The sequence below is a fragment of the Grus americana genome, chromosome 10 (genome assembly GCF_028858705.1).
Source record: "Grus americana isolate bGruAme1 chromosome 10, bGruAme1.mat, whole genome shotgun sequence".
Lineage (NCBI taxonomy): Eukaryota > Metazoa > Chordata > Aves > Gruiformes > Gruidae > Grus > Grus americana.
In genome coordinates, this window is record NC_072861.1 from 23,243,850 (window position 1) to 23,313,934 (window position 70,085).

The 70,085-nt window shown below is 54.7% G+C and overlaps 1 protein-coding gene across 1 annotated transcript; it reads left to right on the forward strand.

Annotated features, from left to right (window-relative positions):
* Positions 1 to 12,982: 12,982 nt before the first annotated feature.
* On the forward strand, positions 12,983 to 48,544 carry LOC129210862 (uncharacterized). The gene is made up of 6 exons (XM_054837165.1): positions 12,983 to 13,143; positions 18,261 to 18,396; positions 37,512 to 37,716; positions 40,911 to 41,024; positions 41,482 to 41,599; positions 48,372 to 48,544. Exons 1-6 carry the CDS (start codon positions 13,104 to 13,106, stop codon positions 48,542 to 48,544), a joined length of 786 nt encoding a protein of 261 aa, XP_054693140.1. The 5' UTR covers positions 12,983 to 13,103.
* Positions 48,545 to 70,085: the final 21,541 nt, after the last annotated feature.

A 70,085-nucleotide genomic window follows, 5' to 3' on the forward strand; every position in this document is an offset into this window, starting at 1 on the left:
AACTGTCCTGTTCCTACAGCTAACATTGTGCGAAAGTTTCTTTTTAAGCTGCAAATGAATTATTGATGCAATTATTCGTTCTCATTTAAATATCTATTTAATGGCATTTAAATAACAGTGTTCAGAATGTGTCAACAGTTTACACAATAATTTGGATTCTGAACTTTATACCTCTGTTTTCTCCCCACACAAATAATTGAAGCTCATCCATTTTGAGTGACAATTGTAGATAAGTATCACTTTTTTTCTATTGCACATGTGCGTTATCTAAATATATTAAATCACTTACTCAATTTTAATTTCATTTGAATGATTAATCAGTTACTTGGCTATAATTATTTGTGTTAAGACATCTCCGATTAGAAAACAGAGCAGAGAGACAATTAAGAAAACAAGAGTGTTGAAAATCCGCCTGATCATCTTGCAGCGCGTGGTTTGGGATGCGGGAAGGCGTTACCGCCACCGGCAGCCCCGACGCCAGGGTGAGAGGCACAGCCTGCCGGGATAACTCGGAGTCGGGAGGCTCGGAAGACGTGCGGGTGGATGGGATAAACGTTCTTGTGTGATTTCCTTTGGCTCTTGGGTTCAAGGCGAGCTCTGGGGACGAGTTTCGGGGCAGGACGTGGGTGCACCCCGGCGCGGAAAGGGGACGGTGCCCCACGTGCATCACTGGGACCTCACTGGTTTCAGGTGGCTTTAGCTGCTTTGCATGAGAGCGGGGTCCGGGATATCATTCCCAGACTGAAGCGAAAACCTTGGCTTTAAAAACATGCTTCTGCCTTTGATCTTGTTTCCACACACGTGTAACTTTACGCCCTTCGCAGAATTGAGTCCCGATGTGCATCTCTCCGAAGGGCGCATCGCCTCCCTTAGGGTGAGAGACGGTTTATTTTGGGGGCGGTGGGGATTTTTCAGATTTCACTGAGTGCTTTAATTCCCAGGTCGCTCGCTGTCTCTTGCCGTGCCCTCCTGCTAACCTGCAGGACATGGGTGCGGAGAGGAGGACCCCAAAGGCCACGTCTCTCTTGGCGAACGGGTGATGGCTTTGCCGGGATCATGGCAAAGCCGGGAAGGGAGCAGGGTGCTGAGTTAATTTGCTGAATTTTTGGGCGGTTTCCCTTTGAAAAGGTCTTTGCGGCTGAGCGACCCGTGGCCAGCCCGTTCCCTCCACGTTGCCCCACCTTGCTTTTTTTTTTTTTTTTCCCTTTAATCCTTGAGATGTATCCCAGATGTCAGCTTTCTGCAACTGATTTTCCACGGGGTGTAAAGCCCTGCGGAGCAGCCCAGGAAGGGCCGAGCCGTGCGAACCCACGGAGCTGACCTGGGGGGACCTCTCCTCCGCAGCGCTAACGGGGGGGGGTCCTAATCAACCCTCTGCCTCGTGTGCACGGCAACGAACCCACCGACATCCTCACCAGCCCGGGGCTGGGCAGAGCCTGCCCTGAGCTACAGAAAACTGATTTAAGCACAGGCACAAAGCAGCCGGGAGAGCGGGATTATGCTCCTGATCCCCGTTTCCTCAGCCCCTGTTTGCCCCCGTGCCGCACGCCGCTCTCGGGCTGCAGCCCTCAGGGGTGCACCAGCATTAAAACACCTTATTATTTTTTATTTTCTGGAGGGCTGCGTGGTCGGGGAGGCCCTGAGCACGCGAGTGTTAAAGCACAGCTGGAGCAGGGATCGCATGTTATATATTTATATATATATATATGGATATCCCCGGGCGGGGGCATTGAGCAGAGCCAGATGTTTCTTCCCTCCCGCAGCTTGTCAGCGTGCAGCGGCTGTTGTGTGCAGCGGTAGTCGTGTTGGTGGTAGGAGGAAGCAGACACACATCGGGGTCACGGTGAGCTCCAGCAGATCCCCACAAGATTTATGGCTAAGCCTTCCAGCTGGAATGCGTTTGAGGCCGGGGCTGCGCTGCTGGGGAGGGATGTGATAGCGGGGATGCGCGGGTGCCTGCGGGTGATGCCTTACGCCTGGTCTCAGCCCTGGGCTGCGGTGGGGACCGACGGGGGGGACCCCAAGAACCGGGGGAGCTGCAAAATGGGAAAACGCTGAAGAACCCACCCCCCCCCAGGAGAGGAAAATAAAGGGGCCCCTTTCGCAGAGAGATGGGATGCTGCTTGCTGCTGCTCCCCGGCGCCTTTCCCCTGCCCGTGGCATCGGGGCTGAAGCAGGATGCTCCCCTCCCCGTGGGCAGCGTGCTGTGGCGAGCAGCCTGCATCCCTCCCGGCACACTGCCCGTGGGTTTCCCGCGAGGATCCTGCGCCGTTCATTACCCGCGGGGGATTCTCTGCTTACCCTGAGCGGCTGCGGCCGAGCGCCCGTCCTGGAGGGTCTCGCTCCGGTTCGTGCTCTCGGCGGAGGCAGGAGGGGGGTGATTGGGCTCCTCCAGCCTTACAGCTCCGGGTGGAAGAGACCCGTGCTCAAACCGCGGTGGCAGCGATGACGAGTGTCACTGACCCGAACCGGCATCGCCCTGGCCCCGCTGCCCCCCCCAGCCCGGCCGAGCCCCCCCCCCAGCCTGCGGGGGCTGAGGGCTGCAAAGGCGTCCCGTTCAGAGGTGTGGCTTGGCACTGTCTTGGGTGAAAATGCGGCGTAATGAGCCAAAATGTGCACTTATTGGCACTCACTGGACCGGAGCTGGGTGTCAGCCAAGGGTTTGGCCCCGTCTCCAGCAGCAGCAGAGATCTTCCCTTCACCGTGTCATCCAAGGAGGAATCTCCCTGGGCTGCCCACCGCAGAGCTGTCAGACGCCGCTCGCTGCCCGCGGCCGGAGGCGCTGCGTTAAATCCCTGGGGTTGCAGACCTGGGGTTCCCCCGAGCTGTCCCCTCACGTTGCTGCAGTTGAAGCCCGTGGGGCGGGCAGGGTGTGCTGCACCACAGCTCGCACGTGGCCTTGGGCACACATCCCCGCCTTTTTAAAAAAAAAAAAAATATATATTTTTTGGCCATGAGGAGAAATGCTGGAGCTGCCCCAATGCTTCTTGTTGTTAAAGTGCCTCAGCGCTTTCTGGGCTTCTCTGGCTCAGTAGAAAAATCAGGTTTTTATTTTGCTGATCATTACCAGAAGCAAAGAAATGGGTGTTTCTGTTCTGCGAGCAAAGTGACTGCTGGGTGCTCAGGAGCTCGGGCAGCCGCTCGCGCCGGTGCAGCATCTGTCCCGGGGCTGCACCCGGGCAGGTTCGATAGCAGAGATGGGTCGTGGTGAGGAGGGCGCGTGGTCTGCAGCCAGCGTCATCCACACCAAGAGGAAGCACTTTTTATACTCGTGCAAAACACGCGGTGACCCTGAGGAGCGGCGGTGCAGCCCCCGCTCTGCCCAACACGCAGCGTGCGGCAGCCCGTGCCGTGGGGAGCATCGGGGGGGACCCCCCTGTGGGGCTCTGCTTTCGGCACGCTGTGCTTGGGCCACGTTCTGGTCCCGGGGTTCATGTTGCCTGGGGTGGCTCCTCCCAAGACAGCGAGGTGCACCAGAGCTCGCCCTCTGCACGGGCTCCTCGCGGAAAGGGGGAAGGGTCCAGCCAAGCCCCGCTTGCCCTGGCTGGGCAGGAGCAGCGACATGTGCGAGGGGCACCCACGGGTGCTTGGGTGGGACACGAGTCCTTGGGGGTGTCCGGGAGCACTGGCACCTGTCCTGTAGTTGGACGATAACGTGACATATGGAGCTTCTTTCTCAAATACCAGGAGTTTGAAAAAAGTCTTGGCTGTAATAAAAGCCCAGTATTTCCCACAGTTCCTTCCATAAGGACTTCAGCACATTGAGATCATCGCTCTGGAAGGAGGGTGTCCCGTGGGGCAGGGCGGCACGGAGAGGGGTTGCACCGCGTGGGTGCAGCGAGCTCCGGCAGCAGCAGTCGTGGCATCGTCCTCCACCAGCAGGTCCCGAAATTGCGGGGTCTCTCGTGCAAGAAGACAAAATTTTGGTGTTTGAACCCGTGGCCGCGTGTCTGGGAGCTGCTCGGTGGCGGGGCCGCCTGCCGAGACGCCTGCGCTTGCGGAGGAGCTGGCAGCCCCCTTCCTCATCCTCCACCTTCCTCCCCAAATTCAGCTGTTTGCTAACAGAGGTTTCAGCAGAACAAGCGATACGCCGATCTGGCAAACACATTTCGTGCAGTCCCACGGCATCTTTCATTAGCACCATGTAAAAAGCCAACACCACCTATCACCGAGTTCAGGACGAAGGAGCAAGACGCCGAAGGCTTCGGAAACAAATTCCCCCGCGTTACCGGTTTGCACCATCGTTTCCCAGTCAGCGGCAGGAGATGCGCAGAGCAGCTCACGGAGAACGGCAGCTTTCCTTTCGCTTCTGGGTAGCCCCTCCAGCCCCTCCCAAGGTGCTTGTTCACTTTTTTTTTTTTCCTTAAGGGGAAAAAAAAATCTTGCCTTCGCCCTAATGGGCCGTTAATGGGATTGGTGTCACAGGGCTCCCAAACCGCCAGCCAGACGTGGGGGTCAGCAGGCTCCAGCCCGCGGCGGTGACCCGGTGCATTTGGGGGGCAGGCACTTCGGCAGCAGCAGAGCGTTTTACCAGCTCTGTGTTTACTTGGTTTTCGTTTTCTTTCTTATTTTTGCGGCTCTGCTCCATTAATCTTCTTCGTTTTCTGACGCCTCACTGTGTAATGCGGTCGGGAGCGCTGCGCGACGTGTTTTATTTCTTCTCGCTGAAGGGCACAGCCGAGAGGGAGTCGGTGGCAGCTGAGATCGTGCATTCGGCTCTTCTCCGGGCACCTTTCAGGCCATGACTGCCAGCCTCGCCTCTTGCACGCTTTAGGAAGCAGAACTGGAACAGTCCATGGATGTAAGCAACTTAGGTGCCCGAATCCAGGACCGAGGATGCTCGTGGCTGGGTGCTGTAGGCGGCGGTGGTACGAGTGCCCACAGCTACTGCTGAGCTCTTCTGGTCCCTGGCTGTTGTAGGGATTGGTCCAGACTGATCCAGAAGCTCCTGGAACCCGGGCAGTTGGGATAAAACTCCTTAAGTCCAGCTCACTTTAATTACACCTTCCATGGAACAGCAGCTGCCGAGCTGCAGCTTCCCGTCGCCAGCGATGCTATTGCCAGCCTGGGCGCTGCTTTGGTCCTGGCAGCGGGTGCCAGAGCAGGGTTGTGTGTCCCAAACGGGGACCTTTCACGTCCTCCCAGGTGTCACGGGGTTTGCTGGGCAGCCAGCAGGCTCGGAGCGCTGGAGGGAAGCTCCAAGGCTTTCTCCGGGCCGATGAAGCTGGCTTTCCCACCCTGCGAAGGCAGCGTGCGGGAGTGGGGGCTGCACAGAGCCGCCGGCCGTACCTCACCTTTTCTGGGGTCCCATCCATCCAAGTATCAGCCCGTACGTACGGAGGAGAAAATCCCAGAGCGTTAATTACCACCCCCCCCCCCCCGCGAGATGCATAACCGCGCTGTCGTTCCCAGCTCATCTCGTTTAGGTGGAGATTTGCATATGTGCACCTTTGCTGGGGCAGGCAGCGGGGCTGCGACCATCCGCATTGAATTTTCTTTCAAGAGCTGTTAGGAAACACCCGGCGTCGCCGCCTCCGCCGCCTCTCTCTGCGCAATAACTGGCAGCGGGCGCTCCCGACCTGGGGGTGCCATGTGAAACGTCAGCAAAAATAAATCTGGCTAATCCCGAGGAATGCCCGAGCGCAGCAGCAGCCCTGCACTTCCAAGGAGATTAAAATAAAGTCTTGCATTACACCACTTGGAAGGGCTGAGATTTACTTGGAAACTGAATCACATTAATTAGCATTCTGCTAATGGCTGTTTTGTATAAATATAGCGTGCCTTAATACCAACACGAGTCGCAGGTTGACGTATTTAGATCGTTGATATCAAAGTCATTAACGCCTCTCTGTGGTAAACCTATTCTCAGTTGGGGCTGCAAATGGGATTCTCCTGAGCCAATCAATCTTACTAAAGCTTGAGCGGAGCCTGTTGATCTTTAGCCACCGACTGGATACGGCTTCCCAGAAATGTGCTTGCATCTGTCAAAATTATAAGCAGCTGGCAGCCGTAGACAAAGGTCATATTTGCTGTGAGTGTGAAAATAGGATCTCAGGACAAGAAATGCTATTTAGCGGCGTATCAATTCGGGACGTGCTATTAATGTTGCAGCACAATACACGTGTGTGTGTGTGTGCGCGCGCGCGCATCCATTCCTGCAGGCATTTGTACACATGTCAATTATATATTTATATGTAAAATTTCTCACGTATACCCTGTGGTCCTGGAACTTATCCAGGGCTTATTAAAACTTAGTCACATCAAAGGATGGGAAAGGTCTGCCTGAGTTTAGGAACTTGGGGAGCTTAACAATTATTTTGCACTAATTCACTCCTAATTTATCGTTCAATATTGCCTTGATTAAAAGCCCCCCCGTTTCACAGCAGCAGTGAAGGTAACGGGTTCCTTTAAAAACTGAATTTGGGGAATTTCAGCATGGCAGGAGCACGGGGCTGCTACCATTTCTGAGAGCCCACTGCACACCTCAGCCACGCGATTACCGCAATTAGTGCACTTGGTGCAGCAGAATCTTCTTCGCCGGGCGGTGCCAGGAGCCGTCACTGGGGCCGTGGGGCAGCCCCCCGGGGGCTGTAGCCGTGTGGGGGGGTGGGGATGGAGCCATCGGAACCCGGCAAAGCCCCCGCACCGGTCACGGACCCCCGCGACGGCTCTTGCGTGGGAGCAGTCAGCAGCACTGATTGATGCCCGTGCTGCCCCAGGGGGATAGAGCGGAGCACAGGGCCCTTAACGTATGTACACCTCCGAGCCCCGGCGCGTGAGCGGAGGCTGGGTAGGAGCCATCAGCATCCCCGAGATGACATCCCCTCGGTGTTTGGTGCCCTGGGACGGAGCAGATACCCCTGGTCAGCGCCCGCAGGAAAGCACGAGGCTCCTCGCCTGCAGCGAAGCCCCTGCCCAGGCGGGCTTGACCCGGCACTCACGCTTTGAAGCTGGGCGCACGGTTTCATCTGGGGTTATTATTAGATTGCGGTGACAGGGATGAAACCGCGTAAGCCCAACTTCTGAAGTATGCAAATGCCTCTCTCGTCCAGGAGACCTTGCCCGTTGGTGTAATTTAAGGCCAAGCATTTTCGCTTGCGAGTTTTAATTTTAAATCATGAATCTCTACGGTACCGAAATCAGGGCGCCGCGGTAGTTGCTGCCTGCAGATCCAATGCCGGGGATGGTGAGCGGATGCACGCTGCCTCCCGAAATTGGGGCGCGTTTGGGGACCGAGCAGTCTGAGCTAGCATCCCTGGGTGGGAGGTGGCCGCAGAAACTCGTCCCCTTTCCCTGGTGCCGTTTCAGGAGAGGGGTTATTCCCACCTCTCGCTTGGGAGTCCAGCCCTGACAGCAGGAGCAGCATTTGACTTGCATGAAAACCCGAAAAGACGCTTTGTTTGCATGTGCAAGCTCTGAGTCCAGCCTTGTTCCGCGGGAGGCTGGACCGAGCATCGCTTCCCGAGGGCAGTCTGCGAGTTAACACTGCTCCGGGGGGATTCTCCCCCCCCACACATGTGGAGAGCTCAGAAAACCACGGAATAAACTCCATTAAGCCGGCAGGGAGGGAAAAATGCTAGGCAACAAGTTGAAATGGCCTAACAATAGCGAGTGCTTATTTTGACAGTGGGGTTTTTTTTGCAGTCGGGAGGTTGTGCTTATAATAAAATCTGCACTTGGCTGGTGGATTTTAAATAACACTTATCTCATGGATCAAGCCAGACGGTATGTAACGCCGAGGTCCGTGTGCGGCATGTCTTTCCTTTAATTATTCCTACCTCCTATTTTGGGTATTTGTTAGCGAGCCCTGAAGCCCCGAAGCGGCTGCAGATTTCAGACGAAGGTTTTTAGAATTTTACCAATTGATAGAGGTCTTAAATAAAAATGTGCGAGAGCCCTGGAAGCTGCGTGAAAAGTCATTAGAGAGGGCAGGGCTCGGGAAACATTCGATGTGAACAAACATAAATATCTGTTAGTTTTTTAATTCAAAAAGGAGATGTGGGAGTGGAAAAAATACCGGTCAGTATAAAAATGGCTGGCATAATTTGTTTTGTCAGAGTCCGGGCAGCTGCAGAGAGCTTTAGATACAATCCTCCTCCAAAAGAAATGCAAGCAGAGGAAAAGATTATCAAAAGAGGAAAGGCTTTAATAAACTGTGAAGCCCTGATCACCCACTGAGAAGCAAAGCTTAATTAGAAGATTAAGCAGCTCTCTGGTTGTGTGCGCGGGCTCCGTGTGCGGCGGTGCTGTGCCAGGAGGTGCCAGGATCGGCTCTGAACTCGCTCCTTTGGCTTTCCTGGGATGCAAACCACGGCCGTGCCTAGCTCCGAAACGTGGCCCCAGCTCCTCCAGCTGCACCCGCATCCCGCAGGAGCGCGGTGCCGGCATCGCCAGCGTGCCTGGGAGGCCGGGGCTGGGAAGGGGGGAACCCTTCAGAGGCAGAGCCTGAGCTCGGTCTCCACGCTAAAGGCATCCGTAGGGACTCTCCGCTCCATCCCTTCCCGCTCTGCCCATCCTGGCTCCCTCCGCACCAAGCGCATCGTCTGCGTCACCAGCTGCTGTTGGGCTTATTACTTATTTTACCCCAGTGCCCGCCAAATGGAAAAGCTGTCTTTAGAAGGCTATAAATCGGGACAATTCATACATCTTTATTGCTCGGGCTCCGCTGGCTGCTGGAGGGGCACAACGGCGCGTCCCTGGGAAGGGACGCCTTGGCGCGCCGCTTTATCTGCTCGCAGCCGCGGGGTGGGTTTCGATTACATCGAGCAGCGCGGTGCAGAAGTTATGCTTCCAATTTCTCCAGTTAGCGGTGAATCAGGCTTGTTTGCATCGCCAGCTAATCTTTAGGCTGGAGCTGTTAATATGCCCTCAACCTCCTTTAATTCCACACGCTGGGATCCCAGAAACGCCGCGTGCAGAAGCCGGCAGCCCCCCAGGACGCGTGCGTGTGATGTCGCTTCCAGCATTGCAATACCAGATGTGCGTACGTCTTGGTGCGCGTGCTCCAGCTGTGCCAGGGTGGGTGGGCTGGATGCGGCCTCGGGTGCTGGTCCAGGTGAGATACTGGGGTTTTACCTGCTGGGGAAAAAGCCGGGTTCTCTAGATAGCGCACCTCGCTCCCTCTGGGAAACGTGGTTTCAAACACACGCTCTTCCAGGAGGTTCTGTCCTGTCAAAGAGTCGGCAAAGCCTTTTCCTTTTTGCTTTCAGGTGAAAATAAAGCGCCTTTGCCTCCGTTGGTGAGAGCCGTGGGCATGCGGAGCGGCGTAGGTAGCCACCGAGCGTGGCGTGCGTCCCAGCAGTGCAAAGCCACGCGGCCGGGCAGAGGAGACCGTAGCAATGGGCCACCTTGTCCTCTTCCCGGGATGGCCGTGTGGTGACAGCGCTCGGGAGGTGCCCGAGGGCACCCAACCGCCTTTCGCCGGTCCTGCCGTGAGTTTCACTTGAAAGCCCTGCTGCTCCCACGCCATTACGAGCGTGGGTGCTTTTTGCATCGAACATTTGCCATGTTGCAGCATCGGCTCGTGACTCACTCGCTCTCTTCGTGCCGAGGCAGTGGCACTGCTCCTGCCGCTCCCAGGCTGCCCCCGTGCCCCCGCTCCCGGGCTCGCTGCTGCCCGGCTCGTCCCCGGAGCATCCCCCTCCATGCAGGTGGACCGTCGCCCCGCGGGGTCACACCTCCCAACACCCCGCTCTCTTAAAGGCTAAAAGCGAAAGCTGTGCTCTTGCAAGGGTTTTGTCTGGGTGCTGCGGGTGTCGGTGTGCAGCATCTCCTCGGGGAGGGTCTGGGACGACGTTGGATTGCAGCTCCCGCTGCCCAGCGTTTCCCCTGGGAGCCATCGCCAGTGCACCCTGTGCCGGTTCGGGGACCCGTGTGCCCCCTCCAGATGGGTGTCGTGCATCTCAGCTGCGCTCGGGGGGCACCCCCTGCCCTTTGGGTCCCCGGAGCTGCGGGAGGGCAGCAGCACCCACATCCCCAGCATCGCCCGGGGCCCGTCCCAGAGCAGCTCCGTCAAGCTGGGCACGCAGCGGGTCTGATCTCCGGGAAGGGCCGGGCAACCTTCGGATCTGGGTTTGGGGGGGGTCTGCTGTGCTCGGGACCCCGCAGCCCCGGGAGGGAGAGGCAGCACAAGCAGCTCAGGTGGCTGGCAGGACCGAGCCTTAACGCTTTATGCAGCAATTAGCACCGACAGCTCGTTTACCGGGGCTGCGCTGGAGATGTGGTTTCCATCGGCCACGCCGTTCCCGCACCCTTTGCTCCCGGGGCGGGCGGTTTGCGGGGTGCGGGGATGCCCCGAAACCGCTTTTGTGCCATGGGCAGCGCGGTGACCGACCGCTTCGGCTGCTCCCTCTCAGCAGCAGCGAGGATGTTTCGGGATGCCCGAAAAAGCATTTCCCTCCCCCCCAAACTCACACACATGCAGCTTGCAAAATCTAATAACAACCGGTTGAAAAACATACTAAAACCAGAAAATTTATGTAGCATGACCCAAATTGAATTATACATTACAGCACTATAATTGATTTTTTAGAAGAGAGATTAAATTTATTTTATGCCTCACTAACTAACAGCTAGATTTACCTAATTGCTTGGAGTGCAGAGTTAGTATGATTCATTAAACCCCATACATGCCTGGGTACATTACACTGTGACTAAAGCTTCCCTGCTTCGAGCAATTAAAGTGGAGAAACTTGGGGCCTCATAAGTAATTGAATATAACAATACAGCTTGGAGTTGCTGTGGATGTCTTATTAAGTTCTTCAAGCAAAAAAACCACAAGTTCCCTCCATTCTCCAGTGAATCATTTTGTGAAAATTTCTATGACTGGCATTGTTTTCTCCTATTGCCAAAAAAAAAAAAAAAAAAATTGTGTCTATGAGACAGATTTCATGCCTTGCTTCACAGTTTAATTTTATCAATCATAACATTTAAAAAAAAATTGACAGCAGTGAGTAGACATCCCCGCTATTCCAAGGAGAGAAATTTTGGGTAGAATCTAGTAACATTTGGTAATTATATACACATTGCAAAAATAAAGGTAGCAATTTAGTAAAACAGGAGTGGAGAGAAATTATCATTTTAGCTGGCAGGAATAAATTAGAATTGTTTGGCACGGTTTAATAAAATCCCACATAGGCACAAATTGCTCTCGGAAAAAGCAGCGACGGTTGCGGAGCCGCGTGCTGGGGCCGGTCGCAGGGGGAGGTGGCAGCCTGGCTGTGGTCTCCCTTGCACAGCCCTTGCGATAGTTGTCGCTGGCATCATCTCACCGCGGGGTTTAGGTGGGCTTTTCCCCCCAATTTGGGGCGCAGAGATGCTGCTGGGCAGCGAGTTGTTCTCAGTGCTGTCATCCTTCCTTAACGCACGCTGCGGGCAGGGCGCTGGTTTGCCTGCTCTTAAACGGCTTGGCCTCCGTCTCTCTCCCATTCGCAGGTTGCATTTTATTCTACCGGTAGAACTATTAGAAAAAAAAAAAAAATCCTGATTTATTATAATCTCTTATCAACAGCTCAACCCATTAAAATGCTAACTGCGCTCCAGCCGCCTTTTCCCAGCAAGGCTTTGAGGACGCTCCCAAGGTGCGAGACACCCTCTGCTCCGGGGCAGGGCATAGCCCGAGGGGTGATGAAATAAGGAGATGTTTTAACCTCGGGTAGAGACACTATACCGTTCCTATGGTTTTGGTTCCTGCAGACCTGCCATGCGCAGAAGCCATCTCCTCATCGGTGGAACTACTCGCCTGCAGAATATTAAAGACGCGAAGAAAGTTTCCAGCATTTGCTCGCATGAAATTGGAAATCTCAGCGGGGTTGCGCCGTGGTGGCTCTTGCGGACTAATTTCAGTAAAGGATTTGGGGTAAGCAGACGCTTTGTACAATTATTAGGAAAATGATTAGTAACCTTCCAAACGCAGGGGTGGAAATGCACACAGCATTAACGTTTAATGAGCATTGCACAACCCAGGATCATCAGTTTACTCACTTCGCGGAGCCCACAGGTCATAAAATTCAGGCTGGATTGTGTGAAACATCTTACACAAAGGGCTTCCCGTAACAAAATAAGCCTTTAATTAGCAGAACATCGTGCGAGACTGAGGTGCAACTTTCCCAGACGTATCACCGGTGACGTTAATTACCGAAAGGCTTTGCAGATTTATGCCTTTTTTCCCTTGCGGTGCTGCTGTGTCGTGTTTCTTGGTGGGGCTTTGCAGGGGGAGGGCTGGCACCGCCACGGGGGGTGGGTACCCGTGGGTTGGGATGATGGGGCACGGCCACTGCTCCGTCTCTTCTCCCGTTTGCATCCGAAATAGCCGTCTGCCTGCTGCTGGTCCTGCCATGCTCTGTAGGAATCGTGTAATTAACGGTGTCCTTGTCCCTGTCCAGCGATGCAGTTCTAATTTTATAATCTTTTTTTGCTGACTCACTTTTGGAGCTCAGAGGCGTCGATGGCAAGCTTTGGAGGGCGGGGGGGAAATCCTGCAAGGCTCTCGTGAGATACCAGTAGGTGATGTTAATGTGTTAGATTCATCCAAAACGGGGAGTCTGAGGCTGGGAAGATCCTACCGGCGTTAGGCAAATGATTGTGGTTTTTTAATTACAGCCAAAGCTATATCACAGGAACCTTTCAGCGCAGGAGTGTGGAGCGCTAATGGGAACCGAGCGTATGCATTTGGAGTCCCAAGAACTGGGCTGCTTTTCTCAGCGCTGGTATCGGCGAGGTCTGTCCCGCTGCGCTTCCCTTCGCCGTGCGAAGAGGCTCCTTTGCTGCGAGAGCTGCCGAAGAGCCTGGCAGGGTTCGAGCTCCAAGAGAGATTAAACCCCTCGTCGAGGAGATGGAGGGTGAGGAGGACGGTTCCCATGTGCGATGCTGATCCCAGACTTGCTTTTTTTTTTTTTTTTTTTTTTTTTGAAAAAGAAAAGATCAAGGGATGCATTTAACAAAATGAGACGCCCTTTATGTCTGTACACACAGGCATCCCTCGTAGCTGTTACCATGAAGGGAGAACATCATTAAGGAATAACTAATGGCCCTGCACGGGCTCCACCCAGCTCTCGGTGCTGGGAAGCCTAATTAGAGCGCAGAGATAACGATGGAGTGCTCGGATGAATTTGCATGGGACTCCAGCCTATATAGAATATGAAGGTAATTTATTATGCTTATTAGAGGGAAGCTTTTGTCACTGCAGACAGAGCCCCTTAAGACCCTTGGAGCTCCTGCCCCAGTACCTGCAATGTCACCACAAATTCCCTTCCCGGCCCCAAGAGCTTCTTTATTCTGGTGCTTGCTTTGGGGTGCTTTGGGGGGTTTCTGTAAGGAATGGAGCGAGCACCCCCGTGGTAGTTGCAGTGGGGAGGTGGGTGCTGCAGAGCATCCCACGAGTAGCGTGCGGCTGGGTGGGCTCAGGGGGGTTTGCCCTTGGCGGGGGCTTTGCCGTGACCGATCACAAGTGGGAACAGGGTCTGGGACGCGGCGTGGGGCACCCCAGGAGAGCGGGCAGCCAGTTTAAATCCTCTTGAGGCAACTGGACACTGAACCGGCTCCAGCTGCTTGCCGGGTAGAGCTCGGGGTGGCCGCAGCCCGGGCAGAGCTCTGCATCACATTTGCTGCCTTTAAATTTTCCAGAAGGCAGCTTTGTTCTCCTCCTAGGCGAAAGCGCCCGATCCACTCCTTCACGGCGTTTTGCTTTATTATCTCACCTCTTGGTTTTCCCTTCCCCAAAGAAGCGATCGCTCTGTGCTTGGCAGCCTTGCCGTGCTGCCAGGGGATGCTGAGAGCTGCGGGTCCGAGGAAAACCGGGGGGACCTGTCGCTTGCTCACCCCTCTTTGATTAAAGTTCCTGTGTTAATTGTCATTAACACTTCTCACCTAATGAACGTGGCTTGTGAACAATGGCAAACATGTAAACAGGTTTCATCAGGCAAACTATTTCTGATTAAAACTGTGGTTTGGGTTAATTAGGTGGAATGTCTTGGTCTCCATTTGCTTTCACTTTTCTATGAGCAATTTTCGACACTGCGCAGAGAAAAAAAAAAAAATTATTGCAAGAGTTTGGAAATTTTGAGAGACATTTATTTCCAGAAACAACAGGATGCAAGTGCATTTTGGTGGAAAGCTAGCCCGATGCAATCCTTCCCGCAGCGTGGGGAGCAGCGGGGGGTTTTGCTGCTGCACGCCAGCCGTGAGCCGGGGCCGGCTGCGCCGAGGGAGAGGTGCCCGACCGAGCCTGGGGCTCCGGCAGAGCCACGGCTCAAGGACAAAGGTACAGTACAAAATCGCCCTGCTCGCTTATAGCTGCTTCTGCTGCTCTTCTAGCCTCATCCGTGATCCCGTAACCCAAGGAACATTCTATGGTAAAAGCTTGCAGTGAAGCCACCAGAGGTTTTGCATGAGGAAGGACAGGGGAGGAGAGGGGGAAAAGCCCCTCAGGCCCCCGTGGCCCATTTCCCCATGGATCTATCTTAATCCCTTGCCCCGAGCATCCTATTCCCGAGTTTTGGGCAGGACCGCTTCCCGATGCTCTGATTCCCAGCAAGTTCGAGCACTGACGGTGCTGGGAGCCGCAGATCCGGCCCTGGCTCAGCTCCGGCTGGGAATATGAGCGTGGCTGCTGGGGTGGCACTACGGTTTGTGGCACGTTAAAACGGGGCAGTTCCTGGGCTTGCAAACGGGCTGAGATAACATCGGCGGAACCCACAGCCAGCGAGCCAATCTCTCCTTGCAGAGAGCAGCTCAGAGATACGAACCCACGTATTCGGCTCTGCGGTACCTTGCGGATCCTTCTGCTTCGCGGTTGCTGTAAGCCTCGCTCCAGGAGGAATGTGGCACCAATAATTGGTGTTAATTGGCACTAACCATACCCTCCGATACCGGGGCTGCCTTTGGGGCTGGTGGAGTTTCGCTGTTTGCATACGGTTTGACCTGGCTGTGCATCATGCTCTGCGATCCCACGCTGAATAATCGTGCGCAGCCCATCCAGCGAGCTCTTGTAAAGGGCTTTTAATACAGTCGAGGCGTGCAGCAGCACAGATAAAATGTAGACCAGAAGTGTGGGATAATAGCTCTGGTTTTCTGCAGCAATTGCTCAGAGACGTGAAACCGCCCCATTAAAGGCTCGGGCTCTGTCCGCAGGACATCAGGAGGGGTCAGGGGTCTATTCTTTCTTATGTTGTTAATATTTTGGACTGAGCCGTGCTTTGTGATGTAGAGGTTTGGTCTACAACGCGTCTGCTTTAATGAACTATAACAGCACAGAAGGCAATTATGTTTTTGTCTAGACCTGTCTAAGACCATCAACAGTACCTCATTACTTTACAGATTGTTAATGCTGTTGGCAGAAGTTGAAGATCCTCCTTGAAAAAAAAAAAAAAAAAGAAATTTATTCTCTGTTGCAACATACTTTAGCTGATGATAAATGATAAATAGGGGCTTGTGGCTAATTAGACCTCGCTTTGTCCAGAGGCAGATACATAACCGTAAACCGGAACCAGGATAAAAGGAAGAGGGGAAATGGCTGAGAACTCACATGAGGTTTCTTTTAAAGATCATTAGAAGCTGTAGGAAAATTGGGAAACAAAACTGCTGCCGTTGTGTCAGCGTGTCTTCTCTGCATATAAGGGCTCATGGTCAACAATTAATCATACCGCTCTCGAGACTTTGGGCATGGATTCGTTATATAGGTCTATTTTTTTTCATTTTTATGTACATATCAAATCTGATCAGGAGGAGAGGACTCCCAACAGGGCTTCCTATTGGTGCTTTTCAAAATACACGGGGCAATTACTCATTTTCCCAACACTTCCATCCCCGTTCCTGTTCCCTTTCCCCACAGAGGACCTGTGTGCTGGGAAAGCTCAGGGTGTGGATGGAGCCCCGAGGTGTGGATGGAGCCCTGGGGTGTGGATGGAGCCTTGGGGTGTGGATGGAGCCTTGGGGTGTGGATGAAGCCCTGGGGTGTGGATGGAGCCCCGGGGTGTGGATGAAGCCCTGGGGTGTGGATGGAGCCCCGAGGTGTGGATGGAGCCTTGGGGTGTGGATGAAGCCCTAGGGTGTGGATGAAGCCCTGGGGTGTGGATGGAGCCCCGGGGTGTGGATGGAGCCCCGAGGTGTGGATGGAGCCCCGAGGTGTGGATGGAGCCCTGAGATGCGGATGGAGCCTTGGGGTGTGGATGGAGCCTTGGGGTGTGGATGAAGCCCTGGGGTGTGGATGAAGCCCTGGGGTGTGGATGGAGCCCCGAGGTGTGGATGGAGCCCCGAGGTGTGGATGAAGCCCTGGGGTGTGGATGGAGCCTTGGGGTGTGGATGGAGCCCCGAGGTGTGGATGAAGCCCTGGGGTGTGGATGGAGCCCCGAGGTGTGGATGGAGCCTTGGGGTGTGGATGAAGCCCTGGGGTGTGGATGAAGCCCTGGGGTGTGGATGGAGCCCCGGGGTGTGGATGGAGCCTTGGGGTGTGGATGGAGCCCCGAGGTGTGGATGGAGCCTTGGGGTGTGGATGAAGCCTTGGGGTGTGGATGAAGCCCTGGGGTGTGGATGAAGCCCTGGGGTGTGGATGGAGCCTTGGGGTGTGGATGGAGCCCCGAGGTGTGGATGGAGCCCTGAGATGCGGATGGAGCCTTGGGGTGTGGATGGAGCCTTGGGGTGTGGATGGAGCCCTGAGATGTGGATGGAGCCCCGAGGTGTGGATGAAGCCCTGGGGTGTGGATGGAGCCCCGGGGTGTGGATGAAGCCCTGGGGTGTGGATGGAGCCCCGGGGTGTGGATGGAGCCTTGGGGTGTGGATGGAGCCTTGGGGTCTGGACGGAGCCCTGGGGTCTGGACGGCAGGGACGGGGGCCGTCCCTGGGGCTGGGGGGCCAATGCTGACCGGCATGGGGACCACCCAGGCCGGGTGTTGTGAGGCGAGGCAGAAGCATCCCGGGAGCGGGATGTCGCAAATAATTCCAGCTCTGTCAGCACAAACGTTGCGAGAGCAGGGATGTGTGTTGTGAGCTGTCAGCTGACAGTAATGGACTCGTTAGGCTCCTGATTGATGGCGATGGCCTTGGAAATTGCCAGAAGCCGTTCCACTCTCTGTCTGGCTCTGACACAGCCACACACGGGGACGGGGGGAGCACTGACAGACCGCTTTGGGCAGCCTTGCGGCTGCCTGCTCTGCCCTCTGCTCTGCCTGCTGCTGCTCTTAGCTGCTGCATGGCGCCTTCCAGACATCAGCCGCCACGTCCAGCCGTTCGGTGCTACAGATATTAGCGGTTTGGTGTCCCGCAGGTCTCCTCCATCTCTGTCTGTGGAGCAGCCCTGGAGGGAAGGGCACAAGGATGCACCGTAGCGGGCGGTGATGAGTAAGGCTCAGCGAGAAATCTGCAATTACAGAGATGAGTGGGCCATCTTCATCTCAAAGCCGCATGGTTCTGTGTGTTCTGACTTTCTAAATGTGTTCACAACAGTAAAGAGCTGCTGCCCGTTCAGCGTCCTGGGGAGATGCACAGGGATCAAAGGCAAGGTCCCCCCGGCCACCTCCATCACACTTCAGCCCCCAGTTGGGTTGAGTGTGCTGTGACCTCTCTGCAAAGCAGGGAAGGGAAGGGAAGGGAAGGGAAGGGAAGGGAAGGGAAGGGAAGGGAAGGGAAGGGAAGGGAAGGGAAGGGAAGGGAAGGGAAGGGAAGGGAAGGGAAGGGAAGGGAAGGGAAGGGAAGGGAAGGGAAGGGAAGGGAAGGGAAGGGAAGGGAAGGGAAGGGAAGGGAAGGGAAGGGAAGGGAAGGGAAGGGAAGGGAAGGGAAGGGAAGGGAAGGGAAGGGAAGGGAAGGGAAGGGAAGGGAGGCTCAGCTGAGAGCGCCTTCGTTAGCAAATCAGCCCATTTCACAGACATGACCCAAGTTTGCGGTCCTGGGGCAGACCTCGCTGGCACGAGCTGTGGAGTGAGGTGGGCAGACCTTGATGTGCACTGATTAAATTCCTCATACCTGTTACGATGCTACTAAACCAGCACAGCGTGAAGGTCAGGGGCAGGCTTGGTTTTCCTGGTCCTTTCCCTTAGCCCAGGTTCTCTGTGATCCATCGGTCGCACAATGAAAGGAGAAGAATCCTACATGAGAAACCTTGGAGGCATCTCTAGTGTCTTGGTCAGCTTTGAAGGCCAGGCATCTCATGGAAATGGTTATCTTACTGCAGAAGGCATCTGGACTTCGAGAGGTGAAAATCATCAGTTCTTCTCATAACCTCCACTGTAAAACTTACAACCGTTTTGGTTTTTTTTCTGGTTTTGTAGGATCTGGTGACTCTCAGGAAGTGGCTGGAGGATGTGCGTGGGTGGAAGAGGAGGCAGGGAGCTGGAGTGCTGAGCAGAGCAGGTGGTCCAGCACAGGAGGTCCTGGATGTGGGCGCTGCGGCTGTGGTGTGAGCAGGTAAGGGTGTGCGCGTCCGTGGTTATCCAGCGTGCCCATCGCCTGTGCGTGGTGTTTGGGGATAACATTGCTTCAGTCCTCACTGCACGCGGCTGCAAAGCAAACAGGGCGGTTATCTCGTTAAAAAAGTGCATTGTGATGGGCTGATTAATGATGCGGAATACGCCTTCTCTTAGGAAAGTCTCCTCTTGTTCTGCATTGGTCAAGGCCAGAGAGGAGGGGCTGCTGTTATTAATTGCTCATATTGGGGAATTACCCAAACCAGGCTGATGCTATCCCAAGGTATGGGAAGGTGCAAGCGTCTGCCCTGGAGATCTTTCCATGTGGGCAGACGGCCTGGGAGATGTGTGACTGTGCAGATACTTATCTGAGAAGCTGGAAGCTTGGCAAATAGCACATGTCTTCATGTAGCCATGGATGGGGAAAGGGGTTTTGCCTGTTCTCGCTGAGGGATTGTTCTCCTTGCCGACGTCACCGCGTGGGAATGCGTAAAGGAACAGACGTGTGCCGTTTCCTCGTCTTGCTTTCACGGCAGCTCTTGCCCTGCGTTTCGCCTCTCCCCGTTGCTTCACCGTTTGCTCTTTTCCTCAAGGCAGGCTAAGGGAAACGCAGCTTACGGAGGCCCCTTCCCTTGCCCATAGCCCCCCCGACCTGCAGAGGAGCGGGTGCTGCAGCCCAGCACCAAACCATGCCCAGCACCTTTCATCTGAGCTCTCCGGTGGTCACCGGTGTTGGACCCCGGAGCTCCTTTCTCTTGTACGTCCCGTGACCCATGGGTGCGACTCAGCCTGCAAAAAGAGAAGGCAACCGCTGTGCTGGGGAGAAGTCTTTCCATTTGGGATGGGATAAAATGAACGGCCCAAGGCAGCAGTAAAATGCTGCGTACTGTACGGTCATGGAGTTTCATCCTCAAGGGAAACCTGTTCAAAGCGGAGCTGGTCCCGAGCATGGTTATTAGGATGGTGTGGAGGGTGGAGAGTTCGTTTTATGAAGGTAGCAAGAAATTTGCTTGCTTGCTCAAGAAAAACAGCCCTTGGAGGAGGTTATGGGTGCGATTAATAGATATTCTGGGAACATAAGCACAAAGGAAGATGAAACTACGTAACGCAAGTGTGAATAACCGGAGACTGGACTTCAGAAGGCTTGCAGCCCTCTGAGAGGGGAAACGCTGGGATCCCCTTGGAGAGGTGGAGGCTGGTAATGGCACTTTATGGCGTGGCTGGCTGGGCTCCGTGGTCTTTCCAATCCCAGGCGAAGACGATTGGTCCAAATACATAACTGCTAGATAGAGAAAGAGCTCGTTTCTGTCCGTGCCGTGTGTGGCGCGGAGCCCCGGGGGCAGGAGGCTGTGCTGGGTTGGGGGGGTGATGGCGGGCAGGGGCGGGCAGCGAGGGACCGCCGGCCCCTGGGAAGGCAGCGGATGGATTCAGGCTCTCCTGCCTTCCAGCCCCCCCCCTGCTCCCACCGTCAGGAAGCTCAAACCCACACGGATGACTGCGATCCAGGGGACCCGACTTCACCCGAAGGTGCCGTTACTCCGGCGATGTGGATGATGGGGTGACCTGGCACGGTGCCTCTCGCTGCCAGCAACCTCGCAAAGTCTGAGGTAGCACAAACTCCTCATCTCTGATCTAATTTAAGTTGTTTCTCTCAGCTGCAGAAAGAAAATTAGGAAGGGGGGGGAAAAAAAAAAACCAACCCCAAATCAAATCATAGCTGTGGAATTCATTGCGGTGTTTATTACCCTCTGTTGTGTTATCCCCAGCCCTGATACGGACCCTGCAGCCACGCGGCGCTGCCTGCGCCCGGCTCTGCCAAGGCACTTTGCTTTGACCTGAAGGGATCGCTATGTCTGAGGTATAAAATGTTATTTCGTTCCCTCTTTTTCAATCTCGGGGCTCGTTTTAGCGAATGCGATCATTTTGAATTGTTCTCAGCAGTGAGGTATTTTTCTTTTAATGGACTATTGAGCTCAGATAACAAATTTTAAATTATAACACACATGACCTGAGCCAATTTAAACTTAATCTAAAATGCCGAATAGCTATTACCCCAAATGGCTGCAAGAACACACACACCCACACACAGAGTTGTTGTTTAAAGAAAGTTATTGCAGTGAAGTGAACGAGGCCTCCAACCCACAAGGAAGCTGAAACCTCAATCAAGTACATCACTAGACCCTGGTGATTTAAAACAGATTCGTGTGGACCAAAATCTGAATTAAAATATTTTTGTGTCTCTTCAGGCCACATTAAAAAGCCGGCTGCTTCCATGTGGTGGTCGGGGTTTTTTTAAAATGCCTTTTTTTGTCTCGGCTGTCATTCAGTTACCGAGGCCTCGGGCTGGCTCGCCTTGGGATGAGCGTGCAGAAGACGGATGACGGTGCTGCAGACAGATGCACCCGGCCGGGGCGCGGGGTGGTGGGTACCCCCAGGAAGGTGCTCAGCCCTGGCTGTGGATGCTCATCATCAGCATCCAAGACCTTTCTGTAACCATCAACCAACCTGATTTGGTATCTGCCACACGTCCGCTGTCCTGTCCTCTGCCAGGAATTCGAATTATTCTCGTTGCATGCAGGCAGAGCATCCCGCCAGGTCCGGGGTGGTCAGGATGGAGCCCTGAGTCTCGTGTGCTGGGTCTGGTCCCCATGTTCCCGGGAATCATCTCCTGGGATCTGGCTCGTGAGAGCACGAGGTTTCTGTCCAGGCCGGTGCAGAGCAGGATGTGTCCAGCTGCATTCAGGAGCACTGCTTGGAAGGGCGTGGAGTCGTACCAGCACCAAAACTGGGGTGAGTGCGGTCGGGTCCAGAGCCACGCTGTGCTAACGGGCTGGTCTGGCAATCAACCGTGGATGGGCTTCCAAGCATCACCTTTGCAGTTATTAATTACGATTTTACCGGCCAGTCTTTGTTTCCTCTTGCCTCTTCCAGACACCCGTCCTTGGCCGAGTGGCTCGGGCAGAGGTCCCAGGGGATGACTTGGGGATACCCCCTTGGCTTTGGTATCGTGCGTAGCTGTGCTCGAGGAAAAACCGCACTGAACGCAGCCGGAGAGCTCCTCTTCTGGGAATATTTGCAGATCGGAGGGTCCCGTGTAGGAAACATCCCCAAAAAGCCCAGCAGACACAGAGCGGCACGCACAGGGATGCAGGCAGCTCTGCGGGATGCTGCGGGGAGGCTTTCGGGCTCGTGGAACGTAAAGCTGCACGAGGGGCTGTCGCGGGGCAGCCGTGCCGGGGAAGCCGTGCCATGCCCGCGGCGAGCCGTGCCGTGCCGCAGGAGCAGCCGTGACAAGCTGCGACCGTGAAGCCTGTGTGCAAGAAATCATCCGTGCTGAATAAAATGACAACAGAGCTGTAATGCTTTGTGGAGTGTGTTTAATGAAAATATCAGCCCAGGCCTACGACATGAGGCATTCATGTATAATAAAATGAGGTTCCTGAAACACTTCAGAGCATAAACCATCTGGTCTGCTGTGATGTACTAACAGCTTTGACTAATTTTTAATGCAGGTTTTATGACAGATATGCACATCACGTTACCCATGCATAAGGAAGATACAGCCTGGCTGCACTTTGAACTGAACTGACTGATGATGAATTTGTCTCCCATTTTAATTACTTTCTGTACATTAAAGGTGTAGTGGACCATGTGAAGTGCTTTGTCTGGTTTATCCCCTCTGTGTCCCCACGTCTCCTTAAAGTGCCAGAGCTGCCTCCGCTCCCTTATCTGCAGCCAGGCGTGCGGGCGACGGAAAAGGGGGAGATGGAATGAAAACTGCCTCGTACAGGACTCGGTCAGTAAACACGCTGGGGCCACCAGCAACAAGCGCATTTCATAAGGTTAATTAATTCTTATTAATTATGTCCCTTGAAATTTTCTCCAGCCCATATGGCAGGGATCGGTGCCGCCTGGTGGGGTTTGCAAGGAGAGCTCACCATTTTCTTCTGCGCACATCGGAGCGGTAGCTCACGTTGGAAAAGGCTTTCAGACTGCAATCTCTGCTCTCGGCTGCCTCTCGCCAGGCTCTTTCTCTTTAATGAATTTTTAAAAGACTTTATCAGCTTCAAAACATATTTATTTATTTAACGCAACCCAAAAGCGGAACCGTTTATCTGAGCAAGCCCCAGACATTCGGGATGGTGCTGAAACAACGTTGGCTTTAGTTGGACCAAAGCCTCGGCAGGACTTTTGCCCGTTCCTCACTGAATTCGCAGCCTGGCTGGGCTCTGCCCCTCTCCTGATTCCAGGGAGAGCCGGTTCCCCGAGGAGAGACCAGTTCTGAAAGGCGAGAGTCTCCTTACGTCGATTATCCTGGCTAAATTCGAACGACCATTTAATGCTTTACCTTGGGAGGACCACAGCCCCGTTTCTTCGACTTTTCCCATCTTTTGGAAAAGGAGGAGAAGAAGGAATGCAGCCGAGCCGGGGCTGGCATGGCCGTGCAGTCCCGTCATTCCTCCTCCCTTCCTCACGGCATTCCTCTCCCCGTCCACCACGGCGGCTCTGGAACGTCAGAGCTGCAAGTGATTTTCTTTCTGGGTTAGCGACAATACCAGGATTTAATTTGTCGATGAAAACGTGTGACGGGACGTCAGTCGAGAAGAGCGAGGCTTTTTCCAGCTCCCCTTTCTCTCTCCTTCCATTGTGCCTGGAACTGGACAGACCATTAATTGCAAATACATTATCTAATGACTTTAGTGCTTTGTTTATTCTGAAAGTCATTTGTGAACCGATCACGATTCCTCTCCCTGCCGTCATCCTTTGGGGATGAATGAGCTTTACTGTAGTCTGGGAATTCGGCTTTGACTGTCTTTTTGATGCTTGCAGCGTTGTCCTGGTTTTACTCATCGATTGGCCGGCTGAAGCCTTTTAAATGGGCGAGGGCTAAATAATGACTAACCTGTTTCCTTAAGCGAGTATCCAGACGTGCTGAATTTCACAAACCTTTTGGGATTCACGAGTATTTGAATAAATAAGCCAACGGTTGTCCCGTTGCTGGAGACGAGCTAAGGCAACGGCCGTGCTCTGAGCCGCCACAGACAAAATGAGGGGGTTTTTAATGGGAATATCCACAAATCACGGCTCATGTTCTCCAAGTGGAAACTTAAGTTCTAGTCTCACTGTAAAAAAAATAAATAAGTTAAAAATTCAATAATGAGACTGGGCTTGGTGACTGAGCAGAAGGGAAAGTACCTACAAGCAGCAAATTAATTGCCAAGGACGGAAACCCCTCCAAGTGCGATGTGTTAAAAAGCAAAATGTCATTTTATTGGATGTTCGCTTTGTCTTGCTAACGAGCACTCTGCTTCATCCCCTTTTCCTGCAGGATTTTAATTTCAGCTTTTCTGCTGCATTCTCAGTTCCGTTGTTTCTCGCATAGCCTTCGCGGGTCGGCGGTAATGGGGCTGTTCTTCCATTAGCGGCAATAACAGCAAGTTCGGCACTTAAAACCACGTGCTGATTTAAGCGGTTTTGTCTCGACTGCACTCGATCATCAGGCGCAGATATTAAATGCATCCCTGTCGCTGCGTGCAGCTTCAGACAGCTGCTGCATTTGCATACCCTGTTCCTCCGTACAAACGAGATCCTGCTTTTGCAAGTTCCTTTGGGGAATACCTCACAGTCGGCCTTGTTTGTTCAGGAAAATATTTATACAAGTTGTTCTTTGAAGAGAAAGGCTTGCTGAGAGGCTTCCCGAGGAGCTGGGCGGTGGGGAGGGAGCGGAGGAGCTGGTGCAGGCTGCAGGGCTGCCATCGCCGGGGCACCCGCCAAGCTTGCTGCGGGTACGCCAGGGGTTGCGTGCTGCATCCATTGGTACCGAAGCTCCTTTCTGCTCCCCCAGACTCGCATGCCGCTGGGACCACAGCATCCTCCCAGCCCCGAGACCTGCAGGTCCTCAGCAGCTGGGGAGAGGAGCTGCCCGAGCATCCTCCCCTGGGCACGGGGGAGACTGCTGCCAGCCTGGGCTCACCGCGTTGCCGAGAGGTTTTCCAGAGCAGCAGGAAATCCAGGTGCACGTCCGTGTGTTGGATGGAGCTGCACAGACCTCCCGGTGCGTGCATTAATTAGGATGCCTCCCCAAAACGGTGGGATGTGCCAACTCGGGATAGCAGGTGCTGTCTTTCTGGCCAGCTCAGCAGAGGTGCCCAGGACAGGTCCCCACACACTGGTTGAGGTTATCCGGGATGTCTGGGGCCAAGCACGGACCTGGGCAAATTCTCCAGTTCCTGGGGAGCATCCTGAGCACCGGCCATCCCTGCAAGGGCCAGTCCCGGTCCAGGCACCAGTGGGTGGCTTTCACCCCCCTGAAAGAGGGTCCACAAAATCCCACGGCACCTGGCGTGCTGCTGCTGTCAGTTTTGGAGCACGGCATTGAGAACGACTGTGTTGTTCCAGCCGGGATTATCCTGGGGTCCCCAAGTGACGGAAGTGGTAAGTGATGACGAGCCAAGAGGCGCATTTGGGGTTGTTTGGGGTTTGGTTTTTTTTTTTTTCCTTTGAGAAAGTCATAGTTGGGCAACAGCAACAACAGCAACAGGTCTGGTGCTGCTCAAACAAGTCCTGAGTAATTGTCCCCTCCGCCTGTCTCTGCTCTCAGCTCGGAGAACCCCGACAGGCAGCCGCGAGCTTGTCCCAGCACAGCCACCTCCGCTTGCAGGAGAGAGGAAAAACCATGTGCATGCATAATTTGGAGCTGCATGTAAATGAGCATCGTTATTCAAATCAGTCACTTTGCATCCGTGGGCGCAAGGCTGTACCGCAGGGTAGCTCTGGAGCGGTGCTCTCCTGCAGTCTGGGGTTCGGGCTGGCAATGGGACATGGCCCTGGCCATCCTTAGGGCAGCACGGACGGGTACCAGCCCTGCCGAGTGCCTCCACCCAGGGCTGCACGCCACCTCGGACCTGCCACGTGCTTGCGGGGGTCAGGCGGGACGAGCGCAGGCAGCGTTGCGGATGGACGGCGTTTCGGGACAAACCGCGTACGTCCCCGCGAGCGACGAGCGTGGGAGCTGCAGCAGGCTGGCCTCCCCTCTCTTCTCGTTTGAATTTCAGGGTGACATTGGTCATTTTTAAGTATTTTGTCCCATACCCTGCTCTTTCGTGGGGGATGCTGCAGGATCTGTACGACTAGGAGTAGGCAGGATAAGGGCAAATTCCAGAGTTGCCTGGCCATTCAATAGGACCTTTTTATTAGGTCAAAAATGTGGCTGACTTCTTCCCATCTGACTCCACATTTCCTGTTTTCTTCAGGGACCTGGAATGAAAAACACTGAACCGCCACAGGAAAAGTCGTTCTCGCTTGTCCACTGAAATTCAGGACAGGCGAAAGTTTTCACACGGGTTCCCCTGGGATTCCCCAGCCCAGTTTTGTACACACAAGTGGTTTAAATCATCCGAGTGCTTAGTTGACCTGGACTTAACGTCCAACCCTCTTGAGATCAGCCCATCTCTATTTACTGCTCCAAATTTTTAATTGTATTTTTACATAACGATAATGCTGCTTTTCCCATTTCTGAGTCATCTTCTCCTAATGGGACTTAAGTGATACAAATTTTTTTATATATCAAATGTGCACTCCTCTGCAATTAAACACAAAGTGCTGCAGCTGCCCGTCCGAGCGTTGCAGGATTTGAACCTCTCAGCAGAAAGAGTGATGCCCTGAGGTACCCTGATAAAGATGTCCAGGGTTGTTTTCAGGGTACTGTGGTGGATTAAATGAGCACAGCAGGTCTTGGCTTGGCCTCTCCACTGCATCTGCTGGGGATGGAGGGACTGTCCATGCCCCCGCAATGAACTCCTTGCCTGAAAAGTTTAAGAATGAGCCCAAACCCAAGGCAGCCCAGGGAGGCTGAAGATGCTGGCGTCAGGGTGGGCGTTTTACATCTCTGTGTGTGACCGCGCAGACTTCACCGGAGGACGGAGGACCTGGGGAAGGGGCTGCTCTGGGGTGGCTGGTGTCAAAGGATGGAAGAAACCCAGCAGTGCTTGCTGTGCAGTGCACGTCTTGGGTTGGTATAGTCCCCAAATGGTTCAGAATTGGAATGAATTGGAAAGAAATACATGCACGGGGAGAGTAGTGGGGTCAGAAAAAGAAAGTCACGACTACATGAGTATGGGGAAAAGTTACTCATGTCAGCTGGGTAATGGAGGAGCAGCTATGGTGTGATGATAAGTAGGTTATATATGAGCTTTGGATAAGGAAAGCTCAGTTTCCATGGCTCTAAGTCCAGGAAAAAATCACCCTGAAGCAAAACAAAAGTGCACGTTTGTGTTTTGGATGGATTACGTACACCCAGAGGGAGTAGGTTGTTTGGGCTTTGTAGGTTTGTGCATTTTGATTGCGTGTTTTGGGGTTCACAGCTCGGCAAGAGAAAAAGCCTGACCATCATAAATGAGAAAAAGAAGGGGGAAAAAGCTCTCCCAGACACAGCAGCCCTGGAGATCTCCCTTGCTCCCCAGGCAGAAGGAAGTCTTGCGCGGAGGCTGGTGCAAGCCGGAGCTCCGAGCAGCCCTGCCTGCTGCTCTTCGAGGACCTCTCTGCTCAGGGAAAGCCCTCCTCATCCGAGCCAGCTCAGCTGAAAGCAAAACACCATGTTTAGCAAAAACATTCCTGGAAACGGCTGGTGCTCGCACACCGCTCCATCAACGTCCTTACAGCTTCTCGTCCGTCGTATCAGCGCCAGCCCCGGTGTTATTGCCAAGCCAGGAAAGTCTGACAATGAAAGGAGTCCATCATCACTCTCGCACACATTTCCTAATGCTTGTTTTAATGCCTGAACATCTGGGAGAGATGCACGTTACGCTCCCAGAGTCGTTTGCTTTGGCTGCGCGGAGACGTTTCAAGCGGCGGGGGGAAGCAGAGCCTGTGTGGGCCAAGGTTGGAAGAGGGGAGAATTATTTTAGAAGTGCATGACGAGTAATTAACAACTTCCTGAGAACTAGAACCAGTTGAAAATTTTGCTGAAGTTTTTTTCCAAAGAAAAATGGCTTTGGGAGAAAACAATTTCTCTTTAATTCTTTCTTCCATTGAGAATTTGGGAGGTTTTCTTAAAAAACCGATACTGTGATATTTTTGATTGCTGGATAAGCCTTTTCTCAGCCCAAAGCTTTCTGCTTTTTGGGAGATGATAGACAAGCCCAGGAAAAAAATAATAAATAGAAAGGCAACGTTGACAGAAAGGCAGGGCAGGGCAAGTTGCCGATGCGTGGGGATGAGGGCAGCACCCTGCCTGCTCTGCCTGCACGCGGGCAGCACCGCGCGCCCCTGCCACTGCCGGCCGACGTCCACCGGTGTCCGGGTGCTCTGCGGGAGCCCATCCGCGTCCAGCAGCCACGGAGAAATAACGACATGGATGGTTCTATTAAATTCAATTATATTTGAAACAATTAGATTAGACTACGTAGCTAATTAACAGCAACCTCAGTGGCGAGAGCTTCCTTAGGAGCGCGGGGCTATTGCCGGGGGCGGCGGAGACGTCCTCGCCCTGCCCTCCGCTGCCTGCGCAGCTGGGGGACGTCGGTGCTTCGGCGGTGGACCCGCGGGATGGCACTTCCAGATCGGGCTGTAACGACGCTAATACGCTGCTTTCTGGTAATTTTCTATTAATTGTTTGCACTCCCTATGTGTCTTCAATCCATTAGTTACACTTTCAGGGATCGTAGCAGGCAATAAATCCTCTGGTCTGCCAAGGGCTCCTGCAACGTCTTTCAGACGATCATCCCCCAAGCTAATGTTTATCGTGCAATTGAAGCAATCCGTATCAGACCCCGTCCCTCCGCTCCTCCCTCCGCCAGCTGCAGCAGGAGCAGCACCGCCGGATTCCCCCGGGGCCGCGCCTGCGGAGGGATGATAAGGGAATCGGATTTTAGTGGCGACACTAGAGGTGAAATCCAAAGATCCAGAATATTTAGTTATGTTTACCCACAGTAATCAGCTTCTCAAATAGATGTCACTGGGAAAGCGCGCGCTACATTGATTGCACCGTTCCCCGCTTTCTGCCCAGGGGCAAACAGCTCTGATTAATATTTCACAACACTTTTTTTTTTTTTTCCCCTTTTTTTTTTGTGCTCGGAGAGCCTTGATAGAGAGAGACAGAATATTTTACCATCTCTTGTGTTTGCCTGCTCCAGTAATCATTGGATTCAATCACTCTTGCAATGTTTTTATGAATTAATAACAGGCACTTTGGAGGGCTAGCGGGGAGATGGGAAATGCAATCTGTACAACCTTAATGAGCACCGTGGGGACCCGGTACCATGGTTTCCGAAATCCTCTCTGTGCTTCACTCTAAATCATTGTCTCTAAAATTACCTGCTTGCAGTCGGCTTTAGATGGCTCTCGTTCGGCGGGTAAGTACACCTGCCTCCCCGCTGCGCCCTCTCTTTCATCGCAAGGGCTCGTTTGGAAGCTGTCCCAATTAATTTTTTTTCTTTTTTTTTTTTTTTTTTCCCCCTGCTTTAATAAAAGCTCACCTTTGTCAGCGCTGACAAAATGTTTGTCTTCGCTGCCTCATTAGTGTTTGCTCTGCCCCAGCCGCCGCCACCACCGGAGCAAGCGGGATGGATTGGTGCGGAGCCGTGCCGGCAAATTAGCTCCCGCTCTCCACCGCCAGACCTGGGAATAAAGCGTTTTGGGGCATTTTGCTCTGCAATTCCATGGGGCAGATGGAATTGGGGAAGAGGGGGTGTTGGCTCTGGCTTGGATTGCCACTGCTGCTGCAAAACAGAGGAAAGCGGGGCAGGGCACGGCAGGGTCCCCCGGCGGGGCGAGCGCGGCGGCCTCGGTGGCGGGCACCTCTCCGTCTCTCAGCGGTGCGGAGGGATGGGGCTCCGGTGTGCAGCACTTTGCTCTTCACCCTGGCCGTGGGGCAGGTAGGCGAAGGTGGCCCCAAAATGGAGCTGTAACCGCTCCTGCCCATCTGTGCTGCTGCCGGCTTCATCTGCAGCACTGCCTCACCTTCGGGCAGCCGCTCGCCGGCCTCCCCCGCTCTCAAATACCTTCCCACCACGAGAGAGCCCTGCTGTTCTGCTCAGCAGCCCCTCCGAGGCGTTGTTTCTTCCCCCCCCGCCCAGGTGGAACCTAGTTGTGTGAGATGGTGGCATCCCCCGGCGCAGGCAGCACGTGCGGATCTCGATGGGGAGGAGCAGCACTGTGGTCCAAGCTTCGCCTGTGATGCTGCTGCTCTTGCCACCGCTGGGATGTCGGGTCGCCTGCCGACCCCCCCCGGCGCTCTCCATGGCTCCACGGCGGGTGCTCAGGCTGCTGCACCCCGGTGCTGCCCGGTGCATCTTCTGCTGCATCGGCAGAGCGCCCGGCCGCGGTTGGTGCTGGGACCCGTGGGGTGACCCGCTGTCCTGTGCCGGCGGAGGGGGCTGACCCCCAGCTCCCGGGGTCACCTTGTCCCCCATCTCCTGGGGCCGAGCTGGGCAGTGCAGGTGTGTCGAGCGCTCGGGATGCTGGCTGGCAGCTCCCACAGGGACTTTGAGGATGAGCATCCAGACACCCGTAAGCCTAGATGTGCGACTGCACTTTTAAAAATTGTCTGAGTGGAAATTTGGCCACAGGCAGCACAATTGTGTTTCAGGCTTTAAAGCCAACTGGAGTCATTAAACCACATACTATATTCCTCTGGAGGAAGCAGAGTTGTTGATAGGGCATAATTTTACAGCACAAGTGCTGGGTCTCAATCCAACATCAGTGTTTGTGCGAGTTCACGTTTGAGGGGTCCAGAAATATCAACTGGTGAGATCCGCACGGAGAGCCCTTTGCTGGGTCCCTGGGCCAAGGAAGCCCTGGGAAGCGGCTGGGGTCTGTGGGGAGAGCTCGGTGCCCAACCCGGGGGACAGTGCAGATGTGGCACAGCTGCTTGGCGCAGGGGCTCGCTCACAACATCTCGGGGAGCCCAGATGCTCCTCAGGTCTTCGGGAAGTGATGCTTCCTCCTTTGGGTCGCCAGCTGGTGGGTCACCCGCGAGAGGAGGGTCTGGTACCTGCTGGCGGGGGCCTCGTGTGAGGTCTCCATGGAGGCCGGTGGGTTTGCAGGGCTGGGGACAGGGGTGTCCCCGAGCCCCCGGCAGCATCCGCAGGACCCCAGCAGCATGCAGGTCGGGGTGCTCACCCGCACCAGCGCTTGTCCTGCACGCAGCGCTCCTGGTACTTTTAATTGAGGACTAAACTAATGAAAGAAGCAAACAAGCAACCAAAGCCCCCGCAGGGCTGCTGGACGCCGTCCCCTCCTCCCGGGCGGGTGCTGCTCGCCCGCTCTGCCCCTCGCCGCTCCGGGAGCCAGCCCTGCCCACACCTGCCTGCGCAGGGGATGGAGCATTCCTGCCTGCTCCTCCGGCGGACCGGCAGCCTGCCTGCAGAGCCGCTCTCCTCTCGATAGCTCAGGAACGTCCAGCATGACAAATGCACCTCGCTGAGCTCTTCACAGTGCCCTGATTTATTTCCAGCCCCCTCGATAGAAAATTGCATGGCATTTATGAGCGGATCCAGCAGAGCTGTGACTTCGTAGACCTCTCGGTTTTCACCCTGCTCTGTTTACTTTCTGGGTCTTTTTAATTGCTTTTTAGAAGTCTGTTCTCAGCCTACAGCTATTTTTGAGATGTGGCACAGAGATCTTAGTCTGGGTGACTAAGAAGTAATTTATAGAGACTTGGCCAGCGCTGCTCAAACATTTCTGCCGGCCAGACAGGCGTTACGGCGCAGCAGACGTGTCGGGACACGCACGGCAAGTGCATTTGAGCAACACCTACCAATCTCTAATCGGCTTAAAGCGTCATGAACTGGGGAGCGCTTGCAATACGGAGAACAAACAGGTCGGCTCTAACGCAATCTGCTGTGGGCAGGAGCAGGCAGCATGGCCGAGCCCTGTGTGCCGGGATGCTCCGCTCCGGCTGTGCTGGGGCTGGGGCGACGGTTGCGCCTGGCCATGTACGGGCAAAGCCTGGGCGGTTTGCACAGATGCGCTGCTGGGGAAGCTCATGTGAAAAGAATTTGCCCCAAAACAAGGTCTGACTGTTAACCTTCCCCAGCGAGCAAGGAGCCGGGCATTGATTGCCTACCCTGATTTATAGCGTGCGTAGCTGGTGCTCCCCTGGGTCTGGAGAAGAACAACCAGTTCCCCGTGGGGCTGCCTGCTGCCAAGGGGTGCTGGCCGCGGCCCCCAGCCGGGCAGGATGCGGCCTCAGCAGCACTGCAGCCCCGGCTGCCGGTGGGATGCGTGGGGCGAGCCCACCCAGCACCCCTCCGCGTGGCGGGGAGCACCTTGGGCATCGCAGCGCCGGGCAGCGCTGCCTGCCAGCCCTGTGCACCGAGCATCCCTGTTCCTGCCCTCACCTCTGCACTGCCAGCTGATTTGTTTTTTTAATAATTTTTTTTTTTTTTTTGCTTTCCTCTTTGCTTGATGGTGCTGTTGTAAAAGCCCTGAACAATAGCCTGCATTTATCCGGAGCGCGCCAGCCTGCCAGCTGGCGGCAGATCAGCCTTCTCATCCACTTCCAGGGCTCTTAAAGACAACTGTCCCAAAAACTGGGGTGTGCGTTGCTCTGAGAAGTCCCTGCTCTCTTAAATGCCTGGGCACTGATACAATTGATGTTTAGTGAGGCATTCTTGTTTCCTGGTTGCCATTCTCTGCAAAACAATGGAGTGTTTTGCCCATGAAATTACTGTTCTGATTAGGAGGAATATGTCCGTCATTAGACTTTCAAATGTGATCCTTCTGCAGCACAGCGCTGGCAATCCGTCCGAGATTACTGCGGCGATATTTCTGTTCCTGAAGGAAACAGCAAGTGCAAATAGGGCAATTTTATACACTTACTGGGGAAGGGGATTTGCATTGATGGATGCTGTTGTGTTTGTAGCAACGACAGCTGGGGCCAGGGCATGCACAGGCTCCACCAGGACACGGCAAAAGCTGCGGTTGCAACTCTTGCTCTCTCTCTCTCTGTGTATATATATATATATATATATATGTCTGAGCATGTGTAATAATCCACATTTTAACAGGGGCCCAAGCTGGCCCAGGCAGGACAGGCAGCTCCGCCAGTGCTGCAACCTTGACCTTGAAAACCCAGGGCTTTTTAATTCAGAGCAGATGTTCCAGGTTTCTCCAGCTCCAAAGTCATGTCAGAATTCCCAGTCGAGAGGGAGAGGACCAGAGGTGCGGGTCTCGGGGCTGGGCTGTTCGCACGGCTGTGGCGCGGGGTGCGGGTACGGCACGGGGGGCACAGGATGGAGCCGCTCAGCGCGGGGGGCTCTGAAGAGCAATGTCACCCCGAGGTGTTTGGGGGTTCCCGCTCTGGAGAGGTGGGTCTGACTGCAAAGGGAAGGTGCTGGGGATGGGGCGGTTGGGCAGGGTGGGTGCTCCTGGGGGAAGGGGCTCAGGGCTGGAGGAGACAGGCGGCAGGGCTGCATTGCTGCCTCGGGGCTTCTCCTGTTGGCACCATGCAAAGTGTTTTGTGAGCAGAGGTTAAGTAAGGCAGATAAACGATCGGCCAGACATCGGCATCCCTGAGGGTGTGCGGGCGATGCTGCCTGGCAGCAGCGGGGAGTTATCCCTTCCTCCCCATATCCCACCAGGTGAGAAGGGTGCTTCGAGAGGGTGGGGGGGAGCCGGGCGCTGCTCGGGGGTCAGAGCCATGCCTGGGCACTTCTCCCCGCTCGGTTTTACTCCTGCCTTCCTCAAACCCGCAGCGTTCAGTAACAGGGCGGGAACGGAGAGGTCCTGGTCCTACCCCCGGCTGAGCCTCCCTCCTCGATAAAATGTCCCTTCCTGAGCCTTGGAGAGGTTTTTTCCGGAGTTCAGCTGATACAAATTCCCACCAGAGAGTTCGAGGCTGGCAATCAGCTTACTCATTCTTGGCTTATCATCACAAACCTCTGACCTTCAAACACGGCTGGTGCGGTGCCCGGCCGAGCAAACTGAAATCCAAACAGACGGGGATTCGCCACCGCTTCCTTATTGCAGCCTGAAACCTCTCTGCAAATGCACTGCCCCCCCCCCCCCGCCCCGAGGACCCCCCTGGGGATGCCAGCGCCTCCGGGTCACCCTCGAATGATGCTGGCATGGGGCTGGTCCCACGGGTGGCCGGAGCCCACGTGCCGCCTCTCGTGGGGGTGCGTGTCCGGTTCTCCTCTGCGTTGCAATCCCCAGGAAGCAGGGTTGGGGGTTTGGGGATGCTGGTGGGGGGAGTTGGGCTCTGTCACCCCTCCAAAGAGCCGCCTGTGCACCCAGGAGCCTGATAAGGCAGCCCATGCACATCGGAGCCACCCGAGCCATCGGTGACTGGGAGCAGCAAGGCTGCACCCCTCCGTGACGTTTCCCATGCAGATTGGGGGCAAAAAGGGGGGAACCGTGGGCTTGGGGGGTGCTCCTCCCCCTGCCCCAGCAGGGACGTGGTGAGGCAACTGGTGTGCCACTGGGAACGGAGGAATGTGGGAAAGGGGGGGGGGGGGGAGAAATTAATAATTATCTAAACCGCACCCCTATCACTGTTCATCAAAATTTGCCCATACTTCATTCCAGCCTCCTTTCTTCTTCTTGCCTCCAGTAAGTACTTTAACATCCTTTTTAAAAATTAAAGGGGGAGGGTTATGGAACAGATAAGAGATAATTGCCTAGCTTTGACTCTTCTATTGATGTGAAAATAGGATTGGAATTACTCACTCTGGTTGAAAGGTTAGTTGAAGGTTATTACAGGAAAATTGTTATTCATACATTTTTTCTATGCTGCTGGATAGCCTAAAAGATTAAATTCACAGAGTGCATAATGACCCATCACAACGGACAATGGTGGGAATAATCTCCAGAGACTCCAGATAACAGAACAGAGACTTCTTTGAATAATTCATGGTTCAACAGACATCCCTCACTAACAGATTACATGTGAGTTTTCATTAGAAAGGAGATAATTTAAAGTAGCTTTAAAAATAACCGGTATTTTTAACGGAAGTAGAATTACCATAAGCATTTATGCAGTTTGTTTATGCTTTAATAAATCTACTTTCCTCCTGACCTTCATGCCATGGGAACAAAACACCAAGGGATAAAGAAAGTCATTGTTTGTGACAGTCCCCTCTCGTCCGCGTACTGCTGATTGAGCATCGGTTTCATATTCTGCCTCACACTTGACTGCCTTTAACACACAGGACGTGTGAGCGCTCCCGGCTGAGAGGGATGCTCAGGACATCCCGGACCACCCGGCGCTGGGTGGGGATGCTGATGGAGATCCATGGGGACGAAGCCATTTCCCGGCCCCTCCGCTGCTTGGCTTCCTCACGCAGCATCAGAATCACGCACCGGCTCTGGCTAATCTTTTAATTTCATCTCGTGGAGTAGCTATTACACTTTAAAAGCTGATTGTTTGTTAAAAGCACTTATTTATTAAGGTTTAGCGGAGGCCCGATACACATCTATCGCATTGTTGTGAGCTGTGACAAATATATCTTAAATAATTAATTGATATTTAGTAAACATATAATAGTTATCTTCTCCAATCTAAATTAAATACTAATTAAAGCTATATAATTCGCTGCTACGGGCTGCTTAGATTACAACTTTTCTGACGAGGGGGATGAGGAATCGCTGCAGAGGTGTGAGCGGGGTGTCCCCCGGCCGGGGGGGCTCGGACGTTTTATCTCGGCTCTCGGGCAGGTTTGGGGGTGTCACCCGGCGCTGCGGCTGCTGCAGCTCGGGGCAAGGCTGGGATTGGGATGGGCTGCAGGTCCCGGGGAGGGGGGGAAAGTGCATGATGGAAGCTGTAGTCCGGGCGCTGCCTTCCCGCGGCATCCCCGCTGCTTCACCATCTTCAGGCTTCGCTGCCTCCATCACGGGTTGAAAGCCAACTATTTAGCTGCTCACAAAATAAAACTGGTGGGGGAAGCGAGATGGTAATTATGCGGTAAGGTAAGATAAAGCAAATATTTGAAAGGTGATTCATTTCCAGCATAGCTGAGTGATGCGCAAGCATTCCTCTGGGAGAGCGTCTGCTCGGGAAATATTTACCTTCTCCCATCAGGTGGATTTGTGGGCACCGCGCAGAGTAAATGTTGAGTAAAGTAACACGGAGCTGCTTAGCAGAGGGCCATCACGTGCGATCTCTCCTGCTTGCCTCACTGCTGTTGACAGAGAGTATTTAGAGCATGCAAGGAAAGACTTTGACCTAAAACAACTGTTAAAGAGGAAAAAGGAGGAACTTTGCTGCGATCGACGACATTTCCCTGGATTTCTTCTGGTCTTGCCAAGAGCAGACTCCGTTGTGAACTCTGCAGGAAACAACATTTTCCTTATCTCGCAAAAGATGTTTGCTCTAATTGTCATCTTCCTGCGGCCGAGGGGCTGTCGCTGGGGGCCAGCTGGGGCTCGGGGTCGGGGCCGGCTGGAGGAAAACGCTTTTCTTGGAGGCCCTATAGACACAGCAGCAGCTCCCCGGGGCACCCCGTGTGCCACAGGATGGTAAATATTTTGCTCACAGCTGTAGGTATTCCATGCTCCGCCTTCATTTTGATGCGATCTTTTCAAAACATCGAGGCAGTGGGAAGAGTTGCTCTCCTCCCTGGGCAGGAGGATCGTCCATCAGGACCAGGTCCTCCCCATCTCCACCAGCTTTGGGTCACGGTGGTGGTTCGGCCCCAGCCGGCAGCCGAGCATCACGCGGCCGCTCGCTCACCGCTCGCCCCTCGGTGGGATGGGGAGGAGAATTGAAAGAAAAAGGTAGAACTCGTGGGACAGTTTACAGGGACAGCGAAGTGAGAGGAAAATAGCAATAACATTATAGCAGAATATAGAGAGCGGGTGATACCCAATGCAATTTCTCACCGCCCGGAACCCGATGCCCAGCCTGTCTCCAGCAGCGACTCCTCCTCCTCCCTGGCCAGCCCCCCCCCTTATCTACTGAGCATGACGTCATATGGTATGGAATCGCCCTTTGGCTGGTTGGGGTCAGCTGTCCCTGCTGGGTCCCCTCCCAGCTCCTGCCGAAAATTAACTCCATCCCAGCCGAAAACCAGGACAGTCATGCTGGTGTAGATGGAAAGCCTAGGGCAGACGGGATGACTCCCTAAAGTCCTTTCCCAGCCTTGCACCCTCTGGAGATAAAAAAATTGAGGTTTTTAAACATCCTCAAGTACCGCACTGCGCAGCTTGCATCAGAGGTGGGTTATGAGCTGCGTGCTCTGAAGGAAGGACAAGCCCCTCTTCCTGGTGGCACGCAGCAACGTTATTTTTCATCAGGTCCCTCCCTGACTCTTTTTGTCCCTGCTTGCACCGGCTGATCTCGTTTCTGCCCTTTTAGCTGCTTCAGCTGGGCTGTGCAGCAACGTGCACGATGCGGGGAGCCGAGACGCTTGGGTTTGCCCTCGCTGATAAGCAAAGGAAATCCTGGCAAACTGATTAAGGGCACGCATGATGAGGTGTGAAACTGAAGTGATTCCTCAGGTCCTATCCCATCCGAGTATTAACTGAGATGGATTTATCCCTATGGGCAAATGGAGCAGGTACAGAGATTTTTATTCTCACCTCACCCCTCTAGGTATAAGGGTTTGTTATAAATAATCCTCGAGTCTAAAGGATGTGAATGAGGACTTTTATAGATTTAACATGAAACTCTAACATCTTCTCCAACTAAAGCTTCTGTCAATAAATCATTTTTTAATTATAAGCTTAAATTATCAGCTAAGCATGTCTAAATGATCTCTGGAGTGATTTCTGCTGTATGATGTTCAGAGCAACATTATGGAGGCCTAAGAAGAAAGTTCTCCTTCCTTTTAAAACGCTTTCCCTTTTTTTCCCACCTCCTGGAAAACCAACCACCCAATGCATGCGTGTCAGACGGGATATGAATGAAATTCAGCCCACCTCTAAATCAGGGGCTGTACAAACCCGTATCCAAATGTTATGGCTCGGTTCCACCTCCGACACATGACGAGAGCGGTGGGTTTGGTTTAGTGCTGCCTTCCGCGATTAGCTCGCGTACCAGAATTCGTCTTGGTGCAGGTCAGCAGCGCTCAGGGAATCACTGCGAGGGTGGTAACGTGTGCCAGTGCCAGGGGTGAGTCCCAGGGGAGAAGGACCAGGGATCCCATTTGAAACTGAGCATCTTAACTTTGCCTACAGAAACGCACCTTTCTGTTGTCTGCACTCCGTGATCCAGAGCAGGCTCCTTCCAATTCTCCAGGGCATCGTCAGAGCCCAGAGCAAGAGGCATGGAAAACAGATGTGCGAGACGCTGCTGCGTTCCGTTGGCCATTGCTTTGGCGGTGATGGAGCTGGAGAAGCGCATGTGAGGCATTATCTGCTCTTCTGGCCCCGGGGCAGCGAGGTGGGTATGGACAAATCGATGCTGTTTCGTTAACTGGAGGGGAAGAGCTCCTCAAGGGCAAGACCTGCCCCTTGTTTCAGACAGCAGCAGGGCCCTTTGCTCCACAGATTGCTCCCCAGCCACTCGAAACCGATTCAAGAATTATTTTCTTCTTCTCAGGAGGAGATTTATAGCATTTCTCATTCCTTGAGTTCCCCATGTTCCCCTAATTAATGCAGTTAATCAAGGCTGTATGGCCCATTGACTGGGTGAGGAGCCGTCAGCGGTGCCCAGGGCTCTGCCCCAGCCGAGGACGGAGGCAGGAGCTGCATGGCTTCCTGCAGCAGAGCACGGTCTGCGCCAGCGGTTCCGCGGGCCGGCACGAAATGGAAATAATTCAGACCGTTTTCTGGTACCTTTTCTGTTCCCGGAGAAGTGCCTGACCTGTGAATTGTTGCTGGAGACCCTTGCAGACTGACACGCCACTCTTTCTGCGAAGGAGTAGCAAGTCTCTCTGTGGTTTAAGAGGTCTGGAGATCTTCAGATGAGAGTGCTATTGGTATTCGATGGCAATCCTCCTCAGCTCCTCTTATCCTCCCCAGCTAGGCTCTGATTTCTCACTTTCTTTTCCTCTGCCCTGATTAATCTTATTTCATGGATTCCATGACAACATAAGCATATGAGGATCTCGCTCTTCAAACCGTTATTGAATTATGTGCAGGGAGATGGGGCTTGCTCAGCCCCCGAACCACATTAACCAGATTATGCTATGAAGGTCGAATGCAAGAATTAACTGGAGTTTTAGCAGCACATCATTTTGCAGGGAGGTGCGGTGGCTCTTTGTTGTGTAATATAACCACCAGCTCTCCGGACTGCCCCAGGAAGAAGGATTTAATCTCTCCTTCCATCTTCCTTCTGTCTGAAAAGAGGAAGGAGGGCAGGAGCCCACCCGAGCCTTTCCACGGGGGTCTGGGCTGGTGGGCAGACTCACAGCCCTGCAGCACGATGCTCGAGCCCTGGCTAAGCTGCAGCTGGAAGAATACCCCATTTTTGTTCAGCGCTAAAGAAATTGCCAGTTTATTCCATCTGGTAAGTGGTCCTCGATTACTGCTGGCAGAAATGAGAAACTGCCACTCCAAAGACCAGCCAGCTTAGGAGCATCCTGTCTCCTCTTTCCCTTCCCGTGAAGGCTGGATTTCAGCGGGCACCCACAGGAAGGGTGCCTGCAGCTGGGGAGGGATGCCCAGGATGGCTCATAAAGGGACGGAGAGCAGTGAGAGTGGGAAGGATGGGGGGGTGGGAGGCCCAGGGGGAATGATGTTGGTTTGTCTGGTCCTGCCTCCCTTTCAGCTAACGGGGTCTGCCAGCAGGCAGCTAATAGGTTTCCGTGTCACGGTGGGCAGGCAGCGGTGACGGGGTCAGCTCAGCCCCGCATGGCTCCCGAGGACGAGGCGGCTCCAGGATGCTCCGCGTCCCACCACGGCTCCAGCACCTTGGCGTGCGGCTGCCCCAGGTTTGCATTCATGGGGAGCTTGGGTCTCCCCCCCCAGCTCCATCCTCCCCCCGCCCCAGCCTGGTTAAAGGCTTTTGTCTGTACTTAATGATGTGGCTGCAAATTTACCCTTGAGGAGGTAGGAGCTGTAAATAATGTTGGTTTTTAGAAAAAAGCCTTTTGAATGGAAAGCTGTTAACCTCGAGCTTTCCAGAGGGGCTGTTCCTGCGAGGTGCTGGGAGCTCTTGGCTGGCACAGGCAGGACTAGGGATGTGGGGGTGTCACAGGCAGCTCAGCACCCGCAGGATGGTTCCTGTGTGGTACCAGCAGCCTGGGAAAGCTCCTGCGCCCTGCACACCCTTTGCACACCCCAGCAGTGGGCAGGGCATGCCAGTCCCTGGCTCCTGCCCTGTCACCTGTGCAGTGGCATTGGAGCTACAGTTGTGTCCCTTTGGTGAAAAACATCCCCGTGTCCCCAGTTTGGCAGCCAGATTGGAGGCAGCAGGGGGGATGCATGAGGCTGGAGGGATGCACAGATCTGGGGGGATGCACGGGGCTGGGGGGATGCACGGGGCTGGGGGGATGCATGGTGCCAAGGGGATGCACTGGTCCAGGATCTGCTCCTGGTGTCCCCGAGAGCCCAGAGGGTGGGAGCAGGTCTGGACCTATGTTTGCACTCAGGGAACAGGTAAGGTCAGGCTGCAGGAAATGCACCATGTGAATTCCCCTCCCAGCAGCAGCGTGGCTGTGAGCAGCGCTGTGAGCTGTGAGGACTTTGGGCAGAGGTGGCCAGACTCCCACCCTGCTAATAGCTGCCCCAGACCAGGGTCTGTGAGCATAAAAATACTACGTGGCCACAATTAGAGGGGAAAGAGACTTTCCCCCCGGCAGGCTGGGGTGCTTCCCTGGACGAGGCCAGGGTGATGCATTCAAAATGGCATTTGAATTCAGCAAAGCTCCCTCATCCCGTGTCTCGAAGCAGCATCCTGCAGTTTGCATCAGGGCTGCTGGAGCTGGGGAGAGGGAGTTTGCTCCTTGTAATGTCCAAATTTAGAGCCTTTGACGTCCGATCCCCCGAGCCCCCGGTCGTTGCCGACACACATGGTCTGCATTTACCCTTCCTTCTCCTTCCGCTGAACACGTGTAGCCTTCAACAGGTTGCTTTGTACATTCCTCGGTATCTGAACGGCCATCTCCTCCACCTGCAGAGCTTTCCGTTAGTCAAATAGTGATTCCTCATTGCAAGTTTGTTTTTGAAATTGAAAAGATTTGATAAAATAAGAGTTATGCTGTTGTTCAAATAAGTGCTTCCTCACCGAAACGGTGACATTTGCTCTCGGACCACCAAAGGACTTGCTGTCTCCCACACAGGGCGTCTTGGATCCGGCAGGATGCTGCTCATGTACCATCGTTACGAGGTTTGGCATTTAAAAATGTCCACCCTCGGTTTTAAGAGTGTGCATCCAAAAAATCCTCTTTTTTTTTGCCTGCAGAACCACGAAGCACTGGGGCTCCTGCTCCTTGAGGGTCTGCGGCCCCTGGGAGATGTCAGTGTTAGGCTGCAGGATGGGTTTATGGGGGGGTTTCCCAAACCAGGTCCAGCATTAGATCTTGGAAACGGGGACCGAGCCTGCGTGCCAGCATCCCCACCCCTGCCCGGGGCTGCTGCGCCCCATAATAAACAGCCACGGAACTGTCTTTTCTCCTTCCTGTTTTAATCCAGGAAAGCTTTGGACAGTTTCAAGGAGCACTCTTCTCTCTGTCAAGGATCTCTTTAAAAGGAACAGGAATAGGGCGACCCAAGCGCACAGTGCCAGCGGCAATCCAAAGCAGCCAGGTAAGGATATTTTTGTGTGTTCACTTTCATCTTGTCTGGCTGAGCTGCTCTAAACACCCCAAAGCCTGGAGGTAGAAGCACATGTGCCATGCCTTTTCCACAGCCAGCCCTCCAAAATACCCGCACAGTCCTTTAATAATGAAAGAAGCAGATGATGTATGAGACCCTCGCAGGCTGTTAGCACTCCTATGTATCACTGCTCAGGAGTAAATAGTAAAGAAAATTGTATTAGCAGCCTGGAAGAAGAGCAGTTTCCCTCGGAGCTCAGGGCAGGGGATGCTGCAGCCCGGAGTTTTGGGGGATGCCTGGCGCTGGTTTGGCAAAGAGACCTGCTAGGAAGCTTTTCCGACCTTGCCAAGTCGCCATCCGGCTTTGCCCATTATCGTTAGCTTTTATTGCACCATGATGGTGCAAGTACTGGATGTGACCCCTGATGGTTGTTATTTATTAATTACAGCAGCACGGAGGGACCTGTCCCGGCTCCAGGCATCACCGGTATGGACAGGGAGGACCTGCGGTGCAAATAAAATTAAATGCAAATAAAATGAAGCCACCCATGGCAATCACGAGCGGAGGTGTTTGGTTGGGGGTCACCCAATGCGGGCGAGCACCCAGGGTTTTGGGTGCCGTAGAGTAACCCACCCCCGGGGAGCACAGAGGGGTTTTCCACGGCAGGCAGATGTTCCTGCGTGGGTGGCTGCTCCAGCCGGGCATGCTCTGTGCAGGGATTTTCGGTGCTCTGCGAAGGGACGTGGGTTTCGGCTGTGCTTTAGGTGGGGGTCTCAGAGCTGCGGTGAGCTGGATCCCTCTCCCTTGGGTAGAAGATGCACCTGCAGCACAGGGGCAATCCTGCTGAACTCCTGGCGTGATCTCTATTCCTGGTTTTTAGCCGTTCCTCATTCACTCCCCCTCCTAACTACGCACGGCCAGCTGCGTGCACCTCCTGCGTCCTCAAGTCTGCACCCGTTGCTGGAGGAGGAATGGCCAGGCGGGCACGGAGCGGGTTCTCTGGGCATGGGGAGCTGTGGTGGGCTGTGTTTGTCCCCTCTCATGTGCGAAAGGCCCCTGAGGAGGGTGGTAGGCTGACAGGCACATCAGTCCTGCAGCCTGAGCCCGGCGCGTAAGCGTTATCTCGCACCCTGAGTGTGTAGTCACTAGCACGGCTTTGGGGCCACGTGTGCGTTGCTGTACTCATGGTTTACTCAGGGCTCATAGCTCTGATGGAAGTCTGCCCTGAGCAGCTACCGAGTACTTGAGTCATAGGGGTCCAGGGGAGGTTTCCATACCCGGCTCTCTTAAAACCATGGACTGGCAGATTTGGATACCTTGTCCTGCAATTATAACTTCAGATCGTGGCTTATTTGTTTCTTGGCCTTCAAGTTACTCATTGCAGCCTGCGGGCTTGAGAAAGCTGCTGATTATCTGCCTGGTGCTGCGACCCGTGCTCTCTGTGTGCCTGCTGGAAGTGCGGTCCTTTTCTTGGCGATACCTTTGCTCTATAGTGCTAATATGCAGAATAAATAAGTGTGTGGTCTTGCAGCTTAGGGACCGCTGCTCTGAGATCCGACAGCTGGGCAGCCTGGGGGCTGGGAGCAGAGACGGGGACACTTTCTATTCGAGGCACACAAATGTGGGGTGAGAAGAAGAGGTGCAGCACGTTGGGGTGCAAGACGGTTCTCCGCCTGCCTTTCCGGGGATCCACGGCCAAAGCATTTGGTGGAGCGAGTGCCCCTTGCTTTGCAGGATTATTCTGCAGTTTCTTATGCTGGAGGATGCTGGCACGTTCATGCAACACCGGGCTGGGGCGGCTGCGGTGCTGCTCCACCGCTGGCATTAACCGGAGTGCAGCGCATCCCGGTGCACCCCAGTTACGCCAGGACAGGCCGGTGCACCCCAGTAGCAGTGTCCCCAAAATCCCAGCCTGCAGGCATAGAGGGAGCGGAGGGGATAGCTGATGCCTGTGGGTTAACTGGTGAATAATGCAGGCAGGGCAAGGCGCTGACCGTTGGCAGAGCGTGCGGAGCGAGCACGGAGCGAGAGCGGTGCTGAGCCCTGCCCTCCGGTGCTGCAGGGCACAGGGACTGCAGGAAGGTTTGGCTGCCCATGGGCTCCCGGTCCTCCCTCTCCAGGAAAGCTGGTGTGCCCTCGCCTCCGAGAGAAAGCCGATGTTTTGTTCACTGACCTAGAGCCGGTTGGACCGTGAGCTGAGGTGGTATTTAATTAAGAAGTGCTAAGTTTTCCTCTCCAGCCCTTGTTTGCCATCTGGTGTAACTGGGAGAGAGTGGGCTTTTTTCCCTGTTTACTATTCTCCTTGCTGCTACCAGCCCAGACCTGGACCCGGCGAGTCTTCAGCGTCAGCATCCAAGTGTGTGCTTTTATGCACAGTATATGCAAATGCTAGGTAATTTATTTTATAAAACTATTTTTATTGCAGTTCCCAGCGCTCCTAGTACCAGCTGTGATGAGAATCACTTGGATGTTAAAGTGCTGTTGACAAAATTGTTCCCAGCGGCACATACGCACAGATGTATGTCTCCCTCCCTGCCGAAATTCAAGGTATTGGGAGGATGAAGGCATTGATGCAGCCGAGCCCTCCGGAGACACGCAGGGGTCGTTTGGGGACAGAAAGCCTTTAACGAGCAACCGCCTCCGCGCAGGGTCTGTGGGAGACGTGCTCAGACTGCGGGAGCCAGCACCGCCGCCTCACTGGCTGTTCGGCAGCGCGGCACGGGATGGGGCAGTGCTGGGCTCTGCTTTTCCCGGCTCATAGGATGGGAAGGATGCGGCTGGACCTAGGGAACAGCTAAACCCAGTCTTGGGGGAGAAAGGTTGCTTTAGGAAGAGCTTTTCTTTTAATTTATTACTCTGGAGTGCTGCTTATTGGCAGGGTGTCTCGCAAGCGCGGCTCCTGGAGTTGGTGTTGGCCCTTTGCAGGGAGATGGGCCGTTAGCCGCTCCTGAGCCATGGAGAAATGGGAGCGGGAGGTCAGGGGTGGCTCCCGGATGGCTCCAAGGATGCAGACGGAGGTGCAGGAGTGGAGAAGAGCTTGCTGGGACAACCCCCGGGAGCCTTCCCATGGGCCAGCTCGGCTTGCAGGCAGAGGAGTGCGCGACTGCGGGGTCTGCAATGCAGGTGGTCCCACGTATTCTGGAGATGCCTCTTCTGGCAGCGTGGGCAGCGTGGGGCTGCCTGCCCCAGCCCTGCCTGCCCCGGCAGCAGCAGCATCCTCTGCAGCGGCTCAGGGCGGCCGTCGGCACGGCTCTCCCCATCCCACCACGGCTGCTCGGTGCGTCAGGGGTGGGAATGTGGTGACAGCCGAGTTCGGGGAGGAGGAGTTAACAAGCAAGGAAAATAGGAGATAAATAGCAAAAGAATGCTTCAGCCCATTCATCCTGGAGCCTTACTAAATGTACCATGAATGATTCCTTACAAAATTGAGCTGTATGTACACTTGCTTGATGGCACTGCAGTGAATTGCTTCTTTAGTAAATCTGTCATGTATGCATAGGCTTTACGGCTTTTTTTTAATGTAAGAGCTGCGCATCTCTTCAGGTTCGATATCTCTTGCCAGGAGCCAAATTAGATCCCAGCGCATCGTCCCGAGTCCTTGGTGTTCATACGGGGGGCTGGGGCAGGGGTGCCTCCGCTCCTGGGCTGTTTCTGCACTTGCCATTAGTTTGCCAGGTCCGACGTGGTTATTCTGTCACCCTTCGCCCCAGCACCGTGACGGTGCCTGCGTTACCAGCTGCAGGACCCAGGCGGCTGGCAGGGACACGACCGCTGCAGCAGCAGCACCCCAGGAGTGCCCCGTGGCAACGCGGCTGTGCTGCGTCTGGTCCTGCGTCCAACCGGGCATCTCTGCGGGGCCATGGACCACTCACAGCACGTGCGCGAGTGCCCTGGAGTCCCGGCACGGCTGTGGGCATCCATCACGTGTCCAATGCACGTGCCCAATGCATGCATCCAACATGCGTGTCCTACACCCGCATCCCACACGGGGTCCGGTGCGGGGCCCAACACGCGCATCCAACACAGAGCCCAGCCAGCAAAGTTGCGCAGCCGTTTCCTCGTCCGCGGGCAGCGGGGTCACTGCATGTGTGCTCTCAGAAAACTGCACCCATGACCTTTTCATGCCCTGCTTTCCTCTTTGGCTGCTTCAGGAGGAAGATTTCTTATTTCTTCTCGCAGGGTCACCGAGAGGGTAAATGCATTAGTGCGGCTCCTGGACGGATGGTGCTGTTAAAACAGAAAGTCTTACTGCTATTTGTACGCTGGATTTTGCTGTGAGGGCTGCTAGCAGCCAGCCGTTGGCGGTGTATTTACACGGTGTGCTCCCACTCCGTGGGACAGGACAGATATATTTTCTAAGATACTTTCTTTTCCATAAAAAATATTTGATTGCGGTATTGACAGAACCACTGATGTAAAAGGGCAAGGAAATATTTCCAAATGGTTTATCTGGCAGCTCTAAATTTCATCTCATGTTGCTTATTGACCTCTAATTGTTTCCAGTAGTAGCGGGAGACAGGAAGATCAATAGGGACGGGAAGATAGTTAATACCCTCCTGGTGCACTTAACTGTAGTTAGAGAGCACTGGAATTCATCTTCCTGTGATTTTTAGCAGGTTTGTAATTGAAACATTGGGCGCCCCTATCTTGGACTTCTCCACACGCTGGGGTCTGTACAAAGCATTAATTTCCCTGCTCGCCCCTTCTCCTCGCCCAGTCCTGGAGGCTCTGAGCAGCCTCGTGGTTCTCCAGCTGCCCTGCCCTGGACAAAGGAGCTTTACAAATTCAGGACACCCTAATCTAGGGGGAAGATGCAAATCAAACTCTTCTCCCAAAGAGCCTGACCACCTCGTTTGCTCCACGACAGCAGGGGTTGTGTTGTGTTTGCTGAGCAATGAGGAAATGGTGTGCCACCAGCTGCAAAACAAACATTCATTCTGCATATATTTCCAATAACTCACTTGCGTTGACTGCCAAGAGCTTTCCCAGGTCTCCAGAGCCTCATTGCTTCTCTCTGTTTCTCCTCGTGCTAACACAGCCAAACCACCTTGCCCGGTAAGCTCAGCAGCCTTTCCGTCCAGCATACGGCACGACCAGTTTCCTGTGCTATAGACAGAGGATTTTTTGCAATTTTCAACTTATGACCTTTAATGCCAAGGTTAGTGGAAAGATTTCCCATTGCTCTATGAGCCGAAAGGCATGCATATCCATCAGCTGCACATCGCCTGCCCGTAGAGGTCTTCTTGTCCCACTCCTCAGGTCAGCCTGGCCTCGTGTTCCCGGACACGGGCATGCCCAGGCTCAGGGGGGGATCAGCAGACTCTGCTGGCCTCTTGCACCAAAACCTGCCGCACCAAAACCTGCTGCACCAAAACCCGCTGCACCAAAACCTGCCGCACCAAAACCTGCCGCACCAAAACCTGCTGCACCAAAACCCGCTGCACCAAAACCCGCTGCACCAAAACCCGCCGCACCAAAACCTGCCGCACCAAAACCTGCCGCACCAAAACCCGCTGCACCAAAACCTGCCGCACCAAAACCTGCCGCACCAAAACCTGCTGCACCAAAACCTGCCGCACCAAAACCCACTGCACCAAAACCCGCTGCACCAAAACCTGACGCACCAAAACCTGCTGCGCCAAAACCCGCTGCACCAAAACCTGACGCACCAAAACCTGCTGCGCCAAAACCCACTGCACCAAAACCTGCCGCACCAAAACCCACTGCACCAAAACCCGCTGCACCAAAACCTGACGCACCAAAACCTGCCGCACCAAAACCCACTGCACCAAAACCCGCTGCACCAAAACCTGACGCACCAAAACCCACTGCACCAAAACCCGCTGCACCGAGACCTGCTGCACCAAGACCTGCTGCCCACATCCTTGCCGAGAGACCGGCGTGGCGTGCACCAGGCAGGCTGCACAGGCAGGGTGCAGGCAGTTGGGAATCACCCCAGGTCCACAGCCATGCCGTGGGGATCTCCCGTGCTGTGCCCAGCTCTGCCGGGTCCCGCACCCGTTCCTACCGCCTTTCCCCGTGGCTCCTTGGGTTTCTTCCTCTGCACGACCCTTGCTCAGGGTCAGCCGCTCGCTTTACATCCCGGCCACCGCACGCCCCGAAGGGCACGTTTACAATGCAATCGTAAGGCTTGCTCAGGAAAATAGGGCGCACCCCACCCACCCCTGCCTTTGTAGGGTGTCCTAGCTGGGACCCCCCCCACCCACCTGCGCCCAGTCTGCAGAGAGCGGGTGCCCCAGCACCACGGGCACCGCACAGAGCCTCTCGTTAGCACTGCTTCCAGTCAGAGCCAGACAAAGCTGAGGAATTTTTAGCTGTTACTCCACAGCAGATATGTTTGGATTTGGGCGGTTGCTTGGCGCGACCCAAACTGAACTCTTGTGGTGCGTTTGTCACCGGTTTGGGTTTCTGTTAGAGGGATGGAAGCAGCGGCGCAGGCGCTCGGGGGCTCGGGGGCAGCTGGCACGAGGCAGCTCATGCGAAGGGCACTTGGGAATCATCCCCGCACCGCGTCCACCCGGGTCCTGCGGTCTGTAACAGCCAAAGGTGAGTCCGGTCTTACGATCCCTTTCCAAACCCTGGAATTACCCGGTCCCCGGTGGGAGCAGGGCGTCCTCCCCGTGTGTTCCCGCAGCATCTCCGAATCCCACGGCGTGTGAGACGGCTGAGAGGCGGCAACGCCAGCACCGCAGAGCAGCCCTGGAAGTCACCCCATCGTGGCTCAGTGCCCCCCACCCCTGACAGCCCCTCCTGGGAAGGGCAAGAAATAAACCCGTGTTTCCTGCTGAGCTGATGGGAATGCTTCTTTTCATCTTGCGTGGTGGTGGAGTTGGTCTGTCTGGCCTGGGACCAGCGGCGAGCCAAGAGCTGTGCTTCAAACATGATGGGTATCTAATAAATCATCTCCCCTCCAGCTTTCTCCAAGGATTTTTAAAAGTGTATAAGGATTGCTGGAGCTGGAGCTCCACAGGAAAGAAGGGGCTGAGAAGACTTTAGCAAAAAGGGAAGGCAAGGGGAGCCGAAGTGTGGTCGAGTGCTGATGGCCGGCACCGAGAGACGGGAGAGGATCCAGGCGTGAGGAGCATGAGGTGTCAGGAAAGGCCCTGGAGAGGCAGGGAGTGGGGAACAACCGGGACTTTGGGACAGAGATGGGTTCTCCTGCGGAGGGAGGCGGCGAGGGACCGGCCCGCAGAGGCAGACGGATGCCCCGGGACACCTTCATCCCTGGGGAGGGGGGGGATGCTTCGGGACAGCCTGCCTTGGCGTGCGGACCAGGTGGCCATCAGCCGGCCAGTCCCCTCCCCGGGCCACCTGCAGGGCCACCAGCAGTCCCCCTGCCCGCGGAGGGGCCGCACGGGGATGCCAGCGATGCTGGGGACGCCAGGGATGCCGGGGATGCCAGCGACACGGGGGATGCCAGCGACGTGGGGGATGCCAGCGACGGCGCTGCCTCCGGCCTGAACCCACTGCAGTGGCCGGGCTGCAGGTGACGGTGACGGGGTTATTGTCTGCCCGGTGAAACACAAACAGCTCCCCGGCTCCGCCTGTCACCATGAATCACGGCAGAGCGGTAATCTTTCATTAGAGCATTCAGCACTAATTGCTGGCAAAATGCCACGTGCCTATTTTCTCATTTTAACAAAACATTTATGCATGAAAGATTTAATGCCAGGTATCAAGCATATCATTGTAAATTTACCACTAATTAAGCCTAATTAAAATAATTAAATGGCTGTGGAGTCACAATGTGAATTAAAATCACATTTCCTCTTGTGTGCGCGCGCCACTCTTCTTGCTGCCCTTACTTCGAATTTAAGATACAAATATTTTCCTATTCAGATTCGTGCGAAGTGTCTGTGTGGCAGAGGGGATTTAATCATTAAGATAATGCTGTGATTTGATGGTAAGTTTTTCAATTTCGGGACCTCTTGAGATTTTTCTTTATCTGGATGAAGTATGGACAATTTGACAAATCTGTTCCTCCAAGCAGTCGCTTGCTTTTGCATATTCATTACTCATTGGATTTTTAATCAAAGTCGCTGATGGACCCTTTGCACCACAAATAACTCGGTCATGAATAATTGATGGTGTTTAGCTGCGGGTTGGTGGGTGCGGGGGGCTGCTGCGCCTGGCCTGCCGCACGCACCACATGGCGCTGCAGATGTTCGGGTTTCACATGTGCACAGCTCATCAAACCCAGAACCGAGCCGGACCCCTGGGCGGGCGCCATCCCTCGGCACGCCATCTGCTTCCCACCCCGCGCGAGGTGAAAACAAACCTCGGTGAATTGTGGGAGCCGGGTTTGTTTTCCTGCTGCTGGTGCACGAAGCGCTCTGCCTCTGGGTTCTCCTTTTCTCCTTGTGCTGGGGAGAAAAAAAAACTCTAGTGGGAGTTTCGGTCCTGCTTCCACAGCCGTGGGTGACCGGGGCTGGGGAGCTGGGGGGATGCTCTGGCCGGGGGCTCCAGCTGCACCGTCCTCTGCTGAGACTGGGGGTTCTCGCAGAAACCGCACCCCGGTGCCGGGACTGCTTTCCCCCAGCCTTTGCAAGCAGCCCCCGGAAGCCCCCACCCACGATGGGTGCTGGGGACCCCCGAGGCTTGCGGGAAGCCTCCCGCCGCCGGGCTGTGCTTGGCAGGGACCGACCTCCTGTGCCCCGGCGTGCGTGTCGGTGAGCACCCCGGCTCCTCCGGCAGCCCCTCCGTCACCGCCGCACCCGTGGTACCCACGCAGCACGGGGTGCCTGTCCCACCCCTGCCTCCCTCGTACCCCTGACACGGGGACTCCTTCCTCCCTCCCAGGAAAACTGGGGGCTATAAGATTGCTGGGTGTGATGGTTTCTCACCCCGTGCGTTTAGCTGGCCTGGCCGCAGCGGTCCAGGAGATGCAGAGCAAGGCGTGCACTGCGAGTGAATTAAGGTGCTGGAGGAGCTGGAAGAATTGCTTTCTTCTCACCGAAACAATTAAATGTGAAATAGTTGTGATTTTGACTTAAAAGGACATGAGACGGGGAATCATCAGTGAGCAACCGACCGAGGACATCGCCAGCAGCCCCGAATTGCTGCTGACCCGGGGAGGCTCCGGGCACGCCGCCATCCCACATGGCTCCCTGGAGCAGAGGTGGGAATGGCGGATGGGATCCCCTGCAAAAGGCCTGGAGCACCAGAAAAGGGCCCCTCCGGCTGCCCGGGGAGGCAGAGGAGAGCCTTCCTCCCTGGGTCACCCCTGGGCTCTCTGGAGCCTGGATTAAACCCTCTGCGCCCGAGGTCTGCTGATCCTCTGGGATCCACGGGGAAAAGAGAAACCGCTCAGGAGATAGGGAAAATCTCTACTTCAAAGGGGTTTGGTCTCTCCTAGGATCGTTATGAATTTTGGAGGTTTGATAAAACAGCTGGCAGTCTGCGCCCAGGAATGCGCCGGGCTACAAGGGGGTTATAAGGAACCCCAAAAACCAACCCCACCTGCCCTGTAAGGAGCTTTCATTATCACGTTGTCTGGGTGCACTTCTTGGTGCTGCGGCACTGCTCCCTGCGGTCGCACGGCTCTGGCCCAATCCTTCACCGATCGCAGGAATGTGGGGAGCAGCTCAGCTGCCCGCTGCTGCTGCTTTTGCAGGGGCGTGCACGTCGCGTTGCTACCGGGAGAAGTGAGCTGGAGCCTGGATCCACGGCGGGGGGGGACACACAGGAGTCCTTCGTGCCCCTCAGGGCATCGCCCAGCTGTGCCCCATCCCACCTTGCCCAGCCCCGCGTGGGCAGCAGCCGGTGTTTGACTCCGATTTGTGCCCTTTTTGGGGAACTGGGGAGCAGCGGGTGCTGCCACTGCTTGCCAAGGCTTTGCTGCTAGCAACCCTCTTTGCTTTTTTTTGGTGCCGTCAGAGGACACAGACCCGAGAACGGCCTTCTGCTGGGAAAAGACGGAGCAAACAAGTGGGCACGGACGCCCGGGGCTCGGTGTTTGCCCAGGGATAGTCAGAGCCTCCGGCGAGGCTCGGGGTGAGCTCAGGGGGAGCTTCTGGACCTGGCACAGCACGGGAGGCTGTAAAGCGGTTCCTTCTGCTGCTAAAATCTCTGAACCTAACTGGGACAGAGTCACCCCAAGTCTCGTGTTGGTGCGACAGAGACAGAGGAGGTCCTGAGTCACTGAGTCCCGCTGCTGCAGAAGTGGTGGCTCTCCTTCACTTCGAGGATGCTGAGCTTGGAGACTCGCCCCTTCCCGAACCTCAGCCTCATCCACGATGCAATTAGCAGGCGGTGGCAGCCCTGACGAACCTCTGCCGGCGACGCACAGCTTGTCTGCCGCTGGTGGGGACGCGGGCACAGCCACCCTGCTGCCGCTCTCCCAAAGGCATTTGTCAGTCGGTGTCAACACGACACGCGGGTGCACAATCTGTCCTGGCTCGGGTCTGAGCAGCGGCACGGCTCTTTGCTTCGTCCCGCCGGGCACGGGTGGGAGGAGGAGTGTGGTCCCCAGGGGGGTGTAACGGACCCACCACCTGCAGCTGCTGGGTGCCGAATGCATGTTCAACACGCTCGGATGCAGCTCGGGTACCAACAAGGAGGCTCCGCTGTTTTGGGAAGCATCACTCGACTGTGCCAGCACGGCTCGTGGCGTGGGGCACCGCTGGCTCCGCCATCCAGGCCAGGGTTTGTCCTGGAGGTCCGGCCACTGGAGTGAGGCAATGTGTGGGACGGTCACGGGTGCCTTTCCCAGCAGAGGTACATCCCTGTCCCCAGCACGCTTGAACAACCTGACCCTGAGAAACGCGCACACTGGTGGGTGTGGGGGTGTGTGCACGTGTGTGTGTGTGCCGCGTGGGTTGCTGGTGTGCGGGGAGAGCTTCACCCACCGACCCTTCTCTTCCCTCAAGGAGCGGGGCAGGACCGTGCCTTTCGCAGCCATACCGGTCTCTTGTCCTTTTTTTTTTTTTTTTTTTTTTGCAAGATATTCGTTATCCCGCGGTGCTTATTCAAAGAGGCAGCCTGGCACCGGGGTCTGACTAGGAGGTTGACAGGGTAAAAGGAACAGGAGAAGGAGGGAGGCTGGCTGGGGCAGTGATGCATTATTTACTGCTGCTCTCGCATGTGTGGTCTCAGCCAGGTCTCCGATGCGGCATAATGGATTGCAAAGCCCCTTTGTATGCTCGGTGTGGCCGCTGCTATATTTTAGACTTGAGTCATTCAAGTAAACCCTGGGCAATGCTCTGCGCAGGCTGATTAACCTTTTATTTCCCAGGAACTGACTCATTTTTCCCTCGCAGCGTGGTGTCCCTTGCCCCGCACCCTCAGCCCGCCCTCACGGCCGGGTTTGGCCGTGGAAGGGGTTTGGTTACCCAGCGCTGGGGTCCCTGCAGCGGTGGAGCAGCAGATTGGCCCTATCACGGTGCCCTCTAATCCCCAATCAAGTCCCCTAAGCTCCTCGGCAGCGCTGCCTGCTGCAGGCAGGGGCACGGCGGGGCAGGGGGGGACACCAAGCCGGGGGGGCAGGCAGGCACTGGGAGCAGATCTGGACAGATACAATATCCCGCTCCGGCAGGACTGAGATCTCCCAGGCTACGGCATGGGAGGTTGGTCTTAAAGTGGAAGGAAGAGCTGCACGTTTAACCCTCCTCCTGCCTCAGGCTGCAGAGAAAAAGCCAGGGAGGTGGAGGTTATGGGAGGCGTAAGGGGACAGAAAGGAGACGGGGTTCGGTGCTGGTGTTGCATGTGCACCCCAAGTGTGGGTGACCCCCCTTCATCCTGGGAGTTTGCCTGTACCCAGTGAGCCTGCGGTAACACCCAGCTGCAAAGCGCTGCCCATTTATCTCCCTCATCTCGGTGGTTTGCAAGATGAGGTTGTATTTCTCTTTTTATAACCCAGGGAAGTAGTAGTCGGGTTTTTATAAAAAAAAAAAAAAAAAAAAAAAAAAAAGAAAGAAAAGACATGTTGGTTTTCTGAAGAGACCTGCCTGTAATTGTGTCTGTGAAGGTAGATGCTCCGCAAGCCTGCAGGGAAAAAGCCCCTCTAGGTCCATAAATAATTCAGCTGCTCTGACACAGACTGCAAGCATGTCGGCGGGGCTCCTCTGCTGCAGATAAATCTATTGATCCTTCTTTGGTTTGAGGCCTGGAGATGGAGCTTCCGGCGCGGACTCTGCCATCGCCTTCCTGCAGAGGCGGAGGAGCATCTCGGCATCCTCTACCTCCCAGCGACGGGGGTTTCACAGCGGCTTTGGGCCACCGTCCCGAGACGCACCCCGTGCCGCCCGCCGCCCTCTGCTCCTAAGGGGCATGTTGCTGAATTCCTTTATCACCTCTCCTCTTAACTACAGGATGAGTAATTAACTCTTCTGGCTAATCACTCTGGAGTTTTGCACACTGAAAGGCAGCACTCCTGCTCCCTATTAAGACCAAAACATTACGGTACCGTCCCCTCGGCCTGATGGATGGGACAAGCGGTGCACAGAGCTGCCTGCCTTCCCGGTGGCCACAGCATCCTCCTGCCACGACAGCATCCTCCTGCCACGACAGCATCCTCCTGCCACGACAGCATCCTCCTGCCACAACAGCATCCTCCTGCTGTGACAGCATCCTCCTGCCACGACAGCATCCTCCTGCCACGACAGCATCCTCCTGCCACGACAGCATCCTCCTGCCACGACAGCATCCTCCTGCCACGACAGCATCCTCCTGCCATGACAGCATCCTCCTGCCACAACAGCATCCTCCTGGAGGCCACAGCATCCTCCTGCCCCGACAGCATCCTCCTGCCACGACAGCATCCTCCTGCCACGACAGCATCCTCCTGCCACGACAGCATCCTCCTGGAGGCCACAGCATCCTCCTGCCCCGACAGCATCCTCCTGCCCCGACAGCATCCTCCTGCCACGACAGCATCCTCCTGCCGTGACAGCATCCTCCTGCCACGACAGCATCCTCCTGCCGTGACAGCATCCTCCTGCCACGACAGCATCCTCCTGCCGTGACAGCATCCTCCTGCCACGACAGCATCCTCCTGCCGTGACAGCATCCTCCTGCCACGACAGCATCCTCCTGCCATGACAGCATCCTCCTGCCATGACAGCATCCTCCTGCCGTGACAGCATCCTCCTGCCATGACAGCATCCTCCTGCCACGACAGCATCCTCCTGCCGTGACAGCATCCTCCTGCCATAACAGCATCCTCCTGCCACGACAGCATCCTCCTGCCACGACAGCATCCTCCTGCCACGACAGCATCCTCCTGCCATAACAGCATCCTCCTGCCACGACAGCATCCTCCTGGAGGCCACAGCATCCTCCCAGCACGGCAGCATCCTCCCACTACCGCAGCATCCTCCTGGCGCTGGAGCCATCTGTGCCAGGCAAATATTGCACCATAGAGCCCTGAGAGGAGGGGAGCTCGGGCAGCCTTGGGCAGTTTGTTTTCTTGCTACGGTCCAACCCGCAGAGCGACAGCGTCCCTTAGCAGGGCGAATAGCAGCCCCGCTGCGCCCGCAGCCACGCAGCACACAGGGTACCTGCCCCCAAACCACCTGTGAGCCCCCAAAGGGTCTCGCTAGCCGTGCTCCGTGGGTGCTATTTGAAAGTAGTTTCAGTTTGGGCTTTAAATTGAAGGAGGGAGGAAAATGGTCAAAATCATCTTTTTCTTGTTTCCTGAAGCACGATGGCTTCTGAGTTACACAACTCACGGCGAGGGTCCCTTTTCCCAGTTGTGTGCTGGGCGTCGCGTCCTTCCCCGAGTGATAAAACTAAGAGGAGCCCTTGCGCAGAGGCAGGCGTGCCATTATAAAGGTATTCCAAGACACCTCTTCTGGCACAGTTATCCTCCCCCTTGTTGAACGCACTGAAAAGATTCAAATGCTTCAAATGGATTAAGCATTTGGTTTTACTTGGATTAATTTTTTTTTTCCATGAATATAAACCATTTCGCATTTCAAAATCCTTCAGCAAACAGAGCAGTTTGTCTTTGTGTTTGCTAATTTAAAAACAAATATTTGCCTGCCAAGCAAATATAGTCTCTTAGGATGTGCTATTAATAGGATAATTAGGCAGCCGGTAATGAAAAGGATTGCTGGTAATTATGGCAAGATTTGTTTTGGCATTTGAAGGCAGAAAGGGAGGCTGAAGTGCTAAAATCTACCTTAGAGTTAATTAGTGCTATTAGAATACACCTGAAAAAATAGGCCAACTAATGAACACTTCAGTTTATTTTTAAAGAGGCCGTGCAAGTATTTTTTTCCGTGAGATATTTAGAAAGAAAACAAAATCCTCTTTCTTTCAGATTTCCACAAAGCGTTTCGGGTGGGACGGAATCGCTGGGAAACCCCCGGAGCAGCGCGGCTCAAACCCTGGCAATTGGGAGGGGTCCCCTCCTGGGGGGGGGGGGGTGTCCCCTCCCAGCCCCGCAAGGCTTTGGGGTGCAGGTTGGGGACGTTTCGGCAGCGGGTGGGTGCTCCGGCAGCACCTCGGGCAGTTTGGCTGAGGTCAGCGTGAAGGGGCAGTTTATTTTCCGGATGCGGAGCAGAAACCTTTCTGTTACGTAAAGCCTCCCCTCGCTCACAGTTGAACTTTATGTGCATTTGTTGGTATACAAAAAAAATGCGGCGGCTGGCCCCAAAATGATTAATTAGAAAATTACATTTATATAACCCTCTAATCTGTATTTGTGCGTTGCCAAGGGCAGAGGCAGAGGTAGGGGAATTACATCCAGATTAGCTCTGAGCCAAAGGAAGCCCAGATCTGAGATTATTTTGAGGGCAGAAATTGTAAAATTGTACCGATTTGGGGAAAAGGAGCCAAAATTAGGGTTTTTTTCCCTTAATTCTCCCCTCCCACGATTAAAAAAAGAGAGAAAATGAATGGAGCGAGGTGGTGCCTTTCAGGGGTTACTGGGTAACGGCCCCGGAGCCGGCTCTGTAAAGCAAGAGGTGAGATTATAGAAAAAGCTTATTTCCAGCTGAACATGGCCTTCAGTTTCCCAAACAAAATTGCTTTTATTCTTCTCAACATGTGTTCAAAAAGATTAAAGAGCTGTAAGCTTGCACAGCTTAATAAGAGCATGCATTAGAAGAGTGGCCTGGAACGGCAGCGCAGAACAAGTCCACCCCGGTTTGGGGAGGATTTGAAATCCTGTTTATTGAATTATAAAGAACCTTAAAGGATAAAGGATATTGAAGTAGGGATTTTAATACTTTGTGGTATTTGGGGGAGTTATTCGATCACAACAAATCATTTAAAAAGCATTTTGTTGGGGTTTTTGGGGGGTTTTTTTGGTATGCGAGCAGAGCGCGAGGGAGCAGGACTGATGATGAAGAGTTAATTGAAAAATAGGACGTGGCTCTGATTGCTGGATCGATTGGAAATCTGATCGCTATAAAGAATACATTTTCTCTGTAATTATATGGACAAATTGAAGATGAAGCCTAAAGGCTTTGGTAGATGCTCTGTTAACTGGAAAAGTCGAGCGGCAGCAGAGCCCTGCGTGGGTTCCCTGCTAGAAGGAAATTTTGGGTTAAGTCAGCTCTGGAAGGCAGACGTAGCTGAACGCATGCTTTTAGGGTGTCGGGCAGGATGGTATTTAAGTTCCTGATAAGATCGGGGGATAGGCAAATCGCCTGAAAGCAAAAGTGACGCAAAGCCCTGAAATTTCACTCCAGCTCTGAGGCTGGAGGCTGACCCAGCGCTGCCGGAGCGGGGATGGGGCTTCGCCTCTCTTCCCCGCATCCTCTCCATCCTCCGCGGTGATGTGCACTGGCAGGAGCGGGATTAACTACAGAGTTCAGGGTTTGCTGGGTGGGTGGATTTGCCGTTTCTAAGCAGCCCCGTTGTTGGTGATAACTTATGCTGCTCTGCTCCGTAAGAGGATTGGGCAGATTAAATGAAATCATGAGACATGCTATGCAAATTACATCCCAAATCTGATTTTCCGTCGGGGATTAGGGTTAAAATATTGGGAACTGCAAACTTTTTCCTTGTCTGGTCTAGAGGGTGCACTTCCCAAATGAGTCGGCGAGTGTCAGCTCAAGAGCCCCAGCTGGTTCCTCCGTGTTTTCAAGCCCGGTGTTTAACAATAATAAAAATAAAACACCCCTCTGCCGCTTTGTACAGAGCCTGGCAGCCCTTGCTGATGGGATAATCTTCCCACGGTGTCCCGGGAGCAGACCTCAGCTCGTGCTGGGATGTCTTTGCACACCTACGTCCACCCGGCGTCGGGCGAGCAGCGGCTCTTGGCTCCGGGTACCTCTGGCCTCTGGAGCCATCGGTGCCCATGCTGGCAGCAGATCGGTGCTTCTGCCAACCGCCTCCCCAGCCCCGAGCTGCTGCGGGCACGGGCAGAGACGTAAAGCTCTTTAAATTCCCCCGGTGCTGTGTCCAGGGAGCTGCTGGAGTTGCACGTCGGGTTACTTTACATCTTTTGAATCTCTTTTGTTCCATAGCTGGGCAAAGAGTGATAGACTGGAGTTGGGAAGGCACGAGCAGTCCCTGCAGCTCCCCGGTTCCCATCCCTGCCAGAACGGGTCTGGTTTTCAGGTGTTCCCTGTTCTTTCCATCACAGCTGGGCAGCGACCAGCCCGGCAGCACAGCGAGCTGGGTCAGAGCCCCGTGCGGCGGCGCTGGACGGGGAGCAGCTCCCCGCATTGCGTTTGCTCGTCTCTGAGAGACGTGGTGCTGCCCCGCACCCAAAAACTGGGCGGAACGGAGCAAGTATAGAAATGAAAATGGCTTTGGTATCGCCTTGAAATGTTATGGGCAGTCCCTGAGGGCACCTGCCAGGTCAGGCACAGTGCAGGCAGGTACGGGAAGAACAGGCAGAGCAGGAGAAAGCGCTAGCCCCAAATTTCTGAGTAAATAAATAAATAACAATAAATCTGACTCTTTCCATGACTCAGAAGAATTTGCAATGGCAAATGGGGTTTGGCCAGTTATGACTCTCCATGGGGTTTGGCAGCCGGACACGACAGCGCTGGGGTGTATACTGGGGGTGAGTCTATAGAGCTTCCCTATAGCTGTATATAGGGTGTGACGGCACCGGCGGGTGTGCACGGGTCCGTGGAGCAGCCCTGGGATGGCCAAGCCCCCCCAACGCCGCCCACCGGTGCTGTTACCCGAACTGAAAGCAAGGGTTACCCACTTTCTGTAGGCGAGGCGTGTTGAGTGCTGTGCCCCCAAATTTCAGCCCTGGGACATCGGGACACACACACCCCCGTTCCCCAAACACCCCGTCCTGCTGCTCCCCCCTTTCTGCACCGCCGCTCAGGTTGAGTCTGCTCCTGGGAATAACGCTGATCACTAACCCCTTTAGACATCCTTGCGCTCATTAGGCTTCATTTTTTTTTGTTTTCTTTCTAAAAACCCCGGATTGCAGCTCGTGAGCCGCCCGTCCCGCTGGCCCCTCGCCGTTTGGAGCCCGTCGGGGCTGTAAATCAAAGCCCTTCCCATTAAAGCCCGAAACCACTCGGGGAGATCTGCACAGGTCCGGGGCTCGTGCGGGTTGCCGCGGGGTTTGTCAGGATGGCATCAGAGCTGCTGGGCACCGAGTCCCTCCGGAGCTACCCCGCTACTTTGCAACGCAACCACCGGGTCTCTCCTCCTGCCTCTCGGGTTTTAGAGCTCTTTTGGGAGCCTGGAGGACTCACAGCACCCCCAAATATTTTCTTGCCCTCGCAAAGGCTTTGCAGAGCTGCATCCCCAGGCAGCTTCGAGTCAGCCACGTTTTCAGGGTGTATTTGAAGGGAGAGGGGAGCTGGCAGGGCGAAAGCAACAGCCACAAAAATAAACACCTCTCTGTGCACTTTGGCGGGCACAGGAGGGCAGGGGGGGCTTTCGCCGGCTCCGTCGGTGTTTGATGTCCTGAGGTCTGGGGTGAAACGCCGCTTTGTGCAGCACGGGACAGGCCGGGCTGTGCTTTTTGGCTCCCGCACACTGTGTGTTTCTCTTTAAACATTTCCAGCCCGGTTCAATTTGTTTTCTATTACCATCAGCTCCGGTGCCTGTGCAGTTTGGTTGATCAAAGCAGAACACGTTGGCTGACATCGAAGTGCTTCCAAAAACTGGGGGATGGGGGGGGAACACGGCCTCTCCGTGAACTCGTTGGAAAAACGATGTACTTCGGGCTGCCTGGCTGCTAATGGGGTTTTTTGGAAGGCGCTGGCCCTTGGTGGGACCCGGTGCCATCATTTCATCACAAGCAATTAAAATTGAGGCCAGAGCGGGTGCACGCTTGGAGATTTTCCCCTCGGCACGGTGCAGCCGCATGCCCTGCGCCCGTGTGCCGTTGCTTCAGCGCAGAGAGGAGGGTTCCCACGGAGGGAGCGTGGTGGTCTCCCCACGGGAGAGGGCTGTGGTCCCCAGGGGACCTCTCTGCCCGCAGGCAGGCTCCCCACCTCACCGCTGCCGAGTTTCTCAGCTGCGCTGTCTGGCCAGGATTAGGCAACATTAGTGGCCGCAGCTGAAGGTTTCCAAAGGCAGATGTAGGAGCTGGCATCGCCTTGCCGTTTTTATTTGGTTTTTTGATCCATTCCTGGAATGTAAATTAAAGCAGAGGAAAAACATATGGGGCCAAATCCTGCTGCTAGATACGTGGGCACCCGTCCCGCTGGCTCCCACATCAAGGGGGCTGCACCCGATGCTCTGCCGGCTCCGGCAGCAGCTGCTCACGGTGGGGAGAGATGCTAAAGGGTTTGGGGTCCCGGGAAGTGGATCCCAAAAATTCTGAACCCATCCTCCCCTTGAAACTGGGATCCCCCTGCATCCCAACCAAAGGAGATCCCTGTTTCAAGGGGAGGGAGGAGCCCTGCCCAAGGGGATGTGGGATGGAGAGGATACAGGAGGGAGGAGACGCGGTACCCAGGGATGCAGGAAGGAGGGGATGCAGGAGGGAGGGGATGCGGTACCCAGGGATGCAGGAGGGAGGGGATGTGGTAGCCAGGGATGCAGGAGGGAGGGGATGTGGTAGCCAGGGATACCATCAGCTTCCCGCTGACCTCAGGTTTCCTCTGGATGAGGATGCCATTGGTCTGTCACCATGAGGAGAGCCAGGATGTATAAAACCTTTTCTCATCTGGCTGCTCTGGCTTCCTGAGCTGCTTCGGGCTCCAGGTCCTCCTCTCCCCCAAGAAAGGTTTGCCAGATTTGTGCATGGAGAAACCAGCTTTTGCAATGGGTTTCCCAGGCTGATCCACTGCACGGCTTGGGGAAACACATGGCTTCTCTGTGGCATTGGGATTCCTTTATTCAGTGCCTCTTCCAGTTAGCGTGAGTTAAGCATCCCTAGTACTTGATACAGGAGATGGTAGCTGTCAGGGAGAACAGCCCTGTGAGCTGTACACCTTCAGCATCCTCCAGAGCATGTTTAAGAAGCTGACACTAAATAAATAATACTGGATGAAGATTTAGAAGTGCTGTTTTCAGGTGGTAAAGTGTGGTGGTTTTCAGCAGTCGCCTGGCATTTCTCCTGAAGTTTCCATAATGCCTGTGATCCAATTGTCCCAAATGCGCTTCTTGAGCAGAATAGCCACAGGATATTAATGTTTGGGATAAGAAAAGCTTTTTTTCGCCAAACGGTGTGTAGGTGCAAGCTGGAGCCCCGTGTTGCTCTGTTTCATCTCCGCTGTCCCAGGCCGGGACGTTTGCACCCCGGCTGAGGGGGGAGCAGCATCACAGCACGGGCTGCGGGACGGGGGGTGGCTCAGCACCCGTTAACCCCATCGGCTCCAGTGGCAGCAGCCAGGGACGGGCAGCAGGAGCTGCTTCAGCGCCGGGTGATGCACGTGGCAGCGGCGCCGTTGAACTGTGCACCGCACTGGGACAGGGGCAAGGGGCTGCCCGAAAGCACCAGGCGATGGCTTTTGGGGTGCCAGGACTGTGGCATGGCCCACTGGGGATAAATCGGTGCCCCGGTGCCACGCTGCTGATTTGAACAGGCGCTGCTCCTTTGCTTCCACAAAAACCTCCTCCCCCAACTTTTACCCCCTCCCAAAAATCAGGACTGTGATGTGTCCCGAAGCCGGCCAGTGCTTTCAGATTTGGGTGGCTTGAAGGGATGTCCTCAGACCCACCATGCTCCTTCCTGTGGCCAACGGCTTTCTCCGGAGTGCAGGTTTCCAAGTGCGCTTTATTCTGGGTGCTGGGCGGTGCTGAGCTCAGGGGGCTGCGGGAGCTGGGGGTCCTGCAAGGGTCTGGGGCCCCGCACCGCCGGGTCCAGCTCCCTTTGGCTCCCAGCGATGTGAGCTCTCTGTGAAGCCCTGAGCTGCGTTGCCTAACCAGCTCCAGCTTGGGTTTGGTGTTTTGTCACTCTCTATTTTTTAACAGAAAAGGCCTTTTGGTCACGTTATTTAAATACAGGATTAAACTGTAACTGCCTGAATTCAAAGGTTGCCGTAAAGCACGGTCCCCCCGTGCACCCCTGGTCTGCCCTAGCACTCGAGCAAAGTCTCTTTGCAACCCCACTTTAAATTATTCCAGAAAATGGCTTCTTGCTTCTTTTGTGTCTTGCAAATTTACGGGCGGGAGGGACTTTTCATTTTCACGGATTAATCATCGCAAGGTGAGCATAAAGAGTAAGTCATAATAATGGGGGTTTGAATTAAACTTCTAAACTTCAAGCCCCTAAGCCTAATAAGATTAGAGTGTGCATACCTCCGGACCACATGAAAAAGTCGCGTTCGCCGCCCGCGCCCTTCGGCAGCGTCCCGCGCCAGCCTCCCCTCGCACCGCATTAAATGGACCCGTAATGAAAACTTCCAAGGGGTGTTTATATTAATTCCAGAGGAAAAACTCGCAACACAAAGGATGCACGGAGCTGGTGCTCTGGTTTGGGGTGAAGTTCAGGGGCTGTTTGTGGTCCAGCCTTGGGTTTTTCCAGGGTGGCTTTGCCACCAAACTGGGCGGCTGGAGATGGAGAAAGGATTGTTGTGCCCAAACGTCTTCCTTTCGAGTCCGTACTGGCTCTGTGCTGATAGATATTAAGGTTTGCCACTTCTATCAGAGAAAGCTGGTAGGTGGACTGCACCAAGAAGGATTTATGTGTGGTGTGGAGCCTCTCGGTGATGTCCGCAGTGGGGGTCTCACGCCCAGCTGAGGCAGCCACGCGCCTTTCGGAAAGCCCTGGGGAAGAGACTCGGCACTTTGTTTCCCTCTCGGAGGTAGGAGATCAAATCCCGTCAGCATCCCGCTCCCAGGAGAGGTGCAGGTCCCAGCAGTCTGTTCAATCTCCAGAATTTTCCCCTCCAACCCCTGAAAACTGTATTTCTTTTAACCCATATTCAGAGGTAGTAAAGGAGTTTATGCACTGTGGTTTTTCTTCCAGTCAAACAGACTAAGGAGATTACTACGCTGCAAATCTGATATAAAAGATTTCTTTTAAAGTCACTGATAGAGCTCAATAAATAACGAGCTCCGTGTCTGAGACTGCTTCACAGAGATATTAGACTATAAAAAAATTTAAATGGCTGTTACTTAAAGTAAAAAAAAAAACCGACCAAAAAACCAAACAAACCCCAAACTGTAGTGTATTGCATGAAAACAATACCGGTGGGAGAAAATGTGAAGTTCTGTCTAAAGGAAAAAGAAACATTTCAAATTGCTATGTATTCACACCTGAATGCATAATGGGTTTGAGCTGCCAGTTTACATACATTTGCAGGAAGAAGACTGTATTTGAAAGAGAGCGCCAAGAATTTGTGTCTCATTTCCAGGAGACAAGAAGGCGGCTGCAGAAATGGGTTTTTGCACGGCCTGCACCTCGCCAGCGGGTCCGATAGAAGGGGACAGAACTGAGCTCTTCCTCTTACGGAGTCGTGCAAACGCAGCAGATGCAAAGGGGTATTTTAAGGGGTGCAGAGCAACAGCAGGATTCTTTCTTCAAGAAAATGAGGAGTGGCTTCCCCTCACGCTTCGGGCTTGGGCTGGGACACGGGGGAGCAAAGGCTGGGGGAGCCCGGGGCTGGGGAAACCTCCGGCGCATCCTCCCAGCCATGGCTGAGCAGCGAGGAAGGAGCAGAGGCTGCTGCTGTGCCCGGGACCCCCAAAGCCTGGGGTGTCCCCCCCAAAGCCTGGGGTGTCCCCCCTGCATCGCTTCAGGACCCCTTGCTGCAGGGGAGCAGCAGGTCTGGCTGCTCCACACCGCGGAGGGAGCGAAGCCAGCCGGGCCCGTTCCCACGCTGACCGTGCCGTCCCAAACCTCCCGGCACGTGCCGTGGCGCCGGGGATCCCTCCAACAGCCTTGTCCAGCGCCGGGGCAGACAGGAATGAGCCGCTTTTTCCTTCCTTTGCTGTGCAGCATGGTGCTCAGCCCCAACGCGCAGCCCCCCTGGGGGAAATGCTCGATTTATGGCGGGGAACTGCCCTTGAAATGCTTTGCTATCCTGACACGCAGCCCCCGAACAGGACCCCCCGCTCAGGAACTGCACTGAGGCAGCTGGGGAGGGGTTTTGCCTGAGCTGGAACTCTCCATCCCATCAATGCCAGCACCACGCCGGGCATCCCTCCGTCCCATGCATGCTGGAGCCGTGTCAGGCATCCCTCCATCCCATGGATGCCAGAGCCATGCCAAGCATCCCTCCATCCCATGGATGCTGGAGCCATGTCAGGCATCCCTCCATCCCGTGGGTGCTGGAGCCGTGACGCAGCTGTGACGTAGCTGTGCCGGGCATCCCTCCATCCCACGCACAATGGTGACATGCCAGGCTTACCTTGTCATCACCCCCCGGCATCCTGAGCTGCAGCACCCAGCCTGGTGGAAGCCACGTCCGACAAACCTGCCAGCACCCCACGCCGTGATGCCGGCCGATGGATCGGGGACGGTTTGGGGTGAGGAGCCGGGGTCCGGCCGGGTTTTGGGGAGACTGCGGTGGGAGTGAGGATCAAAGCTTCACCTGGGCTGGCTGAACCTTTCTGTCAGGAACCGACTGCCAGATGGTGGGGCCGTGGGGTTGGGGAGGCAGGGCGGCCACGGAAGGTCCCCATGTGCCGGGGAGCCGGGGGAACCGGGGTGCGGGGCTGCCCGAGCCCTCTGGCCAGCTTGTGGGCCATGCTCAGCAGCTGCGGGCTGTAACTCCTCATCGCCACCGTCAATAGGATTTGCTTTGTGTCGCTGGGAAGTCGATTGGTCCACCAGCACCCAGCCTTAGCAGGGAAATAACTGGAAGTGTAATTAAATGTTCAGAAGAAACGAAACGACGCAGAAGGATAAGCATCTGCAGGGGTAGAGCCTGGCGATCGCCTCGCCCCGGCGTTTTATTAAATGCCGCTTGGTGCTCAGCCAGATTCAGCTGCAGCGGCAACGTGACCTTGTCTGTCTTCATGACAGTGGCCCGTGCCGGCGCTGGGCCTTCCTTTTGGGGCTGTTTCTCTGGTTTTTGTGCCGTGGCTGGCACGGCCCTGGGGCACTGGCTGCGGATGCCGGGAGGGCTCCTGCCCCTCGGGTGCTGCAGCACTGGGAGCGAAATGTTGCTCCGAGGGCCCGCAACCCCAGTGCAGTTGGAGTCGTGCCTGTTAGCCCAAAAAGAAGGACCTTTTTTAAAAAAACCCAATAGTTTTGCATCCTTGTGTCAGCCACAATGATGTTGATGTTTGCAGCTAACACAAAGTTACAAAACTGCTGCTATAAAACTTATTTTTCTCTCTATTTTGTTTTGTCAGTCAAGGTTATCCCCTCCTTTTGTTTGAGGGCAAACAAATAAGCACGTTTCAGGGAGCGCCTTGTACCTGACCGTGGGTGTCTGCTTGTGGGGTGCTGGGAGCCCCAGACCTGGGGTCCCACAGCATGAGCACCTCTGCCTGGCTGGAGACTAGGGGAGGAGGAGGAGGAGGAAGAGTGGAAGGGGCAGGGGGTGCAGCAGAGGTGGGGAGCATCACTGGGCAGAGGAGGACATGCATCTTCCGTGGGGAGGGTGGAAGGGCAAAGGGGCCGCAGGGGCACGCTGCAGGATCGGGGCCACCCAGTCTGGGGTTGGCAAACCCACGCTGGTCACCCAGATAATCAATATCCTCCTTCCTTCTAATGTACAGGAAACGTGGCTTTTTTTTTTCCCCTCTTTGTTTTTGCTTTTTCTTTTAAAGGATGCATGCATTGCATATCCATTTTAACCCAGCCTGCCCCGGGGGATTTATAGCCTCTATCCAGTTTTATTGTTGATACAGATCTTTATCTGCCCTGGGCTTATAACTGACATTTAAATTACACTGCAAACAATGAATCAATATTTATGGATTACGGGTCCAATACATTCACCAAACGAGTTGTTATGGGATTCTGTCTCCCAGCAAACAGGACAATGAGGTCAAGGTCAAGGCTTTGTCTAATGAGAAATAGGCACAGACAGGAGCTGCCAGCCCAATATTGACTGCCTAATAGGAATGCATTTATGTTAGTCATTTAGCCGAATGTATTGAGCTCTTTGTTAATTTTCTCATTCTTGTCATTTTCCCGCTGATAATTGTCCATAATTTAAAGCCCTGCACCCGGAGTGCTTCCCCCTGCCCGTAGCAACCCGGAGGAGCGGGGAGAAGGACTGGATGCCAGCGCAGGAGCAACGCCCGTGCACGCTCACGTGCACACACGCTTGCAAACTCACACGCACGTGCACGCTCCTCACACACACCGAGTGCAGGCTTGCCTTCCGCTCGGGTTTTTCCAGCCCTGCTTTTCCGTGGGAGCGGGGAGGGCTCCTGGGGTGCTTATCAGCACCAGCAGCTCTCGGGAAATTCAACCTGGGCTCCAGGAAACCAGAGGAGCCGGGCTCAGCCCTGCGCTGCTACAAACCCTTTCTGGGTTTCAGCCCCAGGTGGGAGCTTGCACGCTTTTCCTCAGCTGAAATCAGGAGCCAAGCTGGCAAAAAAGCATGTTCTTCATGGCTTTTTTTTTTTTTTTTTTGGCCCTGTTCTTGTATACTTCTGGTGCGTGTTGTGCTTCGGTATCTGCTGGCTTAAATCAGCGATAGCACCGTGGCTGCTTACTGGCTGCTTGCACTTTTGTGCCACTTAGGGTTTCATAAATACTGATTTATTATGCTTCATGTGGCCCTTGGAAAAAGGAGACAACTGCGTTTTACTGATGAAAAGGCTAAAATTTGTTAAAATTCAGCTTCGGGTTCCCAAAAGCAGCAAGGTTGGGTGCAAAACCAAGGTCAACCGCCTGCTTGATTTTCCCACGCAGCTTCTCCAGGCGTGCGCACGAGTGGGTGAGCATGCACGGGCACAAGTCAGGAAAAAACACAGCGGCTCTCCTGGCCGGGAGCCGCCTCCGCATGCCATGGTGCTTGTCCCTTGTCCCTCTCACCACTGCGGTGCTTGTCCCTTGTGCCACCGGTGCTCGTCCCTCGTGCTACCGTGATGCTCCAGCCACCGCGGTGCATGCAGCCGTGGCTGTGACCACGCTGAGGGGACGAAGCCGCTGCGGGAGAGGAGCTCCCTGGGGAATCAAAGCATCACAGAGGCACGGGGCAGCGCTCCCCCTCTCTTTTTACCCCCTCCAGGTCAGCCCCAGCCCCCCAGGGACCTGCACCCCCGAGTGGGAGGGGGCGGCCGGCGGGGCAAAGCGGAAAGCAGGGTTTGGGGGTTGGTTTTTTTTTTTTGCAGCATTTCTTTTGGAAGCCGTGTTTATCCCCCTTGTTAAACGCCAGATGAAAAGTTTCAGGCCTAAATTAGTTTTGTCCTCTTCCCTTCGTTTATTTACATTATAATAATCCCGCGCCTGCGAATTGTGTCAATTATTCTTTCCTCTGGGCGAGCCAAGAATTCTTTGTTCCTCGCTAGTTTACAAAAGTGAAATATAGGTGAGGTTTAGGACCTTTTAATCCTCCTATGTAATTACTGTTCCCTGCAGACACCGCAGCATTTTACAATCGCTGCGTGTAGCTGCTGGGCTCAGATTAGACACACAAAGTCCCTCCACTTCATCAAAGGTTTCCTTATCTGCCCAAGACAGCGAAACAACAAACGATCCACAAATCTCGCCGGACCCGGTGTTTATTTGCCCGTCGCCGAAATAAATAAATTCTCTGCAGCCAAACCCGGCGGTTTCCCTGAGAACGGGGGCTCGGCAGGCGCCTGGGTGGGAATTTTCAAGAGCGTGAAGGGCCAGGGCCTACAGTGGGGCTTTTGAAGTGCTTTTTCCACATTTTATGAGCCCAAATGAGGATGAAACTAAAATGACACGAAGAAATAATCCCCCATTCAGCCCTGAAAGGATTATTCTAATTACTTTGATTATTAAAGATCAGACAGATTTTTTTCTTTTTTTTTTTCTTTTTTTTTTTTTCTCTCCAGCCTACGAGCAGAAGTAAACCAACCCCGAAATACAAATCCTCGCTGGGAATTGAGGAACGTCTTAAGTAAACAGCGGGAACAAACGGGCTGTGTGACGGATACCCGGGGTCCGGCAGCCGGGCCGGGGGCCCCCTTTGTGCCGCCTCAATAGGGGCTAAACGCCCCCCGAGACCCCGCTCCGCTCCCGAGCGAGGGGCCGCGTCTCGCCCCTTTCAGATGCAAATGCGAGTGGGTTTCGCCTTTATCTCGGTGGTAAGATGGTGGTGTCAAGCTGGGCCTGGATGAATAAAACAGAGAATTTGTGCTTTATTGAGATCTGGGGTGGGTTTTTTGGTTGGGGTGGGGTTTTTTTTTCTCCCCCCCACCCCCCCCCCGAGCCTGGCTCCCGCCCGCTGCCTGTGCCGGGGAGGGGTGCGCAGATGGTGTGTGTGTCCCCCCCCACCCCGACCCCCCCTATTTATCACCCCGCAAGGGCTCGCCGGGCACGATTCGTTTAAGGACTCTGTTTGTTTCTGCTGATGAGGACTGTTAATTTGCACAGCAGTCTCATTAGGCCTAAACCACCAATTAATTTCTTTTGTTCTCATTAAACGGCTGATTCCTAAACACTTCTGCAGCCACAATGGATGGCTCCGAGCCGCAGCCCCGGCACCCTCCCCGCCGCAGCGGGTACCGCTCCGCACCCCCCGCCCGGATGCACTTGATGCTCTCGGGCCCGACCCCGGGCTGCAGACCCGGGCGTGCAGTGCACCCATCCCGCCACATCGCCCGCCTGGGAAAGGAGCACGCGTGGGGCAAGCCAAAACACAGAGCTTTTCCTATCATTTCAACATGTCAAAAATGAGGGTTTTTGAGTTGGAGGGGTTTTTTGTTGGGTTGGTTGTTTTTTGGGTTTTTTTTGTCCTCTGTGCTCCATTATGGTTTTATCTGATTAAGGGTGCGTTCAGGCCAAAAGGAGCTTGTGGCTTGTGTTTTCCAGCTTGGCCACACAATTTGCAGCCGCATTGAAGAGTCCTTGACTGTCTCTTAGAGATTTAATGCCAGAAAGTGTCAGCTTTTGTCTGGTAGTGACGCTAGGGCAAGTACTTAGCCTCGCTTGACATTCCTGCAGTTCCTGCTTGCTTTGGAGCATTAAATACCCAAGGTGAGTTACAGAACAGCTGGTCTTTTACAAAAAAATTAAAAAATAAAAATCCCACATGGTCGAGATATAACCTCTTTGCGACAGACTTACATCAAAACCTGCTACAATCAAAGTGCTTTCTGGAGTGCTGTGCTCGCTCGCTCTCCGAGCGTTGCTGGGATTTGTTTTCCTGCTCCGTGGCTCTGCATCCAGGCACAACCGCACCGTTAAAGCGCCTGGGCCGGGGGGGGCTGCATGTCCCCTCCCGGCATCGGCCGCAGTGCAGTTGGTGCTGGAGCACACAGCACGGCGCGGTGCTCAGACGTGCACCCACACGGATCCGTCCACTTCTTTTGCCTGGTAGCAGTGACTCTGTGCATCCCTGCGTCAATATTTCCTTTCCTCTGCTGTGCACATTTTGTTCTTTTCCCAGCAGTTTGAAGAGCTGCTGCAGGGAGATAAAATAAAAGAGAAGCAAACGCAACCCTTCTCTGTCAGCTCCCGAGCCCGACACGTCACCCCTTGCCTCGCCTTGGGTGCAAACACTGATTTTGCCCATCACTCTTGCAGTCACATCTGCTTTTTTAGATGGTTTGTGGGGTTTTTTTTGTTAGTTACTCAGCAGGAGTGGACAAGGGCTTGCTGCGCTCCCGCCAGCAGCTCGGCTAACGTCAGGGTCACTTGGGGTGGTGCCCTTTGGAGACCTCCGTGCTGGGGGAAACGTGCTGCCACGCAGCACCGGGGGCTGTGAGGACACTCTCGAAGCCCCTGCAGCAGCCGGCCAGGAGCTGGGTACCCCCTGATGCTAACCGGGTGCGGGGGCAGCCCAGGGGTGGTCCAGGGGACACTCTGCATCCTGCTGTGACGCCTCCAGCCTGCTGCCACCCAGGGTGCAGCCGGGGTGTGAATCCATCTCTTGCTCCCCCCACAGCTGCAGAAGGGGCCACGTGGGCTCCTGCTGGGTGCAGCACGGGCTGTGCCGCTCCTCCGTCTGCTCCTAAAAGGACGAGGAGCCAGAAGCAGTCCCTGCTCCCTGCAAAACCTCCAGCCTGCCTGTCTGGCATCAGCGGAGAGCTGCGGGTGACTGCTGCACCCTGGGGACACCAGTGCCACCGCTCAGCGGCCAGGGGAACCTCTTTGGCACGTACTCCATCAGGCCGATGGAAACAGGCGTGTATTTATTTTTAAAAACCAGTTTGGAGGAGGGCCGGTGGGGAAGGAACCTGTAGAAACAGAAGACGAGCAGAGTCCCGGTGATTCCGATGCTGGCAGTGGGTGGGCTTGGGGTGAGCCGGACCCTCAGGCGAGACCCCCGCCGGGGCCATCCAAGGTGCTGGGGCAGCCTCCAAAGGCACTGCCATCCAAACGTGTGCCAGGCCCAGGCCAATTAACCTTTTTAATATAACCGTATACTCATGTGCCTATCCATTACAGTCAATTAAGAAGAGCTGTGGCTAGGTATAATTACTGCCAGGCCGTAAACCAAGCCGCGAGCAGGCGTCTCCCCGGAAGGGGACGGGGATGGGGGGTGGCTGACAGGGACATGGAGGAGGTTACAGCCCCGGCTTCCCACCGCAGAAGATTGCATGACGGTTCAAAAGGAGTCGATGCTGTCAAACAACAATTGCTTATTGTGTTTCCTGGGTTTGCCCGGATTTATG

Coding starts and splice junctions, on each gene's coding strand:
- LOC129210862 (XM_054837165.1), top strand. CDS start 13,104: ATGAATTTGCATGGGACTCCAGCCTATATAGAATATGAAG. Junction 13,144..18,260: donor AGCCTATATAGAATATGAAG/GTAATTTATTAT, acceptor CTGGTTTTGTAG/GATCTGGTGACTCTCAGGAA. Junction 18,397..37,511: donor TGCGGCTGTGGTGTGAGCAG/GTAAGGGTGTGC, acceptor CTTTGCCTACAG/AAACGCACCTTTCTGTTGTC.